The sequence below is a fragment of the Lissotriton vulgaris genome, chromosome 10 (assembly GCF_964263255.1).
Source record: "Lissotriton vulgaris chromosome 10, aLisVul1.2, whole genome shotgun sequence".
NCBI lineage: Eukaryota > Metazoa > Chordata > Amphibia > Caudata > Salamandridae > Lissotriton > Lissotriton vulgaris.
The window spans coordinates 1013520476-1013592564 of record NC_141698.1 but is presented as its reverse complement, the minus strand read 5'-3'; positions in this window follow the sequence as shown (position 1 = coordinate 1013592564).

Genomic DNA, 72089 nt, shown 5'->3' with positions numbered 1-72089 from the left:
TATATATAAAACCTCAGAAATTCACTGAAAAAAACACATGTTTCAGGGGTGTTATAATTAGTTGGACATTTCACTCGTACAAAACCATTGAAATTCCCCCGTTATAGTTAATTGTACTAACTATAACTCACGCGCCCGCAATCCACTGCTGATGATGTCACATATTACATCTTTCATGACATGGTCAATGACATCACTGATGAAATCTCAAATGACATCATAGTGCTTTCCTTGGTCATGTCATGGCGTACCTGGTTACATAAATATTGGCGGCTCACCACCGCTGGAGTGAGCACCTGGGACGAAGATGGAGCTGCGGCGGTGACGTGCTGTTGAAGAATATATATATATATATATATATATATATATATATAGAGCTCCTTGCTTTTTATGCTCAGCATGTGGCAGTGTGCAGGCTGCCCTGCAAAGTGGCATTCTTCTAATTACACCTCATGTAGGGACTGTGTTATCCTTCCAGCACTGCTCCACTTTACCAGGTCCCAGAGGTCCATTAACCTTGTCAGTCACTAGAGGAGAGGCTGGTCATCTTGATGGGTCCCTAGGCATTATAGACGGCCACACAGTTGCCTCAGAGTATTGGAAAATCCTATGGTGTCGAACTAACAGCTTGTTTGATTGAACTGACAGACATGTTGGCTGTGCCAATATCCTCGGTCAGTGGTACAATGATAACTTTACCACAAGGAGATTACTACTGAAAGTAAGGGGAGAGGAGTTGGTCTACCGCCTAGGGCGGTCGACCTCGAATCTGGGGAACCAGGTTCGAGTCTCGACAATGACGCAGAACATCCTGTGATTCTGGGCAAATCTCGTAATCTTCCCGTGCCTAACAAATATGAATGTGTCCTCATGTAAGGCAACTGGTACTCTGTAAAGCGCTCTGATACCCGATACCGGGTCAAGTTGGCGCTATATAAAACTCCATAAGAAAAAAAAAAGAACATTCAGCTGTCTGACATCCTATGTAATCAGTAGATTCCCATGTGCTGGATTTGTTTTCATGTGATGGTAATGAAGTCACTGCACATCACATATATTACTACTTTAGGAAAGCAATTATGCCTTTCATCGTTTCTTAATTTGCCTCCCTTATTAAACTTGCCAACTGCTCAACCCCTTGGCAGTGCAGCGCACAGATGTGAATGGCTTTAAATTGACAGCGAATAATGGATGTCTTTAGTTTGAAGCATCTGTCCAACATTTCAAAAGAAGCCACTGTAAAGGTGGAATTCCACATATTTCTCCTGAGATTCTTATTTCTCATGTCACTCGGGCTTAGATTTAAAATTATGCTTCGGCCGAGATATACAAAAGTTTTGTGCAGGGCTGTGAAGTAGGCAAATGTGCCGTGGTGCTTTGCTCAAGGGGTAAAACTGCAGAGAGTCATATTGACCAGGGCTGGCCTGTTCTTACAGGTGTCACCCTCTGTGCTGGGGCTCAATCAGGGCTGCCTTGAGTGATGCACAGCTCGCACCATGGTGCAGAGGCTCGTGTGTGGTGTCTAGCATAGGATTTGTACTGGAAGCATACCCAAACGATGCATAGAGACAACGAGAAGTTTCCCACACATCAGATGTGTCCTAAGCACTGCACTGTGTCACATTAACTCTTAATCGGCCCCACCAGGGCTGGACTGCCTACCAGGCGTTTTGGTGTGCTGCCGGGCTAGGGGCTAAGTTCACTGATTTCATTGATGGGGACCTGAGTGAGCTTCGAAATGCACACGCAGGACCCCATCAACAAAATCAGCCCCCAGTTCGGCAGCACACCAAAACGCCCAGTAGCCAGTCCGACCCTGGTCCCTACTTCAAGTAGGCAGTAATTGTTGATGCATTGTCTGGTTTGGCTGTCTCATCAGAATGCGCTTTGTTCAAAATCTATGGGTGTTTGTGCTGATTTGCTGCAGCGGGCCACATTGATGCAAAGTGATACAAAGCTGTATTTCTGATGAAAAAAAGGCACCTTTCCAAAGCAAAAACACCTTTTGCACTGGATAGTAAACAGCATGCACAACTTTTCATTGCTGTGTATCAGTGCAAAGGCGTTGTAAATCCTGACCTTTGCTTCATTTCTTGGACTTCAGATACTGATGCAATCCACTACTATTAGACAGCATGTATTTGTCAAGGGCAACATTTTATTTTCACTTGATGTGTTTTGTGAAAAGTAAGGTGATAGTGCACCCCTTAAGGAATATGGTGTTTTTATTGTCTGCAAACCCCTGCTTTGTGTTGGAAAAAGGGGCGGAGGACGTGGAAGCCTAGGAAGATTGGCTTTCCCAGCCGATCTCACCAATGAGTTACTGAGAGGGATCAGACCATAGATACACTCAGAGCTCTGGTGACCTCTTGTGTGTCCTGCGCGAGGTTATAGACTTGGTGTGACTACCAGGGCTGTTGAGTCTAGGAAAGTCAACAAATCCATGTACAACTTAGATTACTTTGGTAGACCTAACAGCAGTGCTTAATTTGAGATGGTGGTTGCCAGTGGGGCCAACTGACATTCATTTTTGGGAACCGGCAAACATTTACAGAGAACAAGAGAGGGAAAAGCACGCAAAGTGGAAAGACGAAGGAAGAGAAAGACAGATAAAACATCACAAAGGGAGGAAGCAGGATCCTGGAAGAGTGAAAGATTCAAGGCGTGTCTGGTAGTGGATTAAAGAGGCATTAGGTGGATTTAAGACTACACAGCCTTGGTATTCAGCGCGCCAACTTGAAATGGTGCCAGGCAAGGGCTTCTGATGAGAGCATTCTGTTACAAATTAAGCATTGCAAGAATTTGGATGAAAGAGAGGAGAAGGGACATGTCCTCTCTTCTTAGAAGAGTAGGCAAATGAGGGAGGTGGCCACTTACCACAAATCACAAGTTTAAAATAAAAGACATCAGTAAATTACTAATGTTGATGTTTGCAGGCAACAGCCAGGCCTGCATGAAACTAGGTAAAACCAAGAGTTTAAACACAGATATTCCATATTTGTTCCATTGTAGTTTATGGATCCAGTGAAGACACAGGCCACAGCTCCAATGGCCTGGGTGAAAGGGGGCGGGTGGGAACCAAGAGTGCAGGAGAAAGGAGTGGGGGGGGGGGGTCAAAACAAGAGAGCAACGAGCATGTTTTCAACAGTTTTCGTTGGTAAAACACCTTTTTGGTGCCCCCCACACACAGACATACATGCTTGCATACAACTTGCATGCACACACAGAGGCATGCATCCATCTCGTATACACAGAGACACCCTCCATACATTGTCCCCCCCCACACACACATTCAGAACCAGAGGCAGACCTCAAACTTGAAAACGTCATGCAAACATGTAAGTCACACAAGTACTACATGCATATTAATTCCTCCAAAAAGAAGCTTGTCAGCTTCATAAAAACTTTTTTATAGCTGAAATGCAAGATTTTCTTATTTAGTAAATGTTTGGTCACAAACAATATGTTCTGACAGCTTTTCCCTTTTGCCAAAGTTTCACATGTGGACATCCTGAGCCAATGTACTAACCGTTCACAACCCATTTCCTCTCCTGTTAGTTATTAGGTGTTGAGCTTATGCTTTGTGTTTGACCATGTACATGGCTCTGCTGCCTTTTGGCTAGGTTCACGTCACGGGAATACCACATACATACATACATACATACATACATGCATACATACATACACGGCAGAATGCAAACCTCCGTGTTGAAAGGATCTATTGATGTAATTATAGGAGGAATACACTCTTCAGGTAAAAATAATCAATAAAATGTATGCTCTCTCCACGCTCAACCCGTCCCCACCTGTGAGAAGTTGGCCTGATATATGATGTTTCCGATTCTGGAACCACCTTGTATCAGTCCAAACAATCCCTTATGGTGTCAGGTTGTAAGGCAACCTTGTTAGACAAGCTATCCTAGGGGTAGCATGGACTAAGCAGCCTTAAAGGCTTAACTTAAGAGGTCGTGTTAAGCAAGCTGTTTTACCACATACAATCCTGTAATATCAAATGAAAGGACACCACACAAGTATATATTATAAAAATATATGTGTTTATTTCTAAAATAATCCCCAGTACTCTTTATGAGCAAAGGGGCACACGCGTTAAATCAAAAGCACAGTATAACATACAAAGTTGCACAATTATGGAAGAGGGCGGGTGGCCACTCAAACCATATATTAAAAAAGTGGTATAAGAGATACCAATCGAACAGTGGTTAGGCCTAGGGCCTAGGGAATCGCTGGGAGCAGTCTGGACTAGCAATGCTGAAGTCGGGAAAAGCCCGCGGGATTCGGGTGCAGCACGTAAAGTGCGGCTTGCACCAATGCAATGTCAATGGTGCGTAAAAGTTACACAAAGTTAGTTTAAGGATACTTCCGCTGAACCTAGAGGAACAAAACTTGAGACACAGACCCTAGAGGTGTGTACCAGTGTGGGAACACCGGCGTTGCAATGTTACCTCACCCACAGGAAGCGGATGCACAGGGTCGAAGTGGCGTCGGGTTTTGACACGCAGGCTCTTGGTGCTTGGAGCTGAAGATGCTGCAGGCGATGGGAAGCAGAAGTGTCTGGTGTGATCCAAGGGTGGATCGAAGTCGAAAAGTATCTGAAAGCAGAGGGGACAGAGTCTTTGTCACTCTGCAGTGACCAGGGTGGAACCAGGACGGAACCAGGCAATGTCGGGCGCAATCAGATGGTTGTCGAGGAGCTTCTCTCTGCTGTCACGTGGGCTCTGGGGCATCTGCGACATCCAGGAGCAGGTCACGATCTGTCCCACGCAGGCTCTCGCCGTCAGCGCCATCGGCTTCAAGATTGGAGCAAACAGCACTTGGCAAAAGCAATCCACGCGGAACCAGGAGATTGCTTCTCACTCAGACCAGGAGGGTCAGAGCGGAGGCTCCTTTTCACAGGAGCTGGTGCAAATCTGGAGCAACCAGAAAAGCAGGTCGGTTTAAGGTTTTTTGTCGGTACAGGGGCCACAAGCCAGCTGGCAAGTGACCGGGCCAATGCGTTGAGCCAACACAAGCAGAAGGGCCCCACGCAGCACTCGTCGAGTGTGAAGGGGGGTAGCTTCAGTGCAAGAGTAGCTCAGGGTTGGGGCTTCTCAAACCCCGGTGCACAGCTTCGAGGGTCACTCGTGGGCTGCACAGTCAGCGTCTCGTGGCCTTTTCAAGATGGCGTTCCCCATGCTTCCGGTCGCCTCCATGGGTCTCAGCTCTGCAGGGACTGTGGATCGGGCTGGAGGAAGGCAGGCACGCTTTATCTCGTCGATCTCTGTTGCTCGAGTTCCAGCGGGAACTGCAACAAAGCAAAGGTCGAGGTGCAGGGTGGTCACTCCTTGACCACAAGGGAGATTCTTCACTCTTCTACATTGAGTAGTATGTCCAAGGGTCCAGAGTTTCGTTTCTTATGTTTCTTCAGGATAATCTGAGTTGCATTGGCACTGCTCCCACTCTTATTCGAATCTGGTGGGCTGGATTACCTGCTAGGTCCCCTCCTATGGGTGGGACCCAGGAAGGGGGTGGATACACCCCTTTCCTTTGATCCTAGCCGCCCTGGGACAGGGGCTGGTGTGCCCCAGAACCGGTTTGGCCGGATTATGCAAGGGGCAGCCTTGTGCTCCCCAGGCATTGTCTGGTTTCTTTCAAACCTCCCTGCTACAATCCACTATCTCCTGTCTGGTATGGTGTGACACCGCCCTGCGACAGGAAACCCTTTGTCCAGGCCACCATCTGCTGAGTTTCGGTCAGCAGCAGGAGGCCAGACCTGTGTCTGTGGCAGAGGCATCCATTTTGTGGATCTGAGGCTCTTTTAAAATCAACCGCGTTTAAGTAAAGTAACATGTCTTCTCCCTCTAGAGGGGTGGAATGCTACCCCCGTCGCCAGAACTGGTGAGGGGGTAGTATGCCAATTCGTATGACACCTTACACGACATGTTTTGATAAAGCCAAACCAAAGTTGCTATATAACCGCGAGGATTATAAGGCACTTAATAGTATATGGTATGGCATTATCCCGGATCAGTTTAGGGAGTTGTTCCCGACAGCTGCAGACAGGCTCAGCTCATGCCAGAGCTCCATCTCACATTAAACCACGCACTCTGCCTCCAGGATTGATAAGGCCTTCCATAGGAGTGACTCACAGGTTTATATGTGTACAGATATAGGTTTAGATATAGGTATACTATATCTAAGCAAGGGGTGATTACACCCACTTGCCCCAGCTGAGTGATCAGCCAGTTGTGTCAATTTAAGAACCAGCCAGGGGTGGCAAAAGATATGCTGCAGCCCCTGGTAGGCACCTATGCCCTGAGCACCTATAGTGCATGGTACAGGGGCTGACAAGAAGTCCATTTCCAATTGCGGTATGTACCTACAGCACATGTATTATGAATTTAGAGAGAGAACAGCAGGCTGGGGGTCTGATTAGCAGGCCCACAGCCTCAGTAAGTCGAAAACCAGTGAAGCAAAAAGCAAAAAAATGGGGTGACCATAGGATAGCAGACCCTACTCTCCTACACCACCCAAATCATCTTTTATAAATAAATAGCAGACAGAATCTCTGTCTTTGACCATAAAAATCTAATGTTGTAACATGCGCATGTTGATGGCATGATCAGCTGGGAAAGGGACAGTCTCATATATACCTGGAAGGGTGAGTCAGGGGCACCTACCATGCACCTGTAGTGAGTGTATGCACCCAGGACTTAGAAAAATAGGTGGGCAGGCCCTAAACACCTCAGATCTTCTCTCGGTCATGCTCTTTTCTTGCCCGACCTCAAACCAGAAGATAAGCAGGAAAATGGAAAAGTCTCAGAAAACAGCCGCAGTGTGCACAGCCAGGCCATGACATAGTCAATGACAATATATTTTGCAGTCTTAACTTCCTTGTCATCTGCCTATCAAGTCTCACTCCTTAACTCAGTCTAAAGCTCTGACATCTTCTAACAACTGAGGAGCAGGTGCAGGGGGCGGCCAGTGAGTGGGTATTGATCAGATGCATCCTGTACTCAAGGCAGAAGACTTTAAGAAATGAGCAAGAGTGTGAAGAACCGAAATAACCAAGAGCACGACATGAAATGATGTCACACATCTGTCGCCTGAGTTCAGTGGTGATGGGCCTGTTTCCGGCTAATGACAGTCTATTGATCTCTGTATCTGCCTAGGGATCCAGTCTAAGTGCCTTATTACGACTACGGTGGTCCATTGGACCGCCGCAGTCATGGTGGCGGTCTGTGCACCGCCAGACTGGTGGTCCACCCTCCATATTCCGACTATGGCAGCCGATAAGCCCCAGAACCACTGCTGCCGCCAGGGATCCGCAACCCTGGCAGTCTTGTAGTGGTGTGTGGCTGGTAATATGCTGGCGGTGCAGTTATTAACCCTTTCAAACACCAGGTCACCAACCATTGACAATATTGGCATTTCCCGCTTGGATGGATATGCCTTGCGACCGTCAATGTTAAACTCCAATACATTTCTAGAGCAGTTAATCACTACTCTGAGTGAAGCTTGTGGGATCTGCGTAGACAATTTAGCTGGGGCAAAAGAAGTAATTGACCCATCCATGTCAATTACAAAGGGAATTAAAGAAGGGGTAACCACATACCGAAAGTGAGAAACATCTGAGAATAGGGGATGGTTTGACTCCGCAGGTACCAGCACCCACAAGAGATGAAAAGCCACCTAATATAAATTACCTAGGAACAGTAGCAGTTAGTGGTTGGAGTAGCTGCCCGCCAGTGACGTGGGGAGGGGCAGGGTGAGGGTAGTTATCTATGGATTATGGAGGATTACAGGTAAGTAAACATATAAATAAATAAAACGAATTTCGTTGTTTGCACTGCATCCCATTTGGGGATGCAGTGCGCACAACAAAATTTGTTTTATTTATTTATATGTTTACTTACCTGTAATCCTCCGTAATCCATAAATTACAACCCCCCACCCGGCCCCACCCCCTCCCCTCGTCACCGCCCGGCAGCTACTCCCACCACCGACCGCTACTGCCTAGGAATACCCAGGAAGTACGGGGTTGTAGGTGGGCATACAGGTTAGCCCTGAAACAGCAGAAAGACGGCCTGAAAGAGGAAGCCTGTGGGAATGTACACATAAGGCATGCCTTAGTGAATATAACACGGCTTTCTGGCACGTGATTTATTCCCTTTTCCTAAGAGAGGCTGATAGCCCTCGCCTAGAGAGTGCTATAAGCAAGGATGGATGGATGGCTCATTATACAAATGTTTATTTAAACCGTGGAGAGAGACTAGCTAATTTTCTTTTACCAGGATCTGCATCTGATTCCTCAATAAAGGTTTTTCCCCATGAACATATTTATCCAATATTTACCCTTGAGGAGGTCAGTTTGGCTTTAAAAGCGAGTTAAGGGGGTTAAGTACCAGGTCCACATGGTATTCCCGTCAACCTTTGTAAATCTAACATCGCTCTATATGGGGCCTCCTTTCCGCTCTGCTCTTTAGAGCCTGCTGTAGGGCTGGATTTTTAAATACTTGGACAGAATCCATTATTGTCCCTATATAAAGGAAGGGAGACCGTAATAACCCTGCCCACAATAGATCAATCTCCCTATTAGATTCTTTGGTTAAGGTAGCCGTCGTATTCTTCTGAATAGACTGCAGGATTTGTCTGGTTCTAATAATATCATGTCATACTTACAAAATGGCTTCTGTTCAGGTGTAGGGTCAATCGAGCAGGCATTAAATTTGAACCTCTTGAAAGTAAAATAAAAGCCCACTTGCACAAGGCAATAAGTTTCTTGCATTTGTGGATCTACCATCTGCATTTTATTGTGTGGTGCATGACAAACTATGGACAATCATATACGACTCAGGTGTATACCCACAAGTAGTTGATTTCCTTAGAGAGTTGTATTCGGCAAGCAGGGCTAGAGTGTGCTATGGACTGAAAGGGGAATGTACACAGTCGTTCAGCGTAGAGAGAGAGGGGTCCGGCAAGGTTGTGTTCTTGCTCCCTTTCTGTTTAATTCATATAACAGACTCTGTAGTGTTTTAGGAAGCCGATGGAACGATCTCCCCCAAGTCGGCCACCAACCTCTTCTGGCCCTTCTCAATGCTGACGAGGCGGTGCTTGTGGCCTGTACCCCCCTGGGCTTACAGCGTCTTCTTACTGAGTTTGTTATGTTCATGCAGGGCTTAGCATTACATGTCAATATAGGTTAATTTTTATTATGAAACTTGGGAAAAGTTCCATGAAATGCCATGATATACTGATTGAGAGCACTAAGATCAACCTTTTGATTCCTAGGCATGTTATTTGATTTAGAGGGGACTTGGATATGTGCTATCAATTACAGGTGGCTCCAATTTGTTAAAACCATTTCGGCCCTGCTTCATTTCTCTAGGAAACTGAGTAAAAAGTCCCCAAGAGAGTTGAGGATTATATATATGGCCAAGAGTCGGACTACCGCCACGGATGGGGCAGACTTGTGGGGCTATGTCAACATTCAATCTTTACAATTGGCTGAAAATGCTTTTTTAAGGAATCCCCTTACTCTTCCCAAAAGTGCTCCACTTTCACCTGTCACTCGGAATTAGGGGTGTTCTTCTTAACAGATCTGATTAGGATTGAGCCTGTCTTACTCTGGCAAAAGATCTGGACATCTGAGTCTACTCGATTAAATCATGGCATCATAAAAGACCGTCTCAAATCTCAATTGGGCCTTAAAATCCTATGGCTCGTGTATGTTAATCATCTTTCAGCAGATCTGGGACACTCTGATTATTTTGATCATCCAGAGTCTTTGTCTAGTATTTCTAGGAAGGAGCTAAAATCTGAATGTTTTTCTCTACTTGAGGATCTAAGGTTATCTACAAAACCACTGAAACCCACCGTTCTTAAGAATCAACTGATTTTGCCTACACATGATATGCAACCTTATTTAATAAATGTACACAATGCTCATCAGAGATTTGTATTAATATGACTCAGGATGGATATTATTCATCGCCTAACTAGTTTTCTTATTGTAAACAAATGGTTGCAAGACTTGGTAAAATGCCCTTTTAAAAATGTATCCACCCAGAGCACCATGCACATTGTTTTATTTTGTAAATATTATTCAGACCTGAGAAAATGTTTAATCAAGCCGTTGTTAAGATCTCGAAACTTTGTGCAGTGTTGACCAGCTGTTCTGTTTTTACAATTCCTTCCGAGTCCCTGTCCCCTTGAACACTTCCCGACCCCCTCTCAACCCCTCCCTACTCTTACCCCACCGGAACCCATTTCCCTTCGGCTTTAAAATATCGCCTCATGGCTTAATTTCCACCCTGTATCTGAACAGGAGGTCTTCAACATTTTAGCCAAAACCAAACCTTCCTCCCAACCTAAATACTCACTCCCTTCCGCACTCATCCAAGATCTCAAACATGTCATCGTCCCCTACTGGACCAACATCATCAATGCCTCCCTCTCAACAGGAAGTGTGCCCATCTCCCTTCAACTCGGGCAAATCCCTCCCATCCTCAAAAATCCCAAAGCTGACCCCAACAAACCTAATAATCTCCGTCCCATCTCCAACCTCCCCCTCCTCTCCAAAGCCCTGTAAAAATGCGCCCTCTCCAACTCGACAAACACATTGAAACGTTCAACCTGCTTGACCCCCTTCAGTCTGGCTTCCACAAAGGATGCAGTACGGAAACCGCGCTTCTCAATAAAGTCGATGAGATTCACCTAGCCCTGGACAAGGGCGAGGCCTACCTACTCACCCTTCTTGACGTTTCCGCGGCATTCGATACAATTTACCACCCAACCCTACTCAACACACTCAAAAATCGCTCCGGCCTCAGTGGCACTGTCCTTAATTGGTTCACCTCCTACTTTCAACATAGAACCCAACAAATTAAAATTCAAAACTGCCTCTCTAGCCCAACCTCTGTCTCCCTTGGTGTCCCTCAAGGATCCATCCTCTCTCCCGCTCTCCTTAACCTCTTTATGGAACCCCTTACCCGGATACTCAAACAAGAAAAAATCAACTACCACCTATATGCTGACGATACCCAATTGTACTATAAAATAACATCCCATGCGCTGATATTCTGCACCTTAACACAACCTTAACCAAGATCCAAACCTGGTTCCACAACAATCATCTGAAACTCAACCCGAGCAAAACTGAGATCATCCTCTTCTCTCTCAAAAACAACCCTCTCCCCATCCAATCGTGGATCGCCGACCTTAATGCGCTAAACTGCTCTCCCTCCCTCTCTGATTCGGTTAAATCACTCGGCATCATCATCAACAATAAACTCACACTAAATTCCCATGTTAAGAACTCAGCAAAAAGTGCACTCTTCACACTCCGACATCTCAAATAAATCAAACCTTTTATTCCAGCTGGAAACTTTAAATTAACTATCCAGTCTCTTGTTCTATCCAAAATTGACTATGGTAATGCCCTTCTCTCTGGCACCCCCAAAATCCACCTGGCCCCCATTATATCCATTCTCAACCTCGCCGCCAGGCTAACAACAAACTGTAGACGCTTTGACCGCACCTCCCAGCCCTCAAGTCCCTCAAGTGGCTCCCCATTGAAGGCAGATCCTCCTTTAAAATTGCCTGCATTACTCACAAAGCCCTTTACCAGAAGACCCCATCCTACCTCTCAACTAAACTTAAAAAAGCTGGCTGTGCCCGAACACTGAGAAGCACCAACACTCTTCTTCTCATACCCCCCTACTCAAAAAAGCTGCTTCGAAATCCTGCTCCATCTCTGGTAAGACCCCAACCATTTGGAATGCCCTACCCAAAGACTTTCGTTGCAACCCCTCCTACTCTAGATTAAAAAAAGACCTTAAAATTCATTTGCTCACTACATTTTGGGGAAATTAAATCCCGGATCTCCTTTATGACTACCTCTCCTTATCCCTACTTAGACTTCTCCCCCTTCCCACATTCACCCCCCTTCTTTCTCTTTTGTCATATCACCCCCCCCCCTCTCTTCTCCACCCACTACCTATGTCCTTTGAATCCTCCTTGACATACTGTTAAATTTACTATTTTCAATAATCATCCTGGTTCTGGCAACTTGCTTCTCTATCTCTATCTCCATCTATATGTACCTCTAATCACTGTGGGGCATATTATCAAGGGGGTTTATCTCCCCTTTTTTGGCTTTAAAAGCCAAGAAAGCGGAGATAAAATTATCTCCCTATTACCTAGCTGTCGCTAACACCAGTTAGCGACAGCTAGTAGGAGATAGCAACCATCTTGGGCCCCGCTTTGCATGTCAGTGATATTTATCACTAATGACATGCAAAGTGGGCGTGCCAAGATGTTAGCGACTAGAAACAATCGCTAACATCGCTATCTCCTCTTACCAACTTTTGGAGATATTCGCGCTAAGCGCGAATATCTCCAAAAGCTAACACCTGCCCTGAGCAGTTCTTAGCCATGTTATCCAATGGGAGGTGGATAACATGGCTAAGAGCATTAGCTCGGTAATGCATGAATATCGTGGACTTTTCAGCGATATTCATGCATTGCGGCCGATTTTTATCGCATTCGCGATAAACCTTGGTAATACCAAGGTTTATCTGTGATAAAAATCGCCGCAGCTCAGCGGTAAATTTTTGTCTCTAACCAAGCAATAGCGATAATTATCACTATTGCTTGGTAATATGCCCCTATGTTCCCTAAATTACTCCTTGTATTTGTTATTGGTTTAGGCACCTATAAAACCCATTTTAGTTCAAATGCCATGATTGTTTTTTATTATGTACTTCCATTGCTGATGTAAAGCGCTCTGGTGGAGCTAGCGCTATATAAAACCTTCAAAATAAAAATAAATAAATAAATAAGTCTGTGTTGTTATGTCAAGTTATTTTTGGGCTCTTATCACCTGCAGAAAGTTTTTTACAGTTAAGTTTATTGCCTATATAAAGTCATTGCTCTTTTAATAGTTTTATCTATATTTCACACATTTTTATCATACTTCTTATACAGAACCTTTTTAACTTGAACAATAAACTAACTTTAATCTTTGTATGCTTTTATGATTTACAATGTGAAATCGAATAAAGCTTATTTTTGATTCGATTCAATACTAGTTTCCTCACTGCCACAGTTTTCATGGTGGTGAGCCCACCATGAAAATCATGGCAGTGAGGAAACAAAGGGGGCCCTACAGGTCCCCCTGCTGCCTTAGGGTGCATGCAGGGGGGCACATGTTGTAACAGTCCATGCCCTGTAGCAACTGCCTTTGACTTTCCTTTTTCATAGGCACCACCGTGGGACCGCCAAAGATACGCCCGCCAGAGACTAAAAAAGACATAATCTGGCGGGCGGTTTCTAAAGCTTTGGGAGTCTTAGAGCAGGGCGACGGCATGGCAGCCCAGCTCCAAGACTGCCAAAGACATAATAAGGCCCCAAGTCACCAAGAGCCCATTCATCAATCAGAGTGGTTTTAGCCATGTCTGCACACAAGGGTAAAATAAATATGATGACTGTACATGTGTCTGGCACCACATCCATCTGCACAGAAAGTGAAATTACTGCACTTCCCATAATCCACCTGCACAGGAAGAGACATCACTAGATTTCCTGTCATATATCTGCACAGGAAGTGACATCACTGTTTTCCCACTCTCCGCTCCCCGCACTCCTCCCAGGACTTAGTTCATGGCAGCTGTAGCATGCATCTACTAGACTGCACTAACACAAACTCTACTGCCCTTCGAGAAAACATCATAAATCTCTGCCTCACCCAGCATATTACACCCAGCACCTACTACTCCGGAAACCTATTAAACTTGCTTGTTTTCTCAAACATCAACATCACAGTTCACCAGCTAGCAACTATGACTTGGTAAGACCTCACCCTCATCAGTTCCAGCATACCCATACAGCAGCAAAACAGACCAATTACCCGGACCCACCTGCCACATCTGCAAATGCATTTAATAAGAGGAGTGGGCTTCTGCCATTTCTGTGCACCAGCCTGAGCATATCAGGAACTTGCCAAAAGCCATCAAGAACCTCAACAACTGGAATACCGCATGAACTATCTCCCCTCAGGCGCCACCCAATGGCAAGAGTCCGAACACAGGCCAGCTCGTACACAGGGGAACTCAGGCTGATGAAACACCACTGCAAGCAACTAGAGCACAAAAGAGGACAAGTCAAACCATCACAGATAAAGACATCTTCAAAACCTCCCTTACATGCTACCACCAGCAGGTATGGAACACCAATCACACAGCTCTTGCAGATGGCATCAATGCCAGCACGAACAGCCTCAAATAAATAATAGCCATCTCCAAAGATTGCACTGTTCCTCCTGCTATCTCCAACATCACCCCCTCACAAGAGACACCTTTGCAACAAGCTCTAGGAATTCTTCTGTAACAAAATAACCTCCACATATGATAACTTTGGCACTCAACCAGACAACATCACCATTGCAACTCATCTTCCCATCATAGTAAACAAATTAACCCTGACCTCATGGCCTGCAGTCATCGATATTGAAACTGCTCTTACCATGAAGACCACCCATTCTGGAGACACATCTGGCTTTGCCCCAACAAACAGTCACCAAAGGACTCTTGCCAATTGTCTTACGGTTTCCACTCTCTCAGTAGAAACTGTTAGTTTGCTTGGACAACATAAATGTTAGGATGGTGCTAAACTTATATCATGCACCCTCTCAAGATATGTTTGCCGATAGTCCTGGTGGCTCCAAGTGCCCCCACACTTCCCCCTGAACCTAGTAAGATAACCAATGGTTTGGCAACCTCAGAACATGACAATTTTGACTCCCCATGGAAATGTAGTAACAGATCTGGAACCTTTTCGCTCAGTCACTCGTGCATACTCAGGAAGATACACAAGAAATACACAAAGGGGCATTTTAATATTTATTGAACCATTGTGATTCTTGTATAGAATGTATGCACTGTGGTGATTAATAGACAGAAGCAGATGAAAGGGATTACCAACATGTGGACAGTGAAAAAGATAAATAATTACACCATTGTGCTGGCATATAGGTACTGTGTATAGTGTACTCCTACTATGCTATTCCCTAACCTTGCAGAGGGCAAACAGGAATCAGCAGGGCTGAGACTCTGACACAGCAATGACCTCACAATGACAGCAGAGTGCTCCTTCAAATTGAACACGGAAATGCGTGCACATTTATAATAACTGTATCCATGACTCTGTGTCGCGGATTTAGCCAGGTTGACATTGTTTTTTCTCTTGTGACAGCCACGTCTCCTCATGGACAAATAACAAACAACAATTGCACCATGTATGTTCGGGCCTTGTTCTAAGTGTTCAAGGTGTCGTGATAGTGTACTTACGAAGTGGAATTGTAAGCAATGTGGTTTCAGAGAAACTAATCCTGCACTGTCACGCAAGCAAATGTGTGTCAAATGTAATCATGTGAAAAATAAGGCACTGTAAGAAACGTGTGCATGCAAAATGGCAGTGTTTCTTACTGGACCTAACCTAGCCAGGTGACACAATCAGCACAGCACTAACACCCATCTTCATTGTCTCCATCGACTCACACATGCCTTGACACATGAAAACATGCCAGCATCACACCTGTGCTCAAGAAACCATCCCCTGACCCAGCCACACTTTCCAACTACCAAACCATCTCCCTCCTACCATACCTGTTGAAGGTGTTAGAGAAACTAATCAACCGACGCCTCACCCACCACCTAAGCAACAACCACAGCTCTCTGATGCCACAAAGTCCAGATTCAAGCCTAACCACAACACAGAAATAGCACTCATCGCCACCACGGACAACATCAACATGATCCTTGACAGAGGAGACACGGCAGCACTCATTCTCCAGGACACTACTCCTTGATATCGTCTCACGTAGCGTCCTTATTAGGCATCTATACGAGATTGGCATCCATGGACCAGCTCTCCACTGGATCTGTTCCTTCTTAACGAATAGAACACAAGATGTCAGACTAGCGCCATACTATTCAAAAGCCTGTAAACTCATCTGCGGAGTCCCTCAAGGTTCATCGCTCAGCCTCACCCTCTTTAACATGTATATTATCCTTCTGGCCAATGTCCTCTGCCTACACAACATCAACCTCCTCTCCTACACCCATGACTCACAACTCATTTTCTCCCTCTCAGACTTGATGCCCAACACAAGAAACAAGTTCACCGCCTGCATGACCAAAGCCAGTACCTGGATGAAAGCCAACTGTCTCAAGCTCAACACCGACAAGACAGAAGTAGTGATCTGCAAGAACACCTAACTATGAGGCTCCGACTAGTGGCTGACCGAACCAGAAACCACACCCAGCCCTTATGCCAGGGTCCCCACCTGCTCTTCCCTCCCAATCCATGTCTCCACAAGATACCACTATCTGTCTCTGCCTGCACTCTCGCACAAACACACATAACAAACAAATATACACACATGTTTGGGGGGCACCATATACAATAATGAAAGCAGGAAAACATAAATACAAATACAAAAACCTTTCTATTGGCTTTATACTGGCTTTACCAAAGCTTGTTTGAATGCCTCTGTATGCTGATTTCCACTATCTGCTTCTTACTGCCTTAAATAAAGTGAACATTGAGCAGGTGTTTCTTCCGGGGTTTGTGCTGGTTTGTGCTGGGCTCTGGTGCTGCCTCCTGTTGACATGTAGAAAGAAAACATAATCGGGTTTGCATCATTGGGCTGTTGCTGTAGCCTGTGGGATGTGCACAAGGCTTGCTTTTGCTTTTAAACAGTGTACATGCCTTTCTTTTTAAACCTCAAAATGAGAAACCCAGCAAGTAATGTACCCACATTCTATCCCTCATCACCGCCCTCTGTGCTCTGTTCATCTACCCCTAGCTTTGCCAAGTACTGTGTTGCTATAAAGATAGGTTTAAACCCAAGTCCAATAATACTCCAAGTACGGCCGGGGGGAGCATGCGGCCCTCCTGATCTTTATGTGCGGCCCGAGGTGAACACCAGCCCTCAGCACTAACTCCACTCAGCACTCAGGGCCTTATTTATGAGAAGTGTTGCATCGCCGCTACAAAGCCGCGATATGACCCTTCTCAGTGCGCCCTCCTTGCGACACCATCGATGCGTCATATTTACTGTATGACACCTTATGTCACAAGGAATGACGGATACATCAGTATTACTGAAGTATCAGTCTGCGCAAAACTGACCCATTGCTGGAGTTGTGTCGGAAGCGTGACGCAACTGCAGCAATGTTCCTTTTACAAGCCTGCGTCAGTCTTACGCCTGCCATGAGGCAGGCGTAAGGTTTTCACGCAATGGCGTCCTAGAAGTGATGTACTGAAATCTTATGGATTGCAATGCGCCACTTCTACGAGGCTTTGATGCGGGGGAACGCCCACCCTGCATACATTATACCAGACGCAGGTATAATGTAGCGCAGGGGGTTACAAAGTAGCGCATCTGCCTAGATGAATCACTTTGTAAATAGGGCGCAACATGGGGCATTTTTTACGCCCCTGGTGCGTCACAAAATATGATGCATCTGTGGCGCAAAAGTGTCCTGCACTACTTAACCTTAGGAACACCTTCATTTATGAAGACATCTTGCAGCATATGTGTAAAAATATGGTAATGTCTCTTCAAAGTGCAAGAAGTGTATATCATTAACATGTCAGATTGTATCAGTGCAAAAGAAACATAAATGCTCCCTCTTCACCCTGACAAGAATGCCAAAGGTGGACTAAGAGGCAAACCAGTTATGTGCACCCTTTGGTTGGCTGGGCTTGCTATTATACATGAACATTACAGTTTATTAAATCAAACACAGGAGACTTTTTGCACAGCAGACATCCTGAAGGCATGCAATTCAAGCTCCTCTTGTGATAATGAAGAAAAGGAGTGAAAGTGATATAAAACAATTGCCTAGGATCACACAATTTGGTCAAGTGGGGAGGCCGGGATTGATCCCAGGTTTTCCGGTTCCACGTGGTTCAATTCAGCCACAAGATGTACCTGCTTCACTTCTCTTCCCCTACACCCACTTCATCCACCCTCCCCCAACCCCTGGCAACAGTGTGACCCTCGGTCACACCCAGGGCCGGCTGAAGGCAGTGCGACCAATGCCACCTCACCGGGTGCTGACTTCATGGATCGCAGCGTTTGGAAGTATGTTTTAATTTTAACCCATTGGCTGCTTCTGCTTTTTTGCGGCAGTGCGGCCGTTTTAAAAAACGGCGCGGTCGCGTTGGCCATTGGCCGACGGCAGCACCAGCGAGGTAGTGCTGCCGTCGGCCAATGGCCGATGGCAGCAGCCAACGGGTTAAAGGAACCTCCTGCCGCGTTCCATGCCTCTAGCAATTTATAGGCAACAATAACAATGACAAGAAAACTCCAGTGTTCAATGTTCTTGATGGAGAGAAACTGAAGTTTTGTTGAGTTGAGGTTTTGACTGACCATAAAATAGCCCCGAGAGTAATTATGTCTACTGCAAAGACTGTGTACCATGCAGAACACATCCTTTTATTACTTGCTGTTTATACGTTCAAATCCGGATATAGAACAGTGAATTATTAAACGTCATCAAATAACTGCCTGCAAACTGCAAGGCATAGATTAAAGCCTAGACTAATGTTGCAAAAAGGGTTCATTTGGGCAGAATTAATTTCTTATTATTAAAGTATACCCCCAACTATGGTGTTCTGTTTTCAATTCTGAGTTTGTGCTTCTCCAGACCAAGAACTCTTAACCTATCCTGCCTACCAGTATGGATGACATGTGCCTCCTACACCTTGCAGTCCTCCGGCTTATGTAACATTTCATATACGTTGATTTACACACGTGATTGTCTCTGTGTAATGTGTGTGTGATGCAAAGTGCTCTGACACCCTACACTGGTATGAGTGGCTCGATATAGCTAATAAAGAGAGTGGTTATGGAGCCTTGATGGGGCCTGTTGAAAGGTGGTGGTGAGGGGATCCATGGTGGAGGTGGTCACCACCACCTTCACATAGGATGGGGGCGCCAACAAACATTGTCAACCTGGCGCCTCCTGATCTAAAGCCAGCCCTGGTCACATCACCGACGAAACATTTTGGCACCTGGGAAAATGTTTGCGAGTATCCAGGCTCTGGTCTAAATTCTCTTCATCCGACCTCTAGCACAAACACCACTAGGTGGCAGCAACAACAAACGGACACAACAGAAATCATCTCAAAATATGTCTCCACCCTGCTCCCATTTTCACTGTTGCATTCCTTAATTCAAAAGTTAGCGAATGTGCATTAAGTGAACGGTGTAAACAAGTAAAATTATCCCTTTTCCACGCCCATCCATTCACACTTCTCCCACCATCTACAAAATCAATGCCTTTTTGTGTTTTTGTTTGATACATTTTGCAGACTTCCACGGTTTTTTAAATAAACTGTAAATGAACAATCTGGTCTGAATACGACACAAAAATGTTTGTCATGAGAATAACATAACATTCACATAAAAAGGGAAATTGTGTGCTTTACTTATGTGCTGCTCTTTTACTGACCTGTGGATGAGAGAATTGAAAGGAATGCAGTATAAAAGCAGCAACCACCCACAGGCAACACGAAGGACTGCTTCACACACAGCACCGCCAACATACACAACACTCTTATTTAAATTATAATATGAAAAATGATATTAGCAACTTTTACATTAAAAAGGAGCTTCCTCTGGTTATGCTGAGCTGACAGATGCATTGAGAAACCTCGTTCCAAAGATGCAACATGACAGGCACCCCCTAGGGAGGCATTTAACAGAGAAAAAATCTTCAGGCAGCCTCATTTTCATCACATTACTTTCCAACAGCCTGTCTGTCATTGAGGTTTTAACCACAGATGGGCAACTGTGCTTGTTTTCAATGCATTCATCTTTATTCATTTTCATGAAAGAAAGCGACAGAGTTGAAATATATGTTATATACATCAGGGAATCTTGTTTGCAAACGTTTGATATAGCGCACACCTGGCTTATAGGAGCTGCAGAGGAGCATCTCTAATACCAGGTTTTCCGCATACAACAGTTTCCTGTGAGTTCCAATCTGAATGAATATCAGGGTGTGACGGGAAAGGGGGTGTGAGCAGGGCCTCTAACAGCATTATAGGCCCCCAGGCAACGCAGTGCACTGGGCACTGCCTACACAACCACTCACAGGAATAAAAATGTTTAACGGAAAATTAGCGTTAAATTGTGGTCTGCATGGGGCTCCTATACTCGGGGGCCCCCAGGCAACTGCCAGTGTGCCCATGCATTAAGACGTATGCAATAAACAGTATCCCAACTGGTATTATTCATAGACAATTAAACAGGATATCTATACAGTATTATCCATAAAGGAGCAAGGAGACTCAGTTTGATTATCGTATGTGCTCAAGGCATCATTTATATCAGCATATCAAAAAATTATATAGGACAAATGCAATTACAGTTGGTATCAACACTGCAATTAGTCAATAACAAGTAACAGCCCAAAATTGTACTAGGTGCACGAGTGCAAAGGTGAGTGGCACTACGGCGACGCAAGTGACAGTGAAGACAGCGTGGACGGCACAGAGTGTAATGTGAAATTATATACAGTGCGTGAAAACAGAGTGGTATTTAAACAATTCAATTTTCAATTTTCCGTTTTCTAAGAGCCACTGGGTAAAGGGTGCCTAAAATCTCACTTGGGAGTCGACGGCGTTTCGATCCGTGATAATTGGGATCATCATCAGGACTTTTCATTCGCTCACGAATCCCCTCGAGGACAGATTGATTCGCCTCGTCCCCCCTACCCCGCCAAGATCCACTCCAGCGTCATTTTGGGGCAACTCGACTTTGACTCATACCTCCGTCCTTAGGCATTCATGGAACACAAGATGTAATCCGGGACCGAACAGTCCCCCAGCACCTGCTTGCCCCTTGACACACCCCACAGATCCTTGAACCGTGGGTTTCTCTCTTCAGCTGCCAAACGCACTGCCTCCAGCCCCACAGTCCTGATGATGATCCCAATTATCACGGATCGAAACGCCGTCGACTTCCCAGCGAGATTTTAGGCGCCCTTTACCCAGTGGATCTTAGAAAACGGAAAATTGAAAATTGAATTTTTTAAATACCACTCTGTTTTCACGCACTGTATATAATTTCACATTACACTCTGCGCCGTCCACGCTGTCTTCACTGTCACTTGCGTTGCCGTAGTGCCACTCACCTTTGCACTCGTGCACCTAGTACAATTTTCGGCTGTTACTTGTTATTGACTAATTGCAGTGTTGATACCAACTGTAATTGCATTTGTCCTATATAATTTTTTGACATGCTGACATAAATGATGCCTTCAGCACATACGATAATCAAACTGAGTCTCCTTGCTCCTTTATGAATAATACTGTATAGATATCCTGTTTAATTGTCTATGAATAATACCAGTTGGGATATTGTTTATTGCATACATCCTTTCACTCCAATCCCAACAAGGTTGTTGGGTTTTTGCTCCTGTTTCCTTTAGACATGCATTAAGACGGCACAGGGTGGGAGCATGAAATCAGGGAAATGCTAGATTGGGTATGCTGCATCTCGATTTCTACACTACATATATCAATCATACAATAGTTGGTCAAGGCTTGATCATGAAATAAGCCTTTAGGGTAAAAGGTCAGCAACTTTGACCCTAGACCGCATCCACTCCCACTTAATGCAAAGGATTGGTAAAGTAAGTGATACACTGGAGGTGTTGTTGTTTCATTGGAATAGGGTGTGGAGGAGTGTGCGGATAAAATAAGCGAATCAATGGGAAGATCTGGCATTTTTAGCTTTCAGTTTTGGATATAACAGCCAGATGGCCGCAAATGGCGTTCTGGCTTTCTAAATTTGTGCAACACTCACCCTGCATAGAGCAACCCATGCCTTCCTCAATGCATGAGGTGTAAGAAGGGGTGGTAAGTCTCAGCTTAACTGATTGGCATCCTAGCAGCAACTCCAGTGATCTAAACATAAAGACCAAATTGACCAGTCAAAATGGCTGACACAACCAGTTGTTTCCATCACTCTAATTGGCCACACTTAAGCTAATCAGAATAGCTGGGTCATATGTACCTTCAAGGGCCATTTTAAATACCATGGAGATGCGATGAGATTTCCTTCCGCACTAGGAAGCTCGTTATTAGTTGAAACAGGAATAAAACTCAACAAGCGACTTGAAGAACATCCTTGACTTCATATCTCTCAGTGTACCACAAATACTCTGAATAAATTCCGTGTAGTCATTATAAATTGATGTACATTATCCACTTCACTTTAGATCTAAGAGACATGTGAATTATGTAAAAACATCATTTTCACAAAATATTTTAATTTCAAGGCAAACCGGATGCACTGATGTAAGGAGTTACAACACAAAATCAATGGAGCACTTCATGAAAATCAACCCTTTGCAAAAGTTATTCAAAAAGGACAACAATAGCTTGAAGGTTTCTGTCCCAAATGTAACAGAAAGGAAAAAAGTAAGTCAGCATATTTGTCATACTGTTAACAGAAACAGAGAATTTGTTATGAGCTGTAAGATTAGAGTGATGTGGTACTTTATGTAAGATTCACGGTGCATGTTTACTATGGCTGGAAATGCTTCTCAGTATAAAAGGCAGGACACTAAAAGGAGTCCCTTTTGCCCTGAAAGTGGCGGGAGGGAAAACAGGCAGCGTGTGGCCTAATGCCCTGCCATTCATTCTCAAGAGAAGACTTTCCAGCTATACTGAGTAACTGTCCGGAATCTTACCTAGAGGCGCCTGGTTCAAAACATTCAATTTTAGTGAAATGAATGTCACTAGCACGATATTCCTTGCACATGATGGTGACTGCTGTTTATGTTGAGTCTGCAAAACTCAGTAAGAGTCAAAAACATTCTAGAAGCCTTTTGACCCATCCTTACATGTGATTGTAATAATCTGCTTAAATTAACATGATTCTAGTACAATTATTTCTACAAACATACAATTATTATTCTCACCACGTGCATTATGGACAAAGATATTATTCAGCGCTAGCCCTTGCAGACTTGCTTGAACCTTGGAATCCAAGATCCAATCCTAAGGCTGAGGTGATGATAGACCTGGAACTCTTTTGATGACATTTAGAAGCAAATCCTGCAAAAATGGTTGACACTAGTATTCATTTTTCCCAAATTGTATTTTGCTGCAAGAGAAGTGTGTAACAATCTTTTTGAGAAATACTTTGGTTCCTTGAGTTACTCCCTCATTGATGAATACCTCAACTTCTTTTTCTTCAAATTTGACCTTCAATTTTGCCAATAAAAAAGATAATGGTAACAAAATCTAAAACACAATGGTACTGAAGGTTATTATTCTTACATTTATAAAAATAGCAGGTAAGTAATTCTTTATTGTTTGATCATTTAAAATCTTACAATATACTATAATAATAAAAACCATTAAAACAATTACACCATAAAATTCATTGTAACTCATTAAGCCTCTTAATTTTATAACTTAATCTCCCAATTTTGTTTTAGCTACCAATAAAAACCGTACGAAGGCTGCGCTCATACGTATATCATTAGAGTGTAGACACCTTATCAGTGCGTGCCTACATGTCCTTATTCCTCGTATATTAAAAGGTGGTTTAAGTAAAGTTTTTCTTTCGATCTGAAGTCCAGGACAAATACATAGCAGGTGGACAATATTCTCCTCTCCATTTTTACACAGTCTACATAGTGTACAACTCTCCATTTCTTTTCCACGGGGGAAGATGACTAAGTCCCGGGAGTATTCCAAATCTTGCTTTAACAAGTACTTGCTTATTTTTCTTATTAGTATATTCTTGTACCTTCTTTTTTGTATATCCATTTATTATTGACCTTACATGTTTTCTTTTTGCCAGCATAGCTTTGTCATTTACAAGAGACAGTTGGTTTGTTGTTCGGTTGATTATTTTTTTAAATGATGCCTTACATATTGTGTTGTTCCAGATTGGCATTACAGCAAACTCTTCTATCGCTTTTTTAAGATAATTTCATGCATGTGACTTTACATTTTTGTTTATTTCTTGCCATAATAACTTTGATAACTGATTATCATGGTCATTTTTATCCGATTCCATGTTTTTATTAATTGGCCCTTTCTTGCATAGTATTGGTTATTTAGTCCAAATTCTAATCTAATTTGTGCAGGAGAGGCATTGTTTGGGAGGTAAAACAGAGATTTAAATGTTTTGGATAAAGCGTTAGAATAGCAGGTGAAACTGCAGCTTTCAGTTGTGGCCAGTTTTAAACAGCAAACTCCAGACAAATCAGTGAAGATGCTGTCCAGAATAGAAGGGTACTGAAGTGAATACCAGAGTACAGCTACTCTTTAGCTGACACCAAGCAATCTGTGAGTATTACTTGGAGATTAGTCAAAGAGTATTTGAAGATTCTCTTTGCAACGTTAGATGCTATATGGACTTTAGACTCTCAGAACGCAATACAAACTCTGATGAACGTCAAAACATCAGGCCTCATGGTTAAAGTTGTGTCCCAGCAATTACTACAACATGATACAGAGGACCAGTCAAGGCCTCCTTGTCTCCAACCCAAATGTAGACCTTCAAAATACACTCCAGGATACCATAGTATGCTTTTAAACGTCAAGCCTTGAGAAAGCCCTGGCTATCAAGATACAAAGAGCAAAACTTGTTTCTGCCATGCTCTAAGTTTAAAAAACACAATATTGTAAACGGTCTGCACTCTCATTGTCTGAATGAAGGACCAGACCATGGGAGAGTTTCGAAAAGAATAAAAAATGTCTTTTAAAATAAAAGAAATATAATTTTTGTTATAAATTTTGATGTCGTTCACTGCCTTATTGTACGACTGTGAGCATTATTGACCAGTCGCAGCTGCTGCCTGGAAGCAGCACGGGGAGGGTTGAGGGAAAGGGGCGGGGTGGGTGGTGTGCGGGATCACTATAAAAAAAAACGCTTAGCTCCCGACCGGCCGCCTGGCCGGCAGTCTCTGCCTCTCCTGCGTCCTCTTCCTGGTTTCTTGTGAGAAGCAGGAAGCACCAGGGCTCCCACGCTCTCCGCAGCCAATCACAATGCAGCAATGCAGCGTTGTGAATAGTCTGAGCGCCGTGGCACAGTGCTCAACCAGGGGCTGTAGAGGTGGGCATGTTCTCCATGCAGGCTGTATACAGCCTGCGTGGAGAAGGGGAAAAGGGTCCATTCACTGGTTTGGGTGGTCCGAGAGGGCTGACCAAACAGTCATTGCGCACTTAGAAGGGTTGTACCCTCCTCCCATGCTCCTCAGCCCCGCCCCCTCACTCAAGCTGCCGCAGCCGGAGGATAACATAAAATGATAATAACATTCCGGTATAATCATTTTATTTTTTCCTTTCTTTTGCTGCTCCGTGGCAGTGGGGCGATGCGCCTCTGCCAGGTGTAAATCTTGAATATGATCTTTGCATATACAAAAAACCATAAGTCATTACTTTGTGCACAATATTACTGTGCCATCATGCATTGTAAGTAAGGAATAATTAATTATTAAATCAGCATATCAGGTAGTCTGTGCCCAACCCTTAATTAGAATCCTAGCTGCCACACCCAATACACACCTATTTTTCTTGTATTCATATATTATTATTATCCATACTAATATAATAAAGAGAGAGCCCAAACCTTTGAGGCGGGTAATCTCAGGAACCACAGCACCAATCACAACACCCAATACAGCGTTGGAAAGGGCAGTTGCAGCAGAAGGACATAGGCTATGCAGACGCCCACCATATACATTTAAAAGGTAAAAGAACTGTGCCAGCAAAGTAGTCCCTTGAGGGCGTGTCTGCATTGTGCTGTGGGCGTGTGCTGGGGGCGTGACAAACGCTGGGGGTGTGTGGTACGTTCCACCCTTCATGCCATGTCTCATATTGTGTGCTAATCCCACCCTGCTCCCTTTAAATACCCCTGCACCCCATAATCATAACCCACCCTTACTCCTTAAAATACCCCAACACCTTTAAACACTAACCCATCTTAACCCTAAAAATACCCCTGTACCCCATAACCCAAACCTAGCCCTGAACCCTAAAAATACCACTGTACCCCAAAACCCAAACCTACCCCTGAACCCTAAAATACACCTGTACTCCAAAACCCAAACCTAGCCCTGTACCCTAAAATACACCTGTACCCCAAAACCCAAACCTACCCCTGAACCCTAAAATACACCTGTATCCCAAAACCCAAACCTAGCCCTGTACCCTTAAAATACCCCTGTACCCCAAAACCCAAACCTAGCCCTGAACCCTAAAAATAACCCTGTACCCCAAAACCCAAACCTACCCCTGAACCCTAAAATAACCCTGTACCCCAAAACCCAAACCTAGCCCTGAACCCTAAAAATACCCCTGTACCCCAAAACCCAAACCTAGCCCTGAACCCTTAAAATACCCCTGTACCCCAAAACCGAAACCTACCCCTGAACCCAAAAAATACCCCTATACCCCAAAATCCAAACCTAGCCTTGAACCCTAAAAATACCCCTGTACCCCAAAACCCATACCTATCCCTAAACCATAAACTACCCCTGTACCCCATAACCCAAAACTATATCTGAACCCTTAAAATACCCAAACACCCCAAAACCTATACCTCAGTACCCCAAAACATATACCCCTATACCCATACTTACCTTATCCAAACATAAAAAAAACATGCTTTTACCATTCATGCATTTACAACGAATTTCGTTGTAAATGTTTGCGTGGTAAAAGCATATAAAATGTAATGCCATGCGTTATAATAGCATTGCGGAGTCATGGTACTTTCGTAATGAAAGTATGCCGAGTGATGGTATGCGGAAAGAAAGTTGCGGAATAATGGGTGTTTACCCTCCCCGGTAAGTACATTGGTGGCACGGCGGCCCACATCTCCAGCAACATACTCCTATTTTCTCACCACCCATTTGAAAAATGCACAGGTCTCTCTCATTGATGGCCAGCACCGACATACACTTTTAGACACACCTCCCGCCACAAGTTCTAGAATTGTGAACTTTAGAGCTGGGGAGCTACGTTCGAATCTCGGCATTGGTGTTCTTCTGTAATGTAAATTGTGCTCATGCCATGTTGTAGAGTTCGCGCTATATAATATTGCAAGGAAAAATAAAGTAGGGAAACTCGAGTTCACACACTACCGAATACGCACTCTTAAGGGCATCAGCAGTGCACTGTGAATCGGAGCGTTTCACAGGCCTGCCACACATAAGAAATGCTGTCAAAACGAAATCCTACAAAACAATATACTACTGGCCGGCAGCAATTCATACCCGGACAACGTCGGGACGGGCTGCTAGTATATATTAAAATAATATCGATAATTTCTATAATATAAAATATTATTTATTACTTTATCCTATATTATTCGGATATTCCTTTAAAATTATAGGTATTAAGGGATTGGGATGGACCAGGATCTCTTAACATTTTAAGCAGCATTACCTTGGCAACCAGCTCCCAAAAAGAAATTTAGCACAATTTCTGAATGAAACTTTTTTGATAATAGTAGAGAACACAAAGTCTGAACGAGTGTAAATCAGCGCTTCAAACATCACTACTGATTAATGCTAAGCCAGGAGAGGCCTGACTGCACCAGCACTGAGAAATTCACAATTTATTTCCCATTCTGGGCCTTTAGGACAGTGGAAATGTGCTGCAAACACATAAGCCGTGCAACGGCTGCGCAACCGCTTGGCAACGGTCTGACCCGCCCTGCCCACCTGCAGCACTCCCACAAAAAACAAAATGAATTGGTGAGGGTTGCATGAGGTGTGCTACATGCAATTGAAATCTGTGACTGCAAATTTACTACTATGCTCTTCATGAAAATCAAAGTCTGCCGACAGGCAGAGGTTGACAGATCTTTGTGCATGGCACAAATCAAAGTTTGAATATTTCAACGTTTAAATATTGCAAACCTCTTCAGCTATGACCTCTAAAAACCCTGTATGTTTTAAGTCACTTTGAAACCTTTCAGAAGAATATGATCTGAATATGATTCCAACAGATTCGCTATCTCTGTCTTAGGGGGCCCCCTAGTGTTGAGAAAAACAGCCCCCTTGACGCAGTCTTGCATCTCCAACAATCACCAACAATAGGCATTCCAGAATGTTCTTCTGGTTGATGACTCTACTAGGCTTTTGAGACCTATTGTGATGTCATGCGCGGGATGGTCCCTCTGAGCTCAGGAGATGCAGGTTACTGGAAAGGAAAATTGAGGTTTAATAGCTGAAGCCAGGGTGTGATGAGCCAACTGAAGGACGACAAGGATGGTTAGGAAGAGAAGCATATGACCAACGCTGTCTTTTCGGGAGGCACTGGGCCTTTTTCAGTGTCTGCCTTCAGACGATAAACCGCTTTTTACCAAATGATCTGTCTTCTGACAAAGGGCAACCATACCACGTGCCCAGCTAAAGTTGGTTTACATTTCTTTTTACATCAATGTTTCTCTAGATAACATCTATTTGCATTAAATCCTGAAATCATAAGGTGGCAAATCATTTCAGATGAAATGTTACAATGCTAGAGTGAACTATGTTTTGAAAGGCCAGATCTTAAGGCGAATGGGGCCACACCCTCCCCTTCAAGGGGACAGACCGGCGACCCAAGTACACAACCTTACGGATAGAACGTTCTGGCTACTTGGGAGAAATCTATCTGAAAATGTATGGGCGGAAGAATAAATCCCACTGTCAAAAAGTGGTTAAAGCAGCGGTGTAATAGAACCTGTGGAGCACCCCCTCTTTGATCTATGTGCCCCACCCACTGCTTCCAGACAGACTTTCAGGGGGGTGATAACAGGTGAGTGAGGGGGCCATGAGCCAGTATTTAATTAGCACAAGTCCAGTGGGTTGCAAACAGCTCTGTACCTTTCCCTTTCAAATCTATATGAGCCCCTTGGCAAGACCACTCCATGAACATGGAGCCTACTGTTGCACCTATGCTGATGACCCACAACATTTGTTGTCCAACATAAAGAAGTCAACAGGCAATGGATGTTGGAACGTTTTTGGGAATTGAATCCTTCTACAGTCTTACCTTGGGGAAATGTCAGTCTTAGAGCCATCTTCACTGGACACTCTCCCACACCATCCTCAAATATGGCGGGGTCCAAACTGCGGTGGCGTAGTGAGCAAAAAAAAGTGATGGGTTAAACCCAGATCTGTGACTGGCGGTGAGTGTTTGATTTGTTCAGCATTCCATCCATCATCTGTTCTTTTTCCTTTCATATAGAACACCCCTAGTGTTGGAAGCACAGTCATTGGCATAATGTGACACCTCTTTTTACCATCTCATTGTTTTAAGTCAAATCTTCACCCTTTTAGAGTTGAAGAACCGGGGTTTAACCCAGGGGTGTCAGGGGCACGCCTAAGATCTTCGAGTTCACCTGTCTTGGTATACAGAGACACGGAATACTTCTGGATGGCATCAGAGACCAAGTTTATTAGCTGCAGCTAGTAACAGTGATCCTAGAAATACATCACAGTGTAAATTCTCAGGAGACTGCTCATTTTACTAAGGTGAGACGTCTCCTTTTATACCCAATATTCACATTATAAATGTACACCCAGTGCACAAAATTCGAGCCAATAAGGTACATTTTCAAACAAAGTATCACATAACAAAAACTCAATTTACAGTATCCCAACCCAAAAGTTAATTATTAGGAATGTCCCAAATTCAATCTCCACAAGCCGGACAAACCTATAATTGAAAGCATAACCCATGTAATGAAGAAACATAAAAAAGAAACAGTAACAGATGCTGAACAAGATAAGGCATGTGCAAGGAAACTAAAAGTTAACGATGTCCTGAACATTGATTGGCAATCTCAGACAAAGATCGATTAGTGAAATTGGCTTTGTGAGGTCAGTTTCAGGTGAAGAGGTCAGTTTCTTACAGTTCATTTCAGAGTCAAAAAGAAACCTAGTTAATGTATACATGAACTAAGAAGGCCAGGCTACTTTGTTCGCCAGGCTACCTTCAAGGGCCTACGTGAGGGTAACATAAAATGGTGACACAGAACAAAATGGAGTCAGACTCAAGAATTACAATAGCTCAGAGTCTCAACTAAACATTCAAGTAATTGATGCGCATACAACTTCCGTCTGTGTGCCAACTGGACCCAGGACCACGGTCGGCATGCACATTCAACATATACCATGTTGTGCCCATTTTGAATGCAGGGCACAGGTTGCATTTGAGAAGAGACTCATTTTAAGGCGATGGTAATAGTGCATAAGACCGTCTTTGGAAAGTCACTGTGGTTTCATGTTGCCAAGTCTATTTGATGTAGGCATGCTCCTGACCGAGGTCGGTTAATAGCCCCTTCTTAAATATTTCTCCAGTTAGAAAGACCTCCTCGGTGGCAGCGGTTCAGACATTGAACACTTTTCCCACTTACCTCTGCTGTACACACACACACCTTATATAGCCAGGAAACCTTTGAAAAACGTGGCTTTTTATCTTATGAGCTGTGTAACATCTGAGAGGGTCCTCCAGTTCTTCCTGCTGCACTGTCTTTGTGTCAAGAAATATCAGTAAACGTAATTTACAAAACAATCACATAGCAAAATAGCATGACCTACAATAGCATAACATGACACAACACAACACAACAGAAGACAACAAAAACCAACATAACATAATATAACAACATAGTCAAGTCAAGTCAAGTCATAAAATTTATATAGCGCACTACATACCCAGAGGGTCTCAAGGCGCTTAGGGAGGGGAGGAGGATTACTTGTCAAATATCCACGTTTTAAGTTGCTTTCTGAATGCTAGGTGGTTCTGGGTAAGGCGAAGGTAAGTGGGAAGTGAGTTCCATGTTTTAGCTGCCAGGTATGAGAAGGATCTACCTCCCATGGTGGTCTTGTTGATACGAGGTACAGTGGCGAGGGCTTGGCTGGAAGATCGTAGTTGGCGGGAGGGGGTGTAGAAGGACAGTCGTGAGTTGAGGCATTCTGGTCCGATTTCGTAGAGTGCTTTGTGTGCGTGGGTTAGAAGTCGGAAAGTGATCCTCTTATTGACGGGTAGCCAGTGGAGGTTTTTCAGGTGACCAGAGATGTGTTCGTTACGCGGGATGTCTAATATGATCCTGGCTGAGGCGTTTTGGATTCGTTGGAGTTTTTTCTGGAGTTTAGCGGTAGTACCTGCGTAGAGGGTGTTTCTGTAGTCCAATCGGCTCGTGACCAGAGCATGGGTGACTGTTTTTCTGGTTTCGGTGGGGATCCAGCGAAATGTTTTTTTGAGCATGCGAAGAATGTTGAAGCAGGATGAGGAGACGGCGTTGACTTGTCTGGTCATTGAAAGTGAAGAATCCAGGATAACACCTAGGTTCCGTGCGTGGTCTGTCGGGATGGGTGCTTTTCCAAGGGCTTTCGGCCACCAAGAGTCGTCCCAATAACATAACATAACAGACCATAACATAACATAACAGAGCATAACGTAAAATAACGTAGTGTAGCACAACATAAAATTACATAACACAGCGTAACATAACACAACACAACACAACATAACACAACATAACATAACAAAATACAACATAACATAACATAACATAACAGACACATAACCTCAGAAACATAACTTAACATAGCACAGCACAACATGATTTAGCATAGACATCACGACATGATTTAACATAGCATTTGGTCACATAAAGTAACATTCCTTAAACGCAGAGCATAGTATAGTTTATCCTACCATGACATAACTTTTCGATAAAAAGACAAAAAAGGGCTTGAGGTCATATATTTCACAAACACTTAGTGAGACAACTTCAATATTTTCTAAAATTATTGGATTCACTGCATCAGATTTACTCTGTAAAGATGTCAACGCTTTATTTTAGGTGAAGAAACCAATATTTTATTTCTTTGGATATAATAAGAAACTAGAATTTGGTCAACACATGTCGCTTCCTGGGACCTCAACATTATTTTAGTGATAGTTAAATAACAGGAATAAGCAAAACAAATATATAAAAAATGGCAGGTTGTTAGATAGCTTGCCATATGTTATGTTCAAGCTTTACAGATTAATGCTGAACAATAACAGAGAAGGATAGAAAGAAAAAACAATAAATGAACCGAAAATTAGAATTGAAATGGAAGATACCATGCTATAATGAGTATAATATAATGATTAAACGTTACAAAGGGTGCGGAGGATTGCATAATGTAACATAACAGCACCGCGTGCATAGCCCAACATAGGATAGCACAGTGTAGTACAGCATAACATATAGGACTTGTTATAGTCAGATGCCTATATTTGGCCCCCCTGTCCATGTTTACATCACAGATAGAAAAGACAGATTCTTATGACAGACAGGACGCCACATTCTTATTACCTCCGCTGGGCCCTGGTTTACATTTCAATTTGCGGGCGGTGCGTTCCCATTGTGTGGTGTAAGCAGGCTTCATTGTGCCACATAATCACTCATGCTGTGCAGTGCCACGTCTAACGCATGCAGCATATTTTAAGCTCATACATACATTCCTCGCCTGGGTTATTTGCAGCCACTTGTTTCCCTCCCTTCTCTCAGATAAACAGAATATTCTTTTTTTCCTGGAGATATGAATCGCTTTCTGCCACATCTGCCATATGCTTTTCCGACAAGATTATTGAGTTGCAGAATTATTTGGGTATTAACAATCACACGTTTGTAAACAACAAAAATCGAACGAATTAATGAACAGATACACGAGAGGGACACTTTTAATATAAATATGACCACAGTACATATGAAATGTAGAAACTCTCACATGGTTGATGATTCTTGAAAAGCTGCGAGAAAGAACTACCATAAGTGATCTAGGTGCAGTGACACCGGGGCCCTGGATTGAACTACCTTGTATTCCTCCTCCAGGTGAAAATGGACATTGGCCCCTGCCTGCTACAGGGTCCAAAGCACCCTTGTGCACTAGTGAACTGCAGGTAGATATGTGGTACTTGTGGAGCATACTCCTGTCTGAAAGGCGGTGAGGCGCTGTACAGGGTCAAAGGCAAAGATACAGCCGTTGAGTGGCCAGAGTGTTGGCTGGGTTCTTACAGCAGAGGTGGACTGTAACTGCAGCTTGACGTAGCGCGCTTTAAAGTAGAGTGGGCGGAACTCGCTGAGTTTCACTAAAAACTCATAAGATTCCACAGAGTTCCGCAGGCGGGTGGAATTCGGCAGGTTATGCTGATTTTTAGCCCTGGGAGCTTATTCCGCGTTGTAAAATCAGCACAAATGGCCCCACGTGGCATGCCAGAGGGCGCTGCTTCTTTCTGCCCCTCGAGTAGATTTTCTACTTGAGCGGCAGCTTTCTTAACGTGAACCGTTGTGTCTCCCGCAACCGCCGCATTGAGAAATTTCACCGCGTGGCATTCTTGCATGCAAAAATCCTGCTAAGGGACGCAAATACTCTCGCCAACTTAACGTTGGTGAGCCGCGTGCAAGAAAATACTCCGCTGCATGGCGGTTGGCAGAGTTTTGCTGGAACTCCGCATTCCAAGCGGAACTCAGAGTGGGCAAAACTCAGCAAATTCTGCTGGCGGATTTGAATTTTTCACCCACCCCTACTTTAAAGAGGCATGGCATCAGGTTGGGTCAATCTCATGTATGTAGGAGTGTCCTTGCAGACTCTGAGACCGTAGATGGATAATGTATTTTATAACCCAGCTGTTTTTCCCTCTTTTCTGGTCTCCAGCTGTAGAATACAAACACATATGTATGATTTAATGTGCAATATACTACACACGTGGCTCGATAACTGGAATTAAAAGAACGGAGTGATTAACTGAACTGCTTACAATACATCCTTCTAAGTCTTTTTTTAAACATTTTAATCAGGACTCAAAATACACCCCAGACCTATGGCTTTGTATTAAAAAGGGGTCTCGGTGGGTTGCACTACAAAAGATTCAAGGTTCAGAAGGCTGTTTCTTCACCCATGGACTACAGGAAATATCCGCGAGTGACCTGAATCAAAGCTGATTAAGATCCCTGTGTCGCTCCTTCTTCTGCAATGAACCAGCTCAGTAGAGGGGACCTGGTGCCAGGCCACCAGGACCAGGCACTGCACCCTCTTGATTCACACAGCATCTTCCTTCTGTTGGGTGTAAATCCTCTGGCTATCATGACTGGTCTGCCTCCGGGAAGGGGCTGTAAACATTAGAACAGAGGCCGGAGCACCCACAGGGACAGTGAGCGACAACATATGAAGGTCACTCAAGGTGAGATGCCAACAAACCTGAAAACGCGAAGGTGTGTGATACATTAACTTCAGAAATAGACTTGTCCCCGCGGCCAAGGACGGGCACTTTTAATTAGGGTTAATTATACAAAGCCACGAGGCCATTAGCCATTCTGGAAGCTGTGGGGGATTCTCGCTGGGGCAGCTCAGCAATGACTAGAAGGGGGTTCAATGGACTGGAAACAGGTGAAGTGACTGCAAGGTGCATATCCTGCAGCTGTGAGCAGAGAAGGAACGCACTCTGGGGCATATGTATAAAGAGGTGGCAGAACGCGGGTTAGCCCCAAAATTGATAGCGCTGCGCTCGTCACTTTAGAAATGCAGAGATGTGCGGTATTTACAATAATACGGTGCACTCCTGTGTTTCTCCATGAGCTGGTGCTAAATTCAGCTGCCTATCACCAATGCAGGCACACTTGCACCATTGTGCAAGGGTGTTTGCGTTGAAGGAATGATTGTTTATGTCCAGGAAGGCGTCCCTTCCTGCACATAAACAATCCAGAATGGCAATGTGTAACTTCCATGTGTGCTGCATTTTTTTAAATGATTGTTTATGTGCAGGAAGGGCCACCTTCCTGCACATAAACAATCATTCATGCCAATTTGCTCTTTCTATGTGTGCTGCAAAAACAAGGAGAAATAAAGCATTTCTCCTCATTTCGCCGTGTTAAGACCAGGTTTTCCCTGGTCTTAAGGTTGGTGTTGCCTCCTATTAATGGCACACTTGTGAATAGGGAGCAGCGTCCAAATAAATGGGTATTGCAGTGGAAATTTTAATTGCAAAGATAAGGGGTACCCCTGGGAATGGGAATACTTCATAAGTCAGGGCATAAGTAACATGTGTGAGAAAACACTTAGGAAACTCATAAATTAGTGGACCATTTTCAATCACAATATATAAACACCTAGATGCCTCTTCTTATCAAAAAGATTAATTAATACAAAAATATTTATCCTTTTTTTCAAAATATAAATTAATATATCATCATTGTATATATGTATAAAAACATTCTTTCCCCATGCCTAATTCATTCTAAAAAAGCGTGATCTGTCTTTTTCTGCAATAGTGCCTGCTATATATGTTCAAACATTCTCCCACATTCATCCAGTGCCTAATATTTCAAGGATGTTATAAAAAAGGCGAAATGACGAAATAATGTACAAACTTTTTGTTTAAGGTGGTGCATTAATAATCCATAGATAGTGCCATAAGGACGAAGGTGGCTAAACTGGAGGTCGAACGGAAGAGATGTTTGTCCTGGGAATCATTGGCCCTGATTTCAAGTTAGTTGGACTGAAGATGGTGTTTATCACACTGCATGACATTCGATACCCTGGGGGTTGGAAGATATCGGGTGCAGTTTTGAGGGAATACCATGTGAATTTTTGTGCTTACCACACTAGGGTTCACATGTCCTGGTAAATACCATATTGTTCTCTTGTTATATTTTGGCAGGGTTGACATGCTGTAATGTAATGAAGGGTGAAATATATAAAGCACCTAGTAATTACCATACCATCCAATTAGTTTGCGCAGCGGTCAGAAAACACAGACAAACTCGGAATAGGGACATAGCAGCAAGGAGACTAAAAATCAGCTAATCAGTTACAGACATACATTAGGTAGAGAGCTCTCTTGTTTCAAGACTATAATTCCTACTTGTAGCTTTATAGATAGGTCTTGTTCACAAACAAGTTATAAATCTCAAGCATAGAGGCATGTAAATGTAACCCTTATCAGGACGTTGGAATGTGGAGCTCTCCATTGAAGACAATAGAGAAGCTTCGGGCTTATAATGGCTGGTAAAAGCCCGGAGCTCCAAAGTTTCAATGTTTGCCTTCATGTTTTTCATTTTTGTTTTAGAACATTCTACTCTTAGTGGGTCGAATGTTCTAATAGGCTTATATCACTCCTGCATCAGGCTATACTGTAGCCTTATAGCCCACCATAGAGGGTTATACCGGCTATTAAAGGCCCTCTCCAGTGTTAAAGGCCTGAGCCGAAGACGAGGGCCTTTAACAAGGGAGAGGGACTTTAATAGCCGGTATAGCCCAGCTACGAAGGGCTATAAGGCTATTAGAACATTCTGCCACTAGAGGGCAGACTGTTCTAACAAAAAAGAACAAAGCCCTATGGGAGCATGAGGGGATTGGAATCCCCTCAGGCTCCTTGAAGCCTTTGTTCACAACCAGAGCTGTGAACAAAGAAACATTGGAATGTTGGAGCTCCAGGCTTATACTAGCCATTTTAAGCCCGGAGCACTCCATTGTTTTTTTTTAATTTTTTAATTTAAATTTTTTTACAGCATTTATTCCCCTAAATCCCCCCCCCCCTTGCACAGGACATAAAAAAAGCAAAAAATACAATCAAGTTTCGATTTTCTAGGACATTTCTGTATCTCAGGTTACAATATTTCGGCCTAGCAAATTATAATGGGTAACCAAGAGCATCAATCAAAACAGCTGGAAAAGAAAAACCGTGAAACAGGATCTAATAAACATAACCCCATGGACACAGCGTAGTTAATATTCCTGATTTACATTGCACACCCGCCTGGAAACCTTATGGAAGTTATGTGTTTCCTGCCACCCTATTCTTCCAGTCTGTTATTGGTTTCCAGATCTGAAGACCAAGGGATCTGCCCTTCTTCTCTTTTCTAGCATATAGCGCTTTTTCCATGTTGTATATATACAAAAGCCTGGCCAACCATTGCTGCATAGTGGGGGGGAGCTTATCTCGCCATGCCGAAGCTATGCATAGACGAAATACAGCCATGGCTACAAACAGAAAGTTCTCCAACTGTGGTTGCTCTCCAGTACCATCCAATCCCATTAATATTACTTCGGGTGTCATCGTTAACGTACAATTCAGCGATCTATCTAAAAACCCTTCGATTTCTTTTATCAGAGGAACCAGGTTGGGTCATTCGCCAAACATGTGTACTATGTCTCCCTCCTGGCTTTCGCATCTTGGGCATGTTATCCCTTGTGTACCCGCCCCACCCCCACTGTGGAATTCTGGCTGGAGTGTAGTATAGCTTAAATTTTGGAAAAGGTGATGGACAGAGTTTCTGAATGATGCAGAATACTCCTACTCCTAGTATAGCTTGTACAGGGTCTTATAGTGCTGGGCTTGCAATGAAGAAGAGCGGAGAACCTCCTGTCCCATCTGTAATGACTTCTCAAAGATCCCCTCCATAATCCCTAACGCAGCCATCCATTTTGCTTCAAATTTACCAGTCATCTCCCCTGTGTGCTATAAGTTCGGCATAGAACCTTTTTTATCATGCAGCCATGTTTTCAATGGAGCTCCCAACATTCCAATGTTCTAATGGTTGTTAAAGGCCTTCTCCCTCGTTATTGGCCCTTGCCCGAGCATAACTCAGTTTCAGTTGCTATATTGTTTTGCATTGACAGACAGAGTAAGTCTAATTATGCCTCATTCATGCATGACAAGAACAGTGGTGAAAAAAGGTTCTTGTACCTGGAGCGGGTGCCAAAATACTCCTCCGGAGGTACTATGGTCAGTCACAGCTGTAGAACTTTCCAAAAAGGAGTGACATAAAGGTCAGCTGTGAGTAGCAGTGGCTAGTGAAGGCCTGATTTGATGGAATAAAATACCAGGTCTAATTTGCAGCGAAACGAATGAGCATTATTTGTTCCCGAGTACCTTATGCCTCTTGCCCGAGAAACACTATGGAAAAAAAAATAGTGTTACCTACCTTCTGGGCAAACTTTTCTTCAATGTATCATGGTCATTCCAAGCTGGTGGGTTTTCAAAGATGAGGTAACAGGTGACTGTTGAACTATAAGAGCGCCGGGGTGTGAATACGAATTGTGAGCAGCAAGTGCACGAAATGCGCACACCGTAATTGCTGCAGAGTTTTTTGGTGTGGTTCTTCCCCGATTACATTTTGTAAAAGTAGCTTCAAATATTAGAGCATAATTTGTACCGAAATTCGAGTAAAATGTTCAGCTGTTGTTAAACATGGCTGTTGAACTTTTTTAATGGGGGGAGTGACAGAGAATAGGCATCAACCGCGATATCTGGTGAAGTCTAGCCACCGTGGTGTTTAAATATCTGGTATAAATTGCACATAGTGAGAGAGTAAAACAAGTTACTTACCTTCACGAATGCCTGTTTCTATGGCTACTGTAGCTAACAGCAGTTTCCTCATCTTAAAAATATCCCCAGGCACCCGACTGGATCCAGAAAATGTTGTAGCAGTGCTTCTGCGTGCTATTAAGAGGCATGTGTGGCTCAGCAGAGGCCCTGTGCTGCTCCCGACGTCATGGAATAGTGCCACATATACCTCCCACCCCTGCACGCTGATGTCAGTTTCATCAACATTCTGCTTCTGTACCCTCAAATGAGGTACGCCAAGCATTAAGTCAGGACAGTGTCTGGCTTTCTCTCTTCGAACCTCCTAGGAAGCCATTCCACAGAACAGGGGGGCAGTGAGGACTTGGGGCCTTATTGAGACTTTTAGAAGTGACTTTGGCGGTCCCCGCTGCAGGACCACCAAAGACATGGTGCTGCCAACCACCAGATTAGGACTTTGTTGTGAGTACAATTCATAACAACAGGATGCTTCTTGTAGGTTACAGGATACGTTTATTAGGAAAGCACAGCAGAGCGTTACACCTTGCCAGCTGACCAGACCATCAACTGACAAGAGTGGAACACTCAGATACAAGGTACAATGCACACAGGAATTCTGGGAAACTTAGAAGATGAAAACATAAAGAAGGGTCTAATGACCAAAGGTAGCCATGTTGCAAGGAACATAACTTCACTACAGACTTTATTCCTGGTCTGGCAGCAGTCTGTTAAGCTCATAGAAGAGAATAACATGCAGACCGCCGCTATCAGAGCGCCAGTTGCACCTTCCTGCATGGTGTGGCATACACATCGTACCGTGCAGGAAATGGGGGTGAAAATCCTGTGGGAGACTACATATGCCACCCCCGCATCCACCCCACAGGCTCAAGGGTGTCAGGGAGCTCTTTTAGGGTCCCCTTAGTTGCTTCACCGCCACCCTTTTCATGGCAGCTTCTCCGCCAAGGGAAGGGTGGTCGTTTCGCAACTCCTAATAGGATTGGCGGTCCTGCAGCGGCACCGGATCCTTGATCACTGGTAGTCACAACGGTGCTGTGGGGCTCCAACCGCAACACTAATAATACTGCGGGCCGGCCTGCAGTGTGGCTGTGGCTGGACCGCCACGCCGAACTCGTAATAAGGCACTTTGTGTTTAGATGGAATATCCAGAAGAAAGTGTGTTAATGAATGTAAGTTACCTCATCCTACAATTGATACTTTTAACCACAGATTCCACATCGAAAGAATAGATTGAATAGTAGAACCTCCCAAGCTGATGGGTCTGGGACCACAAAATGGATTATTAGTTTCTAGATTCACCGGTTCTATCAGCTTTACTTTAATTTCTAAGTTCAACCTTCTTTCATGTTTCCTTCCTGCCGCTTGGAAGTAGATTGCCATTTAGATTTTATGGCCAAAAATATCTTTGAAAAGTTGAAAAAGATAAACATTAAACAGAACTCAAATGCTTGCCATAGGCAGCATCGGTGGACACAACTTAAAGCCTGATACAGCAGAGCTTCTGCTACACAAATACAGGCTCAGGCCCCAAACAGCAGTAGCTATAGTGTTATAAAAGGCTTAATCAAAATAGATGATGAAATGCCTCCACCAGTCATGAACCAACCTCTGGCACCAAGGAAAAACATCAGCAATTGGGGTCCTGAACTTAGCAGGAATACCAATCATTTTATCTTCACATATCAGCTTAAGAGTTCCTGAAGTGGTACACACATTTATAGCAAAAATAAGTATTTACTTTTGGGTGAATAGACTCCAATTTTACCCTGAAATACTTTTGCCTAGTTTTATTTGTAAATCTAAGTTTGTTCCCTAAACATCACTGCATCACAGATGACCGGATATTGCCTTAGATCCCTTTGTACCACTATCTCATGAAAGCAATTTCTATTACATGCCATGTATTTCCGCCACCATTACGTCTGGAGCAAGACAGTACGCTAGCAGTAACCCGAGATCTCCCACCATTGTTCAGAGACCATCATTATAACAGTGGTCAGCACCATCATGGCACATTCTGTAGATGATAATCAAACAACAAGAGAGAAAGGGTCAAAGAGTCACTCTTCTACCCCGAATTCACAAGCCCTCAATAATGAACCCAATGATGAAGCCAGTCACCGACTTTGTTGGTGCATGAGGGTTCTTTTTGAATCGCAGTTTCTCCACCAATCACTTTTTGACTTGGGTTATAAGGTTAAGTAGTTTTCTCTTGGGTTGCATTGCACCTTTTGTGTCACTCTTTCGTTGTTTGTAAACATTCTGTAGATGGCCAACATATGGCTTGAATTATCCCTATAATGCCAGGTATTACTCCAAGGATTGGTCCCACATGGCATTGCTTCACAAATATTACTGTTATTGTGACAGGGCCAGCATAACATTAGAGGTTGGCATAAAAATGTTTAGGGTGTTTGCGTGAAGCCACCATTGTGCCAAGGTCAACATTAAATCAGTTTTGGGAACCCAGTGTCATGGATGCCTTGAAATAACACCATTTTGGAATGGCAAACAGTATACCACAGATGGGCAATGGCACCCTCATGCCATGGATCCGAACAATGTGTCAAAATGATCACCATTGTGCCATGGATCACAACAATATGTCACAAAGTATAACCTTTGTGACATGGATCTTTAAAGTATGTCACAAATGATCCCCATTGTGCCATGGATCGCCACAATATGTCACAAAATATCACTATTGTTTCATGGATCTTCACAATATGTCACAAAATATCACCAATGTGCAATGGAGCTCCACAATTCTCACACATGATCACCATTGCGCCAGTGATCTCCACAATATGTCACAAATTACTGCTATTGTGCCATGAATCTGCACAATATGGCACCAAATATCACCAATGTGCCACGGATCTCCACAATTTGTAACAAATGATCACCATTGTGCCATGGATCACAACAATATGTCACAAAGTATAACCATTGTGCCATGGATCTGCACAATATGTCAAGAATTATCACCATTGTGCCATGGAGCTGCACAATTTGTCACAAATTATCACCATTGTGCCATGGATCGCCACAATATATCACAAATTATCACCATTGGGACATGGCTCTTTACAGTATGTCACAACCTATCACCATTGTGCCAGGGATCACCACAATATGTCAGAAATTATCACCATTGTGCCATGGATCTCCACAATATGTCACAAAATGTCATCATTGTGTCATGGGTCTCCACAATTCTCACAAATGATCACCATTGCACCATGGATCTCCACAATTTTTCACAAATTATCACCATTGTGCCATGGATCGCCACAATATATCACAAATGATCACCATTGGGACATGGCTCTTTACAGTATGTCACAACTTATCACCATTGTGTCATGGATCGCCACAATATGTCGCAAATTATCACCATTGTGCTATGTATCTCCACAATATGTCACAAAATGTCATCATTGTGTCATGGGTCTCTACAATTCTCACAAAATATCACCATTGCACCATGGATCTCCACAATTTGCCACAAATTATCACCATTGTGCCATGGCTCGCCACAATATATCACAAATTATCACCATTGTGTCATGGATCGCCACAATATATCACAAATTATCACCATTGTGCCATGGCTCGCCACAATATATCACAAATTATCACCATTGTGTCATGGATCGCCACAATATATCACAAATTATCGCCATTGGGACATGGCTCTTTACAGTATGTCACAACTTATCACCATTGTGTCATGGATCACCACAATATGTCACACATTATCACCATTGTGCCATGTATCTCCACAATATGTCACAAAATGTCATCATTGCGTCATGGGTCTCCACAATTCTCACAAATTATCACAATTGCACCATGGATCTCCACAGTATGTCACAGATTATCACCATTGCACCATGGATCTCCACAATTTGTCACAAATTATCACCATTGTGCCATGGATCGCCACAATATATCACAAATATCACCATTGTGTCATGGATCGCCACAATATATCACAAATTATCACCATTGGGACATGGCTCTTTACAGTATGTCACAACTTATCACCATTGTGTCATGAATCGCCACAATATGTCACAAATTATCACCATTGTTCTATGGATCTCCATAATATGTCACAAATTATCATCATTGTGCATGGGGTGCGCTCCAAAAAGCCATAGATTGTTTTAAAGATGGGGCAGAAGGATTCAACATTATGGGTTGTTCCTCTGAAGCCTGCAGAGCCAGGTCAGAGTCATGCCTATGCCCCCAGTGTGTCTCTGAAAGGCTGGCAGGCTGGTCATATGTCAGGATCATACCTGTAGGAGTTTTGTAGGACAGAGGAAGAGACAGTCACATTCCAGGCTGGTGACTCTGAAGGTTGGGATCAGTGAGGGTTATCAGGGATGCAGGGCAGTCAGTCATGTGTCAGGCTAGTACTGCATACCGTCAGGACCTCTAAAGGATGACATAATGTGAGCAGAATGAGTCACAGGTCGGTGCAGTATCCCTGAAGGCAGGTGCAGCTGGGATAGAGTCAGTCAAATGTCAGGGCAGAGGGAAAGCAGGAGTCTGCTAGATAGGCCACTGCCTCTGAAAAGCCATCACAAGAAAAGCTTGTGATGGCGTCTGTAACATGAAGTCAATGTTCAGACAGGCTTTTATAGCCCATGAAAGGCATGTTGGGCTGGGGTGGGTTAGGCAAATGACCTGTGAGTGCCCCAGAAGGCCTGTACAGGCTGGGGGAGAGTCAGTCACATTATATGCCCCTGGGACACTTGCAGATCTTGTTAAGGAGCTTGTCCCTCTGAAATGCCAACATAGGGAGGTGGAGTCAGATGCGCGTCATCTTGTAGTGAAATTGTGAGATTTAAGGACAGGCTGTTGCCTTGGAAAGACTAAGACTTGGGGCAGAATTAGTGTTCATCTGTGACTACTGCATGACGCATGACTGACTGCGCCAGAGCCCAACCAGATGGTCTGACTGAAGCTGCCATTTCCAAAATGGGTGAGTGAATAGCAAGACCAGGCCAACCAATTAGGTGAAGTTTTTGCTCAGAGAACTCTTGAATTCTTCTCCTGGAATGGGCAGTGTTGTTACTACTGCCTTATTTTATCCAGCATCAACTTTGAACCCTTCCACTACTTACTGAGTGTCCAGGAAACCTGAGGTCCTGGCGCTTGAACCCAACATTGGCACATGTTGAAAGGGCCCATTGAGGGCTGCCAAGACTGGACTTGTGCCAAGAATAATGAGGTAACCCTAAAACCCCAAGTATAATTCCACAACCCCATCACGAGGCATGCGACCATCCACCCACTTGGAGCCTGTGCCCAAACTGCAGACAGGCACTGAACTTCACACCTTCACACCCCACATTGCCCTAAATACCCCCAAACTAATAAGTATGGTTCGAGTTACCGCACTCTACTCCAAACCTGCCCCAGCATACTTGTGGTCACTGGTGGGAGAAACTGCCACGTAAAGAGTGACAGACATAAACAAGCACACACTCTCCCTTACACACATACGTATACATGCACTGGCAAGCATTCAGACATGCATGTACACACATGCACACATTCATGAATTTTAACTTACCTCTCCTACACCTTTTTATATTTTATCCAGCATACCCTCACTGTCAGTCAATCAAAATCAAGTTTATTAGGACCATGGTCCATTAGACCATCATAAACATCTTAACACCATTTTAAAGGTTCGAATTTATTACATACATCACATATATCTGTACAATTCTACAAAACCAATCATTATTGTTTGTTAAAATTCCTAAAACCCTAAATACATAGAATGGCTTTTCTTTTTTTCACCATGCGCAATATACGTCCCGCCAGCACCAGAGCGAATGAAAAAACACAATGCTGCCTGGTGTGTTCTTACGTCATACTTAATTAAAATCGGATTAAAACATTCTCGTCTTTCCACTTTGTGCAATTGCAATCCAATAGAATATGTACATTAGAGCATTTCATATTCATACCGCACTTACAATGCCCCCTGTTTTCTGTATTGCATTGGCTAGTTCAGTGCAAGCAAATATTAGGTTTATCACAATCCTAAATTGTAAAATTCTATTTTGCATATCTTGATCCAGGAAACGAGAAATACAAGGAAATACATCATCGTTGCTCATAGAATCAATCAAATGCAACACTGACACCTTTGTTGTCAAATATTTCAAACTCTCTAGACCTTTTATACATCTTCATATTGAAGCCAAGTCGAGAAATAGTCTAATTGGAGAATTCAAGATGGGAGAGTCTAAAGAAAACAAATCAACCATTGTCTGCATTTCCCTCCTAGTCTCACAGCTCACCTCGGATCAATGCTTAAAAGCTGCTTTTTAGGGTAGCAAGTCATTTCGTTTCCCCCCCAGGGGAGGCTAGGAATCTATTGAAGAATCTCGGCACTCATTTCATTGATATAAAATACCAGGAGACCTGTCTAGTTTCCAGTCTTGTCCCTTGTTCCATAGAAGATTGAGGTAGACTCACCCAGCGCTGGATTCACAACAGGCTCTTCGCTGTCAATCACAAGAATGAGTGTGGGCTGAGGCCAGCAGGGCCCTGGCGGTGTCACTTAAAATACATAACTTGTGGCAGTGGGGACATGGGTATGGGCACAATGGATCTTTATGTCAAGGACACGTTGTATCCTATTGAACTCAGACATACAGTTACTGATGGGGGCTAACCGTGATGCTATCACAGGGTGAAGGCGTGGCCTGAAACCTCCCCAAAGCCAGTGCATGTCTTTTAGGTGGGGGGTGATGTGGCTGCGCCGAGGGATGTCGAGGATCCAGAAAGGGCTCTCAAGAGAAAGGTGAAGGCAAGAAAGTCACACAAGGCTCAGGTGGGAGGTATAGACAGATGCCACATGAGGCTTATAGTGCAGGTAAAGCATTGAACGGGGGATAAAAGTGCCTTCTCACCTTTAGAAGTGATCAGTCATAGAGAGGCTAAGCACTGCTTGAGTTAGGAGAGTAGTGTGGCTTCCTACCTCTAGATGTGAGCCCTCAAAGGAGGCAAGGATTGAATGGGCACTGATAAAAAATTGCCCTCTCACCCCTAGAAGCAATCCATTCACCCAAAACACAAGCAGCACACTGTCATGGTAAATGGAAAGACCTCTCAACTCAACTCATTCTTAGAAATTATCCTTTTGTAGAGAGACCAATGACTAAATACAGAGCCTGCTCTGAGCTCCAGGCTGAAGGGCTAAAATACAGTAGATATCAATCAATCAATAAGCATTTGGAAAACACACTCTGTCACCCCTAGGGGTATCTGGGCGCTGTGTCTCTGTCGAAAAGCCAGGTCTTGATCTCTTTCTGAAGTCTGCCAGCGAGGTGGCGGTACGGAGCCGGAGCGGCAGGTCCTTCCAGGTCTTGCAGGTGCTGCGGATGCGGGGGGGCTTGTGCGAGGGAGAGTGAAGAGGAGCATAGGTGTCTAGCGGGTTGGTGAAAAGTTCAGTCGATGGTTGAGGTAAGCAGGTCCAAGGTCATGGAGGGCTTTGTAGGTGTGTGTGAGGATCGTAAACTGGCATCTCTTCTGAATGGGGAGCTAGTGGAGGTCTCTGAGGTGGGGTGTAATGAGCAAACAGCTCTCTCTCTCTTGCAAGTGGTCCCTCAGAGGGAGGCCTGGAACTGAATGGGCACAAATCTCAGTGTGTGTCATCTTACCACTAGATGTAGTCCCTCTATGGAGAGTCCATGGACTGAAAGAGCGTAGAAAGTGTTCTCTCATTGCTAGAATTGATCCATCAGTGAGAGGCTAAATAATGTATGAAATGGGAGACAAGCAAAAATCCTGATGAATAGATCCAAGAGAGGCCATAGAATGAATACACTCTCTCACATCTAGAACTGATTCCTGCAGCGAGGGACAAACCACTTTATGGACCGGAGAAGCTTATTGCCCTAGCATAGTACCCTCCCCTCTGCTTCCAAAAAGTGATGCCTTAGTGAGAGGCCAATCATTGAATGAGCACACTGCGTGAACCCAGAAATTATGCCTTAACCGAGATCCAAGGAATACATGGACATGGAAATCAGACTCCACTATCATCTCATGGGAGAAATACAAATATTCAGTGATCATGGGGCCCGGACTTTCCATTACATTCCAACAAACTTTATTTCGGTCAATATAGACCATAAAAGTACAAAAATACAAGAATAACAAAGAGAATACATAGCAATGACCAATACATGAAAGTAGAATGGAAACAAAACTTAATTGTAAACAGCATTGGAATTCATCATAAAGACATTTAAACGCTTCTTCTCATCAACCAACATTTACCCAATATTGTTAGTTTTGTTGAGTTTCATTTCATCAATAAGATTGTTTTTTAAAATGAGAAAAATGTTAAAAAATCAGTTAAAAATAAGTTAAAAAGTCAAAATGCTTACGATGATTAGAATGTGACAAGATCAGCACTGTGGAAGTTTTATGCTTGCAGTGATGAATTTGCCAACACCCTTCGATTGTGCCACATGGAGTTAAAAAAACGGGAGACAAAAAAACAATGGGTGGGTGGGTGGGTATCCGTTCTCAATATTCTAAATGCCTCCTCAAGCTGCCTGCACCCCAGGTGTCTGCAAAGTGGGAGTAGCCATCATCGTCTAGCCGTTTTATAGACAGGACAAGAGAAAAAGACATGGGTAGCAGTCTCATCTACACAGTTACAAGTGGGGCACCCAAGGTGGGGGCTTTTAGCCATTTGTTAGTGAAGGCGCAAAACAGCAAGGTCCCTATTCTAAACTGAAAATATAGTTTCCTAGCCAGGATATGTTGAATGTCGTCCAGAAGGGGCTCGAGCTGATACTCAGCTTTAATGTTTAAAAAATCAGCTGTTAAGTGATCAAGTTGGGTGTGGGACACTTTGCCTGGACACCTTGCCTGCTTGCCTGCTGTGCTATCTACACACCCTTGGACCCGCGCCTACCTCTCGGACCCAGCTTTGCAGCTCGCCGCACCCGCTCCGCGGGTGCCGCCTCGCCGAGGGTCCTGCTGCTGACTCTGCCTGCATCCTACTGGGGTATTCCTGGGCGAGCTTTGGGAGCTGGACGACTTGAGGGCTGCGAGCGTGCAGGGACTACCTGGTCCAGGTGTCCCTGCGAGACCGATTGCATCTTCCGGTCCGCTCTCCCTCTAGCTCCGCCCCCCGCCCCTTCAATCTACTATAAACAGTGTGCGTTCTCCCGCAGCGCGGGACGCAGCCCGGAGCAAAGACCGGGCTAAGAGCGGGCCGTTTGAGGCCGTTCGAGGACGGCAGCGGACGGCCCCGGCCCTAAAACCCCTGGACTGCCGTGTTACAAGTTAGATAGGCATACTTGTGTCTGGGTTTCCGAATATTCGTTCAGTCTTCTGGGCGGTTCCTTTAGCGACAATCCCAGTTATATAAAGTGTGTAATTAGGTCCGACTATTGTAGTTGGTGTTAGCCCGGAAATCATGGCTTTGAGATCCGGTAAAACCCGTAATGTCCAAATCCAAACACCCTCAGGAGTGGTATCAGGCCCATTAGACGTTTTTATTACACGAGCCACGGGTATCCTTGAAAAGGAAATTGCAATGGTGGAAAAGCGTCTTTCCTTAGATTTGGTCAGTGGCAAACGTTCTTCGTTAGGTAGGTTGGCCAAGATTCCCAGCCCCGTGCCTTCTGCACAAACACACGCAGCTTTTAACTGTATACACCTAGACACCACGGAAGCTATTGTTCACTTGGATAGCGAGGAGATAGATCCTCCCGCTCACACTACACACTTTCCCAAACATCCCCTGGACGATCATGAAGCATCAGGAGATCATGCAACCCAGGATAGTCACAACATCAAACAAAGCTCCGATTCTGTCGACATATCCCCTGACCCTCCCAAAATAGATTCCAACGCCCCAGTCCACACGGACTCTACTGGTATAGACAAGGGTTCAAGGAAAAGAAAACAAGACTCCAGTTCTAAGGGAGGGAGAGAATCTAAGATGCCGAAATTAAAAGACCGCGCTGGCAATCCCACACTAGGGCTAGACCATCCAAGCGGAAATCAATGCACAAATGCACTGACTAACATCTTATGCCCCTCCCTTATTTCCTTAGGTTCCTCAAACCCATGCCCAACATGTTTAAGCAGTGATGATTCCTTGCTGGCAAAGATGGAGGCTCTAATAAAAAACCTCCTTTCACCTGTTTTGGAGAGGACCAGACTAATGACACTACAAATAAACTCTCTGGAGGCCGTAGTAAATGCGAACTCCGCTATATTATTGTCTTTGTCAGACATAGATTCCGGGTCAGCTAAATCTTCCTTACCATCCTTAGCCCCAAATACAACTAACATTCCATCTAGTCTCGTTGCTAACAATCATAATCTACCAGGGCCAGTAGTAGACAATTCCAACACTAATAAAGGGGGAGCTCATAAAAATTCCCCAAACAAGGTACCAAAGGCTGTGCCCCAACGTTCACACACGACAAAGCCTATGATGAATAAAACCCCCGCTAGACGCCAATCTACCAAACCACCCCCCCAGGTAAAACCTAATACTGTTTCCCAGAGTCTCCCTCCCAATAGGCACCCAGCAAACCACGAAAATATTTTAAATCCCCCGGCAAAGAAGCAACCCAGGCATCCCACGCCGCGGGTTGATATCCCTAATGAGGCAACACCGTATACCATGGTGCTGACTGGTGTAGCCCCACTACCATCTGGTAAAAGGGAGACTCATGATGACCTGCGCAACAAGGTTATCTTTTGGCTAAACAAAAATAGACCCCTGCCTCCATCTTCGCCAACGGAAATCCTATTCGTAAGGAGGGTTGACTGGGTGGGCCAGAGCCCCAAGGATTTGGAGGGTGATTGTATTTTAATATCGTTCAGGGACTCCTGGGTAGTGGACACAATCTGTCGTGAAGCCAGGTTTGCCAGACAGGGGGATGTTCAAACTTTAGACCTCTCCTATTTTTATCCTCAAAGACAGGCTCACCCCCAAAGGGCCCCAAAACAGGGTCGCACCATCACTAGGAACTACCCTATGACCCCGCACCTACCAATCTTCCCACCTCTATTCAACCGCTTTGGTCCACTGTCCGATTTGGAGGCCATTGATTGACTTTACAAACCACCCCTAACACTCGATCCCGCTGAAATAGCCCCCTTTGAGGTTGGAGGCAAGAGGCAGGGTAAGGTGCCCATCCAACTTACAGTCATGGCAGAGGAGTGTAAAAGGGTCCCAGTTCCAACAGAGAGGGACACACCATCTCTAAGGGACGGGGGAACCCCATGGCTGTTGGTTGACCATAGTCTCTTAGGGGGACCTGAAAATGGGCTGGAAGCCGGGATAGAACAGGACAGGCTTGTAGCTTCCGAGGTGGTGGCCTCTCCTATGGTACCCACACCGGAAACTCTTGCATTAGTGTCCTGGAACATTGCTGGGATTAAAAGTCGTATCCATTCTGGTGACTGGCTCGAGTTCATGGACAAATACGATGTCATCCTACTCCAGGAAACCTGGGCTGCCGACCCGTATTTTAAGCAGGGATATGTAAACTTTTATAAAGCAGCAACTCGTAAAGTCATTGGGAACCCCAAAGGGCGAGCCTCCGGGGGGTTACTGATCTGGGTGAGACAATCCCTGGGTTATTGTATTTCGGAGATAAGCGTACCAAACCCGGATCTGCTTATTGTTAGGCTGAGAAAGTCTGGCCATCGGGACTTGATTTTGCTAAACATATATGCTCGAGGTCTGCCAGGTGGCCGTACGCCACCATTGTTGGAGGTATTAGAATCTGTTCTGGCCACCCTTGATTGTACCAATGTTTGTCTGCTTGCTGGGGACCTAAATTGTTGCTTTGAACCCCTGTTAGACCCTGGGGATTGTTGGGGTTCTGTGGAGGATGCAGTCTGGGGCATACCTGAGTTGTTGATTGATAAACCAGTACCTGCCACTGAGGCAGCGGTCAATTGGACGGCCTTTTGTCTTAACAGTGGCTTTCGGGCCTGTAATGGCCGAACCAAATCAGACCAGGGAGCCAACTGCACTTTTGACAACGGGCTAAGAAAAAGCCGTATTGATTACATCTTGCTGAAAGTAGAAGATTGGTCTCTGATGCTGGATATGGAGGTAACCCCCCGCCCAGAAAGCGACCACAATCCCCTGAGCTTGCAATTAAAGTTGCCAGGTCTAGCAAGATTAGAAGAACCTGGTATCACTCAGACAGGGGATACCCTCCTAACTAATGATAGGAAGAGGGTAAAATGGTCCAAAATCGTGGGGGATGAGCTATTGAGTAACAAGATTATCAGTCTGGTTAACAATACTCTTAATAAAATGCTGACCCACGCTGAGTTGGGAGATAACACCAGAGAAGCTGACCCTATCCTCAGTCTCCACAATCGTTGTTTTGAGGACCTAAAAATCCTGCTCTCGCAACCTTGCAGACAGGGAAACAATACAGTACCCACTCGTCCCCACAAATGGTATAACAAAAACTGCAGGGAAGCTCATACTGCCTTAGTTAAAGCAGTTAAGTCCCGGAATGCTAGTTTGGTGAAAGCTGCCAGATCATCGTACAGGAAAATACAAGGGGAAGCCAAAAGAGAGTGGGAGGACAAATATTGGTCCGACCTCTTGGAAGCCTCCACGTCCAATAACCCCATCAAATTTTGGGAAATAGTCAAATGGGGGAAGGATCCGGACGGACGTATCCCCACAAACCATGTGCCACCAAATGAATGGGTGATCTTTTATGCATCTCAGTTCTGTGCAGTCAACCCTATCCCTTCTAGTACATTAGAAGAGACTCCTCACCCCACAACCCAAAGTGAGATCATCACCTTCACAGAAGGAGAGGTTGAGCTTGCACTAAATTGTACCACGGGGGGGAAAGCGCCAGGTATGGATCTTATACCTGCTGACTTGTTTAAAGCTAACCCTACCCTGTGGATACCATACATTGCCATGGTGGCAAACTCCATAGCCGCAGGTGCAGGCATACCCAAATCTTGGAAGGGGGCGGAGATCCTCCCGATCTATAAAAAGGGCAATAGGTCTGATCCGGGTAATTATCGCCCGATTAGTCTTATTGACTCTATCCAAAAACTCATTGCTCGCATGGTCTTGGGCAGGGTCCAAGGATGGATTGAGTTGGAGAACATCTTATCCCCAATGCAGGCGGGCTTCAGATCGGGCACCAGCACCATCGACCAGGTGTTCAGATTCTGTCTGATCTACTGGAAGGTGGTGCTGCTTGGCGGTGGTACCATCTACGCAGCGTTCATCGATCTGAAGTCCGCCTTCGATCTCGTACCGAGGGAGAAAATGTGGGGAGTACTGAAGACTTTAGGGATGCCAACAGAACTGCTTAACCTGATAATCAAATTGCATAAGGACAATTTTGCTAGGGTAAGATGGGGCGGACAGGGTCAGGTAACAGAACCCTTCCCAGTCACCCGTGGCGTCCGCCAGGGCTGTGTTTTGGCACCTACTCTTTTCCTGTTGTTCATTGATCAAGTCGTAAAATTCTTTGAATTGACCCCAACTGACGCCCCCATGCTGGCTGGACAGCGATTCCCGATGCTCATCTTTGCTGATGACACTCTACTCCTCTCCAGAACACGCAGCGGATTGCAGCGGGCCTTGGACCGCTTCGAGGAGTTCTGTGTCATCAGCGACCTTAAGGTGAATGTTGGGAAAACTAAATTCATGGTGCTAACTAAGAACCACCCTGTCCGGAGTACAGTTAGTTTGGGCGGAGCTAAACTGGACCAAGTAGAGAACATGACATACTTGGGGGTTATGCTAGATAGTCGCCTGAAATGGAAATCACAAGTTGATGCTCAACATCTTAAACTTGCTCGACTTACTGGCTGCTTACTCAGTGAGCAAAGGAAATCTATCACAAAGCGAGTCACACCAGCCCTTAAAATTTACGACGCAAAAATTAACCCTGCAATTCTATATGGTGCAGATCTGTGGGGCCACAAGGATTTGACGGGTCTGTTTAAAATACAGTGCAAGTTCCTCCGCAACCTTGTTGGCTTGCCGCAGTCATCTCCCTCTATCCCCCTTTGCTTGGACTTGGGATGCCGTCCAATTAATGAGTTGGCCAGATTTCGACTGGTTGCCTTTTGGAGGCGCCTTTGGACCTCGCCTGACCTTACCCTCTTTGCAAATGGGGTGGTAGAAGTAAGGGCAATTAGTGGTTCGGAAAAAATTCCCTGGTTCCGAACGGTGAAAACCATCTTGACGGATATGGGCTTAGAGCACCTTTGGTTATCCCCAGTAGCTAATGTTTTTCCAACTAAACTGGCATTTAAAGAATTGTACTGGGCCACGCTTCGCCTAAAGAGAATAAATGCCTCCAGTTCTACTAGTCTTACTGGCAGGTTTCTCTGTTTCAAGCTGGACCCCACACGGGAACATTACTGGGATACGTTCCGTGTGGGCACATTGCCGTTGAATACATTCACGAAAAATTGGTCCCTTAACACCTTGGACCAATGTAAATGGTGCCCAGGCCAGAAGGAAACCGAGGGCCATTTTCTGTTCGCTTGCCCCAAATATCAAGAACCAAGGGTCAAATGGTTAAAACCTCTCTTTCAGAGCCTGCCCATAAGGAAATCAGCAGAGGCTATCCATGTACTAAAAACTAACACACTGGAAGTCTTCACAGTCTGTACTGCTAAATATTTGGGTTGGGCGTGGATACTCAGGGCAAAATAATAGCTTAAATCCGGACAGAATGAATTTATTTGATATCTATCTGTATTCGTATTACCCTTTGGGGAAATTGTTGTTTCAGGATTTCAGGATTGTCTACAACTATTTAATTCCTTTTATGTATGTGTATTTATTGCTCATTAATTATTGCTGTAATACTGTCTTTTATGATTTTTTTATCAATCGAAATAAAGACTTTAAAACCTGATCAAGTTGGGTGTTTCCCTCAATATCAGCTAGTTTGAGGGATCTATGTGCTCTTACTAGTTCTAGACATAAAGTTACCAGACACGCTATCTCCGGGTTGCTCCATAGGTTTGGGAGACCTATCTTATAACATACATCCCTTATATGTGAGAGCCATGGCAGTTAACCCATACCCAGGAGACCCAAAATCTCCTTTAATTCTGACTGGTAGACTGCTAGTTCCAGGGTCACCCCAGTCTACGCCAGAAGGTCAGATGTCTATGACCAGTTTCCTCTGCATTAGGTCTGATTCCTAAGTCCATGCATAGGGGGATAAGAGGGGTACTTGGAGGAAGGCCCAGCAACTGTCTCATAAAATTATTCTCTGTTTTAGACAGAGCGCCAGGGGGACAATGACCTCAGATTTCAGCCCCATACATTGGAACATTCCTGGTTTGTACTTTGTAGATCTCAACCACCGGGCCAGCCGGTTTATAGGAATTCCTATATGTTTTTAAGACTTCCCCTACCGTCTGGGCTAATTTGAGGCTTGCGTTGGCTAGTTGTGGACCCCACTGGAAAGTTTCGGACGGTGTGATGGCAAGATAGTCAAAAACGGTCACCCTCTCTAGCAAGGTACCATTTAAAGTGGGGTTTTGGGAGGGAAGTATTGGCTGGGTTAAAAACAATAATTTTGGTTTTTAGTGTATTATTCTCCAGCCCCCTGTTTATGCAGAATGTTACAAAACTATCAAGAACCCTCTGGATGCCCATAGGCAACTTTGACAACAGGAGAGTGCCGTTCACAGACATCATTGATGGCGAATGTCTGACATAATATCGACAGACAGAATATCGAAATACAAAAATATCGGCACAAAAATATCGACATCAAAAATATTGGAATCATATCTTCATAAAGGTAAGTACAAAAATATCGAAAAAAGAATATCGTAGTACAAAAATATCGGAATTAAAAATATCGTTTTTTTAAATGTATTAATAATAATGTAAAAATAATTTTAAAATCCATATAATTTTACAAATATTAAATAAAAATATTAAAACAAAATTAAAACGAATACATATACATTTAAAATAAATAAAACACTTAATAATTTAATGTAATTTTATTTTTTTTAATGTTATGAAATTGATTTAATGTAATTTTTTTTTGTTTTTACCCTGTACGCCTGTACCCCAAAAACCCAAAACTGACCCTGAACCCTAAAAATATCCCTGTACCCCAAAAACCCCAAACTGACCCTGAACCCTAAAAATACCCCTTTACCCAAAAACTGAAAACTGACCCTGTACCCTAAAAATACCCCTTTACCCAAAAACTGAAAACTGACCCTGAACCCTAAAAATACCCCTTTACCCAAGAACTGAAAACTGACCCTTATCCCTAAAAATACCCCTTTACCCAAAAACTGAAAACTGACCCTGAACCCTAAAAATACCCCTTTACCCAAAAACTAAAAACTGACCTTGAACCCTAAAAATACCCCTTTACCCAAGAACTGAAAACTGACCCTGAACCCTAAACATACCCCTTTACCCAAAAACTGAAAACTGACCCTGAACCCTAAAAATACCCCTTTACCCAAAAACTGAAAACTGACCCAGAACCCTAAAAATACCCCTTTACCCAAGAACTGAAAACTGACCTTGAACCCTAAAAATACCCCTTTACCCAAAAACTGAAAACTGACCCTGAACCCTAAAAATACTCCTTTACCCAAAATTAATTAATATTATTTAATTACCAATTAATTATTAATTAACAATAACAATAAAGTAAATATATTAGCACATTAGCTGTAATTAATTTAATTTAATAATTAATATTATTTTTCCCAATTAATTAATTAAGAATAACAAAAAAATATATATAAAAGAAATTACTATAATTAATGTAATTAACTAATTAATATTAATTAATTACCAACTAATTAATAATTAAAAATATGTACAAATGTATATTAATTAATTAACTAATTAATATAAATTAATTACCATTTAATTATTAATTAAAATATGTACAAACATATATTAATTAATTAATTATTATTAAATTACTTCCCACCCTATTCCCCTATAAACCCATAACCCGCTTCAGAACATATTTATCAATTAATCAATTAATTAAAATTAATTAAAAATTAATTCTCAATTAATTAATTAATAATTCCTACTAATTAATAATTAATTTAACATAATTAAATTACTTCCCACCCTATTCCCCTATAAACCCACAACCCGCTACAGTAGTAAACGACTATATTTAATTAAATTTCATTAAAAATAAATAATAAAACATAATAAATACAATATAATATACACTAAATTTATTTAAAAATTGATATTAGTAACATCGAAGTTATTTATTTCGATATTATTGACATCAATATTTAAAACTTCGATATTACTGATATCATACTAATATCGATATTAAGACTGTCGATATTACTTACCTTCGATATTTTGTCCCATCGATATTTAAACTTCGATATTATTGTATATCGATATTTGAAAATCGATATTTTGTCTGTGTACCATTGATGGCACCTTTTACACACTAGCTTGGGGGCGTCATTGTCCGCTACCTCATTTTGTTGGGCAACCAGAGCGTTGATGAAAAGACAAAACAGGGTAGGGGCGAGAACACACCCTGCCTTACTCCTCTGTTTACTGGAAAGGGAGGGGTTAATTCCCCATATTTTCGTACCTTACTTGGACAAAATTGCCCCTGTGTAGTCTTGTGATCAATGACAAGAGATAGGGGAGATTCCCAGTTGTTTAAGAGCCTCCCACAATTTTTCTCTGAGGACCAAACAAAATCAAACTGCATCTGAGTATTTAATGAAAGAACCCGAGAAAGTGGAAAGGTTGTGTCCCATCAGAGAAGTTCCGGGAGGAGGTTATACACATGTCACATAGTCCCGAAACGGATATTTAGTCATTCACAAATGATTTCCCAAAACTTAGGGAGAAGCTGTAGAATCGTATAGGCAAGTCAAAAGGTTTGTGAAAGTCTCAAAAGTATTGTTAAAAGATTTAGATGGCTTATTTGACATTGTCGTCCCTGCAGATGTTATGTTGTTATGTTAGGGTTAGTTTTATATAGCGCTCAGCTACTCCGAGGAGTGTCCTGGCGCTTCAGACCTAAGAACGGAAAAGGGGAGGCAATGGGTGACAGGACTACTGAACAAACAGCCAGGATTTAAGGTCCTTCCTGAAGGCTAGCAGATTAACATTCTTTCTCAAAGACGCTGGTAAGGTGTTCCACAACTGAGGCGCCAGGCGTCTGAAACAACGGCCTCCAATGTGCGCTTTCCTGATACCAGGGATAGATGCCAAGGCCAGCGAAGCTGACCTAAGTGATCTGGAAGGCTGGTAAAAAGCCAGCCGCCTTCTGATATATTTAGCGCAAGTGTCATGCAGGGCTTTGAAGGTAAGTGTGAGCGCCTTGAAAATAATTTGTTTCCGAATTGGGAGCCAGTGAAGAGTTTTCAAAAGATCAGAGGCTCTGGCTCTTCGATGGAGGCCAAAGATCGCTTGTGCGGCCGAATTTTGGACTATTTGCAAGCATGATAAAAGATATTCCGTAAGTCCGAGGTAAAGCAAGTTGGCATAGTCCAAGCGAGAGCCTATAAGTGCCTGCACAGTAATTTTTCTATGGACCTGGGAGAGCAAAGGAAGAAATTTCCTGAGCATTTTGAGGAGGCCAAAGCATTTACCTGCTAGGCCGAGAATCTGGGGCTTCAGAGAGAGGCCGTTGTCGATCTTTACTCCCAGGTTCTTGGCCATGGATGAAGCAGCCGAGGGAGGGAACATGGCCGATGGCCACCAGGACTGCCACCTAGGGTCAGAAGGGCAGCCAAAGAAGAGTACCTCGGATTTATCAGAATTGCACTTGAGGCTGTTACGCTGGAACCAATCAAACACAACCCTTAGACAGCTTATGATACTCTCCCCATTGAAATCAGACCCCTTACCACAGGTGAAAAGGAGCTGGGTGTCGTCAGCGTAAGACACGATCTGGGCACCATACGACTCTGCCAGTGCCGCAAAGGGGGCCATATATATGTTGAAAAGGGTAGGGCTCAAAATAGAGCCCTGAGGGACTCCTACCTCTAATGGCGGCACCACAGCAGAGAACGGAGGGGCCCAGACCATTTGACGCCGGCCCGCTAGAAAGGACTTAAACCAGTTGAACACCGCCCCCCGCAGACCGATCTCACTGAGTCTGGAGAGGAGACCGCTGTGGGGGTCGGTGTCGAAGGCCGCCGACAAGTCCAGCATCACCAACATCGCCTTACCCCCTTGAGTCCAGGACCTCCATAATTGCCTCCATTACTTAGAGCAGCGCTGTTTCCGTGCTCATGCTGGCACGGAATCCAGTCTGAGTGCAGTGCAAAATGTTGTTAGTCTCAATGAAATTGGAGAGGGAAGAGTGAACATGTTTCTCCACGACCTTGGCAAATGCTGGAAGGAGAGAAATAGGCCTGTAATTGGCTTGTACCAGAGGGTCCAGATTAGGCTTTTTCAGAAGCGGTAAGATGAGGGCCTGCTTCCAGGCAGGGGGAACCATTCCCACGCTAAGGGATAAATTAAGCACAGGATTAATTAAGGGGTTGATGACTTGTGCCATTTTGGCGAAAAATTTGGCCGGACAGGGATCCAGAGGGGAACCTGATTTAAGACAGATTTGTGGACAGAATTTAAAATTACAGTAGATTGGCCCAATGATGAGTACCCTAGAGACCCTAGAGACCCCGTCAGATGACGTCATGAAAAAAATACCATCAAGTGATAACTTATTTAAAAGGAAAAGTACCCCCAAAGGAGACAGATTGGGCAAGAATAGACAGAACTACCCAAAACAAAGATGAATCAGTGCATGCATATTATGAACACCTTTTACAGGTATTCAAGCAGTACAGTGGGTTGGAAAACATTGATACCAAAGACACGATACATTTTATTTATCATTTTGTGTCAGGATTAAGGCCAGACATTTCATAAATGATAAAAGATCATGAGATATGCTGGCAGGCTGAGCCTATCGATGAAATTCTCAAGTATGCAAAATATTGTGGGAACAAAATTGACAATAGACAAAAGAATTTAGAGGAAAAAGTAATGTGGGCACAGGTAAAACTAGCAGAGCAACAGGAACTTCAGTTAAGCCAGCAAAGAAATAATCAATGTCAAGGAGAAGAAAGTGAGGGCAGAGCAAGGGGAAGAATAAATAGAGAAGAGGCAAAGAAAAAGTTCCCCTGTCATAGGTGCAGAAAATTGGGGCATTGGAAGAACGAGTGTAAGGCTGCACAAGGTAATAATGTTCAAAATGAAAATTTAAATCCACAGACGCAGAATGCAGTGTCAAGAAAGCAATAACAACAGCTAATACAAAACCAGTTACCACTTGCCCCTATGCCAGATTCTGGGAATCAAGCTAAATGCAGTGTGGATACCACAAATTGGGAGGGAAATAATGAGAGATGCAGTGACACCACAAATTTTTTTGCACAACACGTTTTTCAAGGAAGATAGTTACTGACGGTGCCTGAGAGGGGAGGAAGAGGAATGTGTACTTGGCATATCCTTGCCGGTAGATCAGTCAGGTCCATACATTGAAGGGAAAGTTGAGGGAAATTATGTTACTTTTCTGTTGGACACTGATGCTACCTGTTCTACTGTGAGAACAGCAGATATCCCAAACCTACCCCTCTCGGGAGAAGCGATCCAAGTAGTGGGCGTTTTTCTAATAAATAAAGTAGGACCCCTGTTACAGAACCAATGGAAGTAAGAATAGGCAATTTTAAAGAAATGCATAAGTTTGTCGTATGCGATTCCAGTCCAGTAAACCTGTTAGGTAGGGACTTGATGTGTAAAATGAATTGCACAATCTTTTGCACCCCAAAGGGTGTTGAAATTCAGACTCCAGACGAGGATGGAATCTATAAATTAATGTTAGCCAAACAAAAAGATTACTATAAAAGATTTACCAAAAGAGCTGCAAAATACAGTAAATCCTGATGTGTGGAATTTTACTGGAAAAGAAGTGGGATTATTGGCAAACGTGGACCCGATCAAAGTGACAATGAATGAAGGTGCAGTCTATCTGAATACTCGACAGTACAAAATGAGCCCAGAAATAAAAGCAGGTGTTGCAGCTGAAATAGAGCGTTTAGTTGAGCAAGGCACTCTAAAAGAAATAATGAGCAGTCCCTGTAATTCACCTATAATTGGCATAAAGAAACCAAGCAGAAAATATAGGGTCATGCAAGACCTTCAAAAAATAAATAAAATTGTTGTCCCATGTTGGCAGTAGTGCCAAATTCCGTAGTAATTCTGTATCAGATACCATGGGGAGCAGGATGGTTTACTGTAATTGATTCATGCCATGCCTTTTTCTCCATTCCATTACATCCAGACAGTACATTGTTGTTCTCATTTAAGTTTAACGAGCATGTCTATGTCTGGAATCGTGTTCCTCAAGGGTACACTGAAAGTCCATCGACTTTCAATCAGATTTTGAAAAAATGCCTTGAATCATTGGTACTGCCCAGACAGTCTGTTCTGGTGCAGTATATTGACGACCTATTGGTCGCATCCAAAACATGAGATGACTATGTTGTCAACACAATTGCATTACTGAATCATTTGGCTGAAGGAGGACTTAAAGTGTCACCTGAAAAGCTACAGTTTTGCACCTCATCAGTGAAATATCTGGGGCACCAGATAGAGAGAGGTGTCAGAAGAGTAACATCAAAAAGAATAAAAATAATTAGAAACATGAATCTGCCTCAAACACAAAAAGAGTTTAGGATGTTTCTCAGAGTTGTAGGTTACTGCAGGCAGTGGATTGTGGAATTTGCAGTCCTAGCTAAGCCATTAATACAGATGACAAAGAAACGGGCAAAAGATCCAGTAGAATGAGACAAGGAAAGCATGGCTGCTTTTCTAAAAATACAAAACTGTTTGTGTTCAGCTCCAGCATTAGGGATTGCCTGATTATTCAAAAGAATTTGTACTGTTCTGTGAGGCCCGAGATAATTGTGCACTTTCAGTTCTGATCCCAACTCATGATCTGATGCGATGTCCTGTTGCATACTTTTCTGCTACACTGGATCTGGTGGCATCTGCATTGCTAGGTAGTGGTAGCTGCAACTTGCATGAGTCTTGAGCAAAGTGAGTCCATCATTATGGGATATCCTGTAACCGTGTATGTTCCACATGCAGTTGTGATTCTAATGACAAGAACATGTACTCAGTACCTGACTCCTAGTCGGTTGACTAGGTATGAATGAGTCATTTTAGGTGCAGAAAATGTAACCATTGGCAGATCTACCATTCTGAATCCAGCCACACTGTTGCTTAATTCACATTTTGAAGAGGTAAGGGAAGAAGTCAAACATGATTGTTTCGACCTCACAGAATACACTACTAAGCCATGCCCAGACATACAGGAAGAGCCACTGATAAATTCAGAATATGAGCTGTTTGTAGATGGCTCATGCATTCGACATGAGGAAGGAGGATTGAGTGCTACCTATGCTGTGTGTACATTGGGTGGTATAGTCGAAGCATCCTATTTGCCAGGAGTCAAGTCTGCACAAGTAGCCAAATTGATTGCATTAACAAAAGCTAGCAAAATTGGGAAAAATGGGAAAGTAACCATATACACTGATAGCCAGTATGGTTACGGGGTTGTGCATGACTTTGGCCAACTTTGGATGCAAAGGGAGTTCTTGACTTCTTCAGGTACTCCTATTAAAAATGGGCATTACATTGTGTAAAGGATTTACTGAAAGCAATTCAATTGCCAAAAGAAGTGGCTGTGGTCAAATCTGCTGCTGAAAAATCTGAAAAGACAGAGTGACAGCAGGTAATCGTTATGCTGACCAGGTAGCCCAACATCATGCCAAATATCAGATGGCAGTGAACAAGAAAATTGATGCATGTGGAATCAGCTGCCAACTTATATTGCTTGAAGGTGTAAGAACGTGGGAGGAAGTTAGAGTTACAAGATAAAGCAAAACAAAAAGAAAAGGAAGAGTGGGAGAAAATAGGTTGTCAGAGAAGGGTTGAAGATGGTGTTATTGTTTACTTGGATGGGAGACCTGTGTTACCAGACTGTATGCTTGCTCCTATGGCTAGGATGTACCACGGAGACACCCACACAGGTAGAGATGCTATGATCAGGTTGTTCAGACAAACTTGGTTTAATGCAAAGTTCAGAAGCATAGCGGAGTGTCTGTGCCAGCGATGCTTAATTTGTCAATGAATGAACCCTGGTAGGAAAATTGTAGTTTGTCCTGGGATAATTGGAAAGGCAGAAGGTCCCTTTATAAGACTTCATGTTGATTTCATCTTATTACCCCCTTGTAGAGGATTAAAGTATGTCCTTGTCATTGTCTGCCTGTTTTCGAAATGGGTAGAGGGCTAAAAATGATAGCTTAACTGTAGCCAAACTCCTACTGAGAGAACTCATCCCTAGGTTTGATTTTCCACTAACGATTGAATCAGACCAAGGGTCTAATTTTAATAATGAAATAATTTGTCTAATCTGTGAAACATTCCAAATTGAGTAAAAGCTGCACTGTGCGGTAGAACAACTGAATGGCACAATCAAATCAAGATTGGGAAAGATGTATGAATCTACCCGATTGGAGTGGCCTGATGCTTTACCTCTTGTTCTGATGGGACTCAGAAGCATTCCAAATAAAAACACAGGCTTGAGTGCCCATGAGATACTCATGGGAAGAGCAATGAGGCAAGCGTGGGTACCAGGACACAAACTGATAAATATAACTGATGATTTAGTGCTAGAGTACTGCAAAGAACTGGCTGATCAAGTGCGTTCTATCTCTCACCAGGTTGGAGAAGATGCTGTGGCCAGACAATCAACTCCAGCACGTGACTTGAATCCAGGTGACTGGGTAGTGATAAAGGAACACATCTGAGAATCATGCCTAGCACCACAGTGGGGAGAGCCACACCAAGTAATATTGGTTACCACCACAGGTGTAAAGTGCAAGGAAATTCCAAACTGGATCCATGCTAGTCACACTAAAAGAGTGACAGAACCTAATGAAGTAGAAGCTGAAGGTTGCACAGCTGAAGGGTCCCACAAAATTGATCCTGAAGTAGCTTAAGAAGAACAACCGAGCACCTGTCAGGATGAATGGATTCCAGTAGTCGATATACCTGCAGAAATTTTTGTGAGAATCAGAAGTCCGACATATTTAGATAGACAGAGTGATAGTGAGGATGATACAGGAATAGAAGAACACACTCAGATTACAGAAATCAAAGCTAATTGGAATTCTGAGGAGGATCAGATAAGGAAGATCAATATGCTCAGATTTCCGAAACACCCACCAGAACTCCTGAGTCTGAGGAGGGACAGACAGGTATTAGAGCAAAAGTTCAGGCGGAAGACAATCAAGAGATCAAAAGACCTGAGCAGGACCAGATAGATGTAGAAAAAAGTGTTCAGGAAGAAGAAGGCGAACAAAGTAAAAGTCTAAATCAAATTCCTCAAACACCTGAACAAGGTCAGATTAGTTTAGAAGAGCGCATCCAGGCAGTACTGACAAAAATAAGGCCTGGACAAGGTCAGATAGAGAGGAACACAGAAGACAACCAAGAACAAATTGTGCCACACTTAATGAAAATAAAAGAGCATCTGAAGAAAATCAAAGCACGGTGCCAGCTAAAAGACTCAGAAAGGGAGATAAATGGCCTGGTTTTGTCAAAAGACTAACATTTTGCCTTAAAACAATAAACGAAGAACCAGAGCAAGTAAATGAAATAACTAGCCAAGCTTGACCGTCCACAGAAAGACCAAGAAGGAGGAGTCCATGATTGAAAAGATTGAATAATAAATTCAAAGGCCCTGAATGGACCTACGTCATCCTTGAAGACTTTGAAAACTTGGAAATAAGTGATGAAAGTGATGATGAATTAGTTGTTGATCAGATTGACGAAGTAGTGAGACCAACCTGAAAGAAAGTTCACAGGTTAAAAGTCTGTGTAAAAGTTAGTAAGAGGGGTTAAGTCTCCTTAGTCAGAAATGGCTGATTATAATGTTGTTGGAAGACCGAAAAGAAATTGTATTAAAACATGCTGTAGAATATGCACATGTAGTATATTGATAGTACTCATAACATGGTTAGGACTGACATTAGCTATACCGTATCTAATGAAGGAAAACAAACAGAATGACACTAGTACACATGAAAAGGTAGATACACATGAAAAGGTAGATCCGCTTGGAAAGGTAGACAGCCTTAAACAAAATAGAGTAGACTTAGAAACATCGGATGAGATAGAATTACATTACAGTAGAGCCAAAAACAGAACAGATTTAAATGTATTTGCTAACTTTGTTAGTACATTATGTAGAAGCTATGGAAATTAGTGATTGTTATGTGTGCATGAAATTGCCCACATCAGTAGCAGAAGGGGTCACATATCACCATTTACCCCTGACATATGGTATTTCATGTAGCATTTTAGCTAGTCTATTTTATAGAACTGGAAAATTGCAGTATTATTATTCTAACTTTGATGTAATTCTTTCTGAAGTGCCTTCACGTAGACATATAAACCCTGTCCTTAGTACTAGAGATTCAATGCATTTTATGGGTGAATATTTTCTAACAATGAAAGCATTAGATATAGCTGAAGCGCACAAAGATAATTTAACCTGTAAGTTACACGAAAAAGAGAAAATACTTTTAAATTTAGTAGATTCAAGGAGACATGATTTCCATAGAAAAGCCACTGGATCAAAACGTAAAATTCCTTAGTAGGCTGAAAGTAAAGAATTTATTTCAAATGGCAAGACTCATGCTGCTATATTGCTGAACTTCTAAAAGAACGGGAAAATTTGTCTCCATAGGGAGAAAATGGATTATTATAATAATATATTCATTGGTTCCAGTGATTGTGAACACAATTTTAAAGAAATCGGGGTTGGGGTTTCAAAGATGGAACTGAGCCAGTATTTCCTGGAATTTATTACATTTGCGGAAACAAGGCATATTATAAATTACCTGATCATTGGTACGGGAGTTGCTATTTTGGAATAGTATTTCCAAAGGTATATCATGTAGAAAGAATCACTGGAAGCAATGAAGTAAATAATGGAATAACACGAAATAGAAGAGCAACTTTTGCTGAAATTGTAGGTGATATATTTAGTGCAATAATACCTTCAGTGGGAGTGGTTCTGTATACTCAAAGAATTTATAAATTGTCAACAGTAATGGATCGCTTATCGACAGACACTGCTGGAGGATTTTTGACAATCAGTACCAAATTAGTTGCAGTAAGATCAATGGTTTTACAAGATCGACTTGCTCTTGATATATTATTGGCAAAAGAGGGCGGAGTCTGTAGAATGCTGAAAACACAACATTGTTGCACATACATTCCAGATGAAAGTGTTGAAATCGGGAAGTATGCTAGAAATATTACACATTTGAAAGAAGAATTGAAACCACTGGAGGTTGATAGTGCATGGAAGAGACTGATAGATGGTCTCTCCTCTGTAGGTAGTTAGTTCTCTAACGTAGGAAAAGTATTGTAAGTAGAATACTGATGCCAATAGTGGGGATAGGTCTATTGACTTTAGGGATAATGATTTGGTGCAAGTGTTGCAGAACCAAAAAGAAGTATACAGTAAACAAGAAAGGGAAAAAGAGGAATTTTGAAGAAATTGAGCTTGAAGAATTGAATGGGAATTTATATAAGAAAATGAAAAATGTTCAGATGAATAAGGAGAAGAAACCTAATAGAATGTTTGAAGAAATAGAATTGGGAAAATGTTAAAGTTGGCAACTGGTTCTGTAATTAGTGATGGTATAGAATACCATCAAAGAGGGGATTGATGGAGCAAGGTTTCATACGTAAAGAGACTTGCTCTGATTCAGTCCTCTTGAAATAACATATAATGTATTAATCAACATGTTTGTCTTACTAATAATTACACCACACAACATTTCTAGTATCTAGGGAAGCTTATCTATGTGCTTTTACTAACAGTAACCTGAGTTTCTTAAAATGCCCGCCGAAAACGCTGGAACTCTTCTGCGCATGCGTCTGTCACACTTACGTGGTGTGATGTCTTTAGCTTTGGTGGGAAATCTTTGCAGCTGCGCACTAGTATTAAAGATGGCCACTTCATGTTTCACGTACTAAAGCACCTGCTCCTGCGCTAACTAAACATTGTTCGTTCTGCATAACTATTAACTCTATAGTTAAAATAAAGTAATAGGAATAGAGTAGAGATAAGTGGTATACAGTGCATTCATTTATTTTCGCATTCTAAATTGTTTCTCTTTGGCTTTGCTGCTAGCTCGTATTTGGACTTGATGGGTGTTTCTGAACTCCATATTGAAAAAGCTGAGTCTGCGCAGAGGAACTCAAAATCTCTGAAGCTTTGGCATTGAAACGCAGCCAAGTCCTGACTTGCTTGCAATATTCGTAAGAAGATGAAGATTTGACCCCACAAGAGGAAGACAACTTACCAAATAGTTATAACAATGTATACATTTAAACTAATATTGCTGGGTGGAATAAAAGTACATGGGAAAATAAAAATATGGGTGGGAACGTTGGTCTAAGTATTTGAATGAAATTATCTCATACTGGTATGGTGTGATGACCTCTCCTTGTCTTTTGATCAATCAAACCAAGGGAATACACAAATTCGCAACTCTGGGGGTTGGTACATTGCCCTGGAAAATGGTATAGCTAAGGTAGGCTTAGCTAGTTAAATTGTCCGACTTGTCTGAGTAGCTGACCTTTCACTGACCAAACACATGCTATAGGAGATCGAGAGCAGAGGTGCTGGCGGAGCACTCTGTCAGAAGAATCGGGAATTGCGGTGGGAGAAGAATCGATAACCCAATCGGGGTCCGCCTGCTAGCCGCAGAGAGTGGTGTGATGCTGGCGGTGCACTTAGCAGAGGGTACCGTTCCTGACCTGCATCTGTCCTGTCCTGAACCTCACCTGTCCTGAGCTGCACCTTCCTGTCCTGTAGGCACCAGATTTGTCGGGAGCCTTGTTTCTTGTCCCAGCCCGTGGCCAGGGCTGCTCTTCACACCAATCTATGTAAATATAAATCTGTGTGGGTATGTCCTTGTATTTTTTCCCTTTCTCACCCTTCCCAGGTATCAATGTCTAAAAGAAATCTCGTAATATTTCTACATATCATTGCATTAGTTATTATTTTCCTTATTGAAAAGGCTTTAACTGCACTTGTATGGACTCTGACATTTAAGACTTTACATAGTTAAAGAGCTGAACCTTTTCCCGAGTCTGTGGTTATTTTATGAAGGTAAATATTATTTTCTACCTATTATGCTAACACCTTTGTCCATCCCTTAGGACTTTAAATACAGGTGACAAGAATTGGTAAGTCAAAGTGTATAGGTATAAGTCCTAAAGTAAAATAAATCCTGATAGGCAAGAGAGTAAAGCAGGGTTGCCTGTTCAAAGTGTGTATGTTTATGGGCCCAGGTAAGTATGATAATTGAGCCGGTAACTACACATATCATCACTGATAACCTGTGATATTGAAACAAAATTGACGAAACGTGCCTCAGGACAAGCTATCTGAGAGCACTTAATGTTATGTTAAAGCATTCTGTGAGGCAGCTCCAGGATTAGTTTGTGGACAAAATGGCAGCTGTACCCAGCATCCCATCGAGGATGGAACTTCAGCTGTCAAAAATCTGCTCCATATATACTGAAATAGAGTCGAAAAGGTATTTAAACAAAGCTGATGAAATTTGCCTCAGGACAAGCTATCTGAGAGCACTTACAGCCTGATTCATCAAGGTACCGTTTTGCGAGTCTCTAATAGAGAATCATAAGGAATCGCTATTAGAGACTTGCAAAACGGTATTCATGTAGGAATCGCAAAATAAAATGCGATTCCTACAAATTCCTTATTTGCAATTAGCAAATTGCTAATCGCAAATAAGGAAAAAACTCCCCATTCATTCCTATGGGCCAAAAGGCCCATAGGAATGAATGGGGAGTATTCCTTATTTGCGATTAGCAATTTGCTAATCGCAAATAAGATAGCGATTTGAAGGGTGCCAGGGGTGTCCAAAGGACACCCTGTAGCACCCCTTAAATGCACATTTGAACAGGTGTTGCGCACACACATGTCCAAAGGACATGTGTGTGTGTAACATGCAAAAGAAAAAAATGCACTAAAGTGCTTTTTACTCTTTTTTTGCAATTTACCACCAAGTCAGACTTGGTGGTAAATTGCGACCAAATATTGAGATTTTGCATTTTCTAATTGGATTTAAGGAATCTCTATTAGAGATTCCTTAAATCCAATTCCTCGCAAATATGCGATTTCTTAAATAGAGACTTTTGCTTTTGGGATGATGAATCCCAAAAGCATAAATTGCACTTGCAAAGGGCCAGATTCTCAGAATCTGGCCCTTTGCCAGCGCAATTATGCTTGATGAATCAGGCTGTTAATGTTATGTTAATGCGTTCTGTGAGGCAGCTCCGGGATTACTTCATGGACAAAATGGTGGCCGTACCCAGTGTCGCATCGAGGACGGAACTTCAGCTGTCAAAAATTGGCTCCATATTTACAGAAAAGCAGTCAAAAAGGACATCTCTGTTGTGGCAGTAAAAGACAAAGGTTATGCTGAAGTTAAGACTTTTTAATAAAGTAAATACAAGGGCCCACGAGAGGCTTGGAAGAAGGGAAGCACCCCGATCAGAGCGGAGGCAGCATCTCACCGCAGCACACAGTGACGTCACATAAGTACTCTCTGAACATTTGGAGATGACAGGCAGAGACTTAAGCATAATAAACATAAACAACATACTGCTTAAATACAAACCATAGTGAAGGTTATGGAAGAACAGTTTAGTACATACTCAACATCTCCCTTTCCCAAAATTTCGAAAGAAACAAAATCATTATCAATCACACATATAATCCTCAAATCTTTTGGGAATCCTGATTTCTCTTCCAGACCTAGTCTGAGGATATATTCTCTGACTGACACCGGTTTGTTTGGTCATTGTATTTAACCTGTTGCCACTCATGTTTTGATTTATCCTGCACTCTTCCCCACAATCAGGTCTATCCTGGCTACTGGTGCTGAACCTCTCCACTACGACTGTGTCCTCACTTGCACCACTAGTGTTTTTATCACTTTCATTAGTAGACGCGTTCAAGCTTTCATTCATGTCTTAGAAACTTTGGTTACCAGACACTTCTCCTTCACAATCTAGAGCGCTATCGCCAGCCTTTAGCTTGACTACATCATCCTTGCTGCGCCATCCTTTACCTTCTATACAGATTGCACCCCTGGAAGCCTCTTGAACATGCACAAGATTGCTAAACACTGATTCGCCCTTCGCCACTTTGTAAGGTTTTTAAACAATCACCCAATCAGCTCGTTCTATCACCTTTTCTCTTGCCTTGTTTGTATGGTCAGAATATCTTTTACTTCTCTCTTGTTTAGAAACAATACTTTCCCTGACTTTGACTACGTCAAGCTTTATTACTTCAGGTACCTCATTGTCCCTGTATCATTTATTGTATTTAGGAGTGAGCTCACTGTTACACTCCCTCCCCCTCATCAAATAGAATGGAGTGTGCTTTGTTCCATCATTGAGGGTATTATTGTAACTGCGTATTTTCACATGTATGAACTCTTTGACATTCAAATTAGATGCAACTGCTAAATGGATACCTTCTTTTATATATCTATTTACTCTCTCCACCTGCCCATTACTTTTAGGACTATACAATGGTGTCTTTTCTTGTCTAATGCCTAAGTGCTCAAAAACATCTGTCATTTGTTTAAACACCAGTTGCGCTCCATTGTCTGAGACTATTATTTTTGGTTGTCCCTCTATAGTGAAGATTTTCTTGAGAAGCTGTATAACTTGTTCTGTAGTCACTGAGTGTATACATTTATAATGCACCCATTTTGAATGATAGTCAGACAGTACAATTATATCTCTGCAATCCTCATTCAAAATATTAAACGGACCAGCAAAGTCTATTGCAATTTTTGTCCAAGGTCCATTCGGTATTTCTACCATTTGTAGTTCCCCTTTGCTCACTTTCCAATGTTTGTCAGCTTTTAAACATTGCTTGCATTTGTCTATGTAGTTGCTAACGTCGACATTCATTCCAGGCCACCAGTAGTACATTTTAAAAATGTTTTTTATAGCGTTGATTCCTGGGTGACCCTTGTGAGCAAGTTTTATTAGTTTCGCTCTCAACTTTTTAGGTGGAATGAACAGGTCACATCTTTTTAAGAATCCGCTTTCAATAGTTAGTTCCTCACTTATTTGTTGGTAGCTTTTCAATTCATTTTGTAGATTTCTGATGGAAGGCCATTTTTTTGTTATGTGTTTTATCACTCTTTCCATTATGGTGTCTTCGTTTTGGCTGTTTAACCATTCTTCCTCAGTTATTGACCCATTGCACATCGCTGTTGCATCTATTAAGGCTACCACACATTCATTATCGTCAAAGGTACTTTTCTCTTGCTCATGCACTGGTAGGTGTGATAAACAGTCTGCCCTACTGTTTTGTCCTCCTTTTATGTGTCGTATGGTAAAGGGATATTCTTGCAACTTGGACAATAGTCTTATTAGCCTTGAACTTGCCTTACCCTTTCTGCGACCTTTTCCGTCCATCATGTACACCAATGGTTTATGGTCTGTGACTATCTCAAATTGCCTCCCCCACAAAAATGTTTTTAGTTTCTCCACAGCCCATACACATGCAAGAGTCTCGCGTTCGATAGTACTGTAGTTCATCTATGCCTCACTCAATTTTCTAGATATGAAAGCAACTGTATTCTCTTTTTTCCCTTGAACCTGGCAGAACACTGCTCCTATACCATTTGCACTGGCGTCTACTGTGACAATGTTTTTCAGATCTGGGTCGTATGATTTTAGAGCAGGTGCTAGAGTAACATCCTTTTTGATTGTCTCAAATGCATGCTCCTCATCCCATTGATACTTCACATTTTTGCGTAACAAATTTCTTAATGGCTCCACCTTGTTTGCATACCCCTGTACAAATCTAGAATAATACTCACTTAGACCCAAGAATGACTTTAAGGTCTCTTTGTCATCTGGTTTTGGGGCGTCCCTTATTGTTTCACCAGGTCATCCTTTGGTGTTATGCCCTCTGAGGTCAAAACGTGTCCTAAATACTCAACTTTGTCTTGCATGAACTTGGACTTGTCTTTTGAAACTGTCATTCCTCTAATTTTAATATCCTCAACACCTTACTCAGTATCTCAAGATGTTCCTTCCTGCTTTTTGAGTGCATCAAAATGTCATCCTGAAACGCCTCGACGCCTGTTATGTCACCAAATAGGATATCCATTAATTTTTGAAAAACTCCTGATGCTGACGCCAGCCCAAACGGTAGCCTGATATATCTGAATGTTCCAATTGGGTTATGAATGATGTTAGTTCTCTTGACTCCTTTGTTAAACACACCTGGTGGTATGCAGACTGTAAGTCTATTAAAGTAAAGTACCTTGAACCAGCAGTAGATGTTAATATTTCCTGAATTCTCGGGGGCGGATGGCAATTTACCACTATGTTATTGTTCAGTGATCTAAGGTCTACACATAGTCTTATATCTCCTGTTGTTTTCTTTTTAGAAACTACAATAGCTGACACAAATTCTGGTGCATCCGTTTCTTCAAGGATTCCTTCTTTGCTTAACTTATCCAGTACATCTTTTAACTCACTTTTAACAGACAGTGGTATTGTTCTTACCTTGTGCTTAACAGGTACCACCCCTTCTTTTAATTGTATTTCATGCACAAAACCTCTTACACACCCAATCTCATTTTTGAAAACCTCTCCAAATTGTTCTAATATCTTTTTTAATCCTTCCTGACTTCCTTCTATTTGTACTGAGTTCACAAAATCTTCTCTTAGTATTATGGGGTCTTCTGCCCCTGGTTGTAAAATGACTCCCAGTTTTGCTAGATCCTTCCAGCCCACCAAGTTCCTGCCTTTTTCTGCCACATATATCTTAGTGTCAATCATTCTCCCTTTGAATGTGAGAGTATCACAAAAATAATCAACCATATCAATATCTTGTTCCCCAAATGCCTTCGGGTTTAAATCTGTTTCTCTCAATTCTACATTTTTCCATTTTTCCTCAAACGTTTTATCTGAAATTATTGTTATCGGTGACCCTGAATCAGCTGTGAAATCTAACTCTACTGCCCCAATAGTTACCTTTCCTATTGGTCCTTTTATCTTACTTTCAACAACATCAATTGACAATACTATGTTTGCACACATCTCTTCTTCATAATCACTTAACACACTTATTTTCATGCTCCCCGTAGGTTTTTTAGTTTTGCACAGTGTTGTGTAGTGACCAAATTTTTTACACTTTATACATTTTTTACCAAGTGCAGGGCATGCTTTGCAGTCTGCCAAATGCTCCTGCGATCCACACCTGAAACAATTCAAACCTTTACCTCCTACCTTCTTTTTATTCCAGTTCTTTTCTAAACTTTTATGTTCGTTTTTCTTTTATCCTGTAAATAGAATACGTTAGAATTATTACTAGTACAAGACAACTCTTTAGTTGATATTAGCGACCTTTCTATGCCTTTGGCGATATCTACTACTTCCTGCAATGTAGGGTTCCTACGTGCTAATAACCTCTCCTGTACTTTCTTAGAATGACAGTAAAACA